Below are 72089 nucleotides of genomic sequence, written 5' to 3'. Positions count from 1 at the left end.
ATTATTTTTTAAAGGAATTGCAGCGTCGTGAAAACGCGTCTCGAACTACGTCGCAATCAATGCACCCGTGGTTGTTGACACATTTCGACTCCATTAAGATTTGGATTTGGGTCACATAAATGTGCACCCGAGTTTAGGGAGATAACATTATTAAATACGCGCCTAAAGATACTAACGCGTTATTATTTTGGGAAGGCCGTGAAATTTGCTAAACGACCCATCTTGAAATCTAAGTATTCAATTAAACATTTATTGAGGGCCCCGCAATTGGTGCGTTTTATTGGGCGAGGCTCATCTCATTTTTATTTAAAAGGATAAACCTATAGTGACTACATTTTTTCTATTAAGTTTAGTCTCTAAAATAAAGAAAGAAAATTCTAATTAATTAGGAGCTTTCAAAAAAAAAAAAAAGAAAACGTAACATACTAATTGCTAGATTAAGACAAATATTAATGGAAAGAATTTTACTAAAAAAAAGAGAGAAAATTCGAAATTATAAATAAAATAAGAAATTCGACAACTAATATTCAAAAGAAATCAAATATAGCTAGATTGAAGCTCGCATTGTTATATAAAAAAACTATTGGGATTAATTTTTCATAACCATTTGAAACTAGATTTAACCATAATTATTAAAGCTTATTAGAAAGTTTATTAAACTTAAACATTATCTAGTCTTGTTTGGCTTTAACTAATTTTAGCTATCCATTCATGATTAACCTACTGTTGATAATCTTAAAACCTTCATAACTAGTGAATTAACCCATTTTGCCAAGCCGATTCATTAAAGACTAACTTATGTTATTTTCTATTATTCCAATTATTATTCAGTAATACATGAAATAGCCTAAATACAATCAATAAAAGGAACAAAGAAAAAGCGAAATTAAAACTTCAAAATTCCATTCTTCATATGTATTCATGCTTCCACATTATTAGCTTGCAATAGCTAGTATTACAGTCGTGTACCTGGTATTGGAAACAAGAGAAGATGAAGATGAGAATCAGCGGCAGTAGAAACAGCGCAGCAACAACAAACAACCAGCAGTCAGAAAACCCAGCAGTAGACTTGAAAACCAAACAGAAATTCGAGCAACCACTCAATAAAGCAATAACAAGCCAATTGAAAATCCCGGAAGCAAACAGGAGGCAGAGATCACACTCAGGAATACACGGAAATAGTATTCGGATATTTTAGGAATCCTCTTCCTCAAGATTAAAAGTATGTTTTTCTCTCTTCTTTAGTTCTGAAATTTTTATCTCCCCAAAATTCTCCCAAAATCTCATTCTCTAATTCAATCCCCTCATCCCCCTTTATATACAAAGCAAGACCCAATCTTCTTCCACTATGTGCACCCTTTAACTTTTATTATTACCCACACTTTTACTTTAGTAAAAGTAGTCAACGTGGGCCCCACATGTTCCCTCTTTTTGAAAAGTAGTCAAAGTGGGCCCCCATGTTCCCTCTTTTTGAAAAGTAGTCAAAGTGGGCCCCCATGTTCCCTCTTTTTGAAAAGTAGTCAAAGTGGGCCCCCTTGTTCCCCTCTTTTTGAAAAGAAAATATCATTATCCACCTTTTCCTTTTTGTTTTTATCATTACGTCTTGTCCCCCACCATAATTAAATAATCTGCAATTGGTTAAATCCCGTATTACCCCTAAAACTACTGTTACTACCCTGATTCAAAATCTGTTATAACTTCAAAAATCTGTCCAAATAACAATTATCGCACATTTAAATAGCAATTAACTATAAAAATCACACAATTTAGACGTTAAATGCTAAAAATGCAACGTACATTATTTTTATGATTTTGTAAAACAAACTTAAATAAATACTAAATGCAAATGCGACATATTTTTGTAATTTTTTATTAATTTAACCAATAAACACGCACAGACAGAAATACAAATAATTATCAAAAATGCCACAAAAATTCTAAAATTGCACACAAAGGAAAATTGTTTTATTTTGGATTTTTTGGGAGTAATTCTCTCATAGGGCAAAAATCACGTGCTTACACATATTGATTTGGAAGACCAGTTGTCCTATCTTTAGTTCTCTCACATAGGGTCAATTATCAGGAAAGGTTAGGCTGTTTGCAATATAATAATCTCATAGGTGTTCAACTTCTTTTCATCCTCATAGGCTTGTGGCATAGAGTCCTTGTGTTAGTTAATGTTAGGAGTATAATTCAACTTCATGTATTTTGAAACCTATATCGCATTCAAGGTGCCAGAGTATTCTCATTCTTGATAAACGGATTTTCCCTACACTTCAGGAGACAAGTGGGTCGCGTATTTGAATATTCCTCCCTAATGATTCCTATTACCAATGTACAAGTTACCCCTATGCCTCATTTGTCTAATAATTGATGTCGTCACAATGATTAACCATGTCAGTATTGTTAGTAGTAATCTTTGTGTCTCTTACCATATAACCTCGTGAAATACTCTACTCAGCACATTAATGGGTTCCTGAATAATTCTAGCCCGATTTTGAACTTCGTTGCTCCTCATTGTATTAAATCTATTGGGTATTGAAGGTTCAAACATGTCAAAGAGGGAGCGTCCCCGTGTGATCACATATATTTGATAGGTAATTTTATGGTCAGTTTATGATAGCACATCTTAGAGTAACTGTTGAAGGTCATCAAGGGTTTAGTGTGAGTGTTCGCCTAGAGATTTAGAGTTTTGGAGGGTGAACATGTTATTCTCAACATTTTCCCATGAAGATGTTATGTGAGTTGATAATGAATGTTGCATAAGTGTATTCCACATTAGGCCGCACTAGGAGTATAAAGCTTCCCCATAGTTGTTCGCCATATATTTTGTGTATTCACATGTCTATGTCTAAGAAGGTAGTTGGAGATCCTTTGTGTATCATTCCGGTGGAAATTATTGAAGGTGAAGTTAATGGATAGTTAGCTTATGCGGGTATCTAGCTGTCATCCTTGATAGATAAGTTTGGAGGTTGGGATTATTTCCGTAAATGTGTTATGGAAAAGCTTGTAAGTCGAGGAGGTTACCTTGAAGGTTGAAAGTGTCGTGGAAAGAAAATATTTTCGCTTGATTGTATAACAATTGGTTTTGATTTGAAAGGTACCTTATATGTGTTGTGATTTAAAAATGTGCAGTCCATGTTCAGGTATCATTATGATAATGTAGTGCTTGTAATTATGATATTAGTATTGTTGATATATACATTGTGGTGCTTTGTCTCATTGTGGATGAGTTGTTAGGATGTTTTGGTGGTTCTCTGGCAGGTAGATAGGCCTAGTTACAAAGGAGATGCTGCCGAAATTTTTGAAAAATTTGGGAGTTAGTCAAAATTTAGGGACCTAAGATGTGATGACCCAAAATGTCATCTTTAATTTAAATAATTATCTCGGTATTTTAAGACCTTGAAAAGTGCTATCAATAAATCCTCGACTTGCGTGCGCAATCCGTATAATTTTCCGGAAGGTTCTTATGTGAAAAATGGATTAAATTGTGAACTAGAGCTTTAAAACTCAACTGAGTTGACTTTGGTCAATATTTTGAGCAAACGAACCCAGATAAAAGCTTTAACCATTCCGGTAGTTCCATATCAGGATTTGGAACTTGGTCATATGTCCGAAATCAAATTCGGAGGTCCCTAGATCAAATTATCGCCATTTAACGGAATCTAAAAATCTAAGGCTAAAGATTTCTTAAGTTTGACCGGAGATTTGACTTTTTGATATCGGGATCGAAATCCAGTTCTAAAATTTTTCATAGCTTCGCTATGTCATTTATGACTTGTGTGCAAAATTTGAAGCCAATTGGATTTGATTTGGTAGGTTTTTGCATCGAATATAGAAGTTGGACGTTCCTAGTTTCATTAGGCTTGAATTAGGGTGTGATTCATGGTTTTAGCATTATTTGATGCGATTTGAGGTTTCGACTAAGTCCGTATCATGTTTTAGGACTGGTTGATGCATTTTAGTGAAGTCCCGAGGGCCTCGGGTGGATTTCGAAAGGTTAACGGATAAAAAAAAAAGCTGCTGAATTTTTCTCTTTGGACAGTTGCTCATTTTTCTACAGCATGTGAACAGTATCCGTGAAAAGTGACTGTAAACATTACCTGTGGATAGTACCCCGTGAACAGTGCCGGTGAACAGTACCCCGTGAATAGTGTAGTGAACAGTACCGCGTGAACAGTATCCAAACGCGTGAACAGTGCCTCCGACATTTTCTGGGCAGATTCTTAAGTTCTGAAAATGGGACTCGTCCCATTTTCCATTTTTATCAGATTGGAGCTCGGGGAGAGGCGATTTTCGGGCGATTTTCAGAGAAAACAACGACGTAAGTGTTCTTAACTTAATTTTGGTTAGATTACCCGAATCTATTACTAGTTTTGGCATTATATCTATGAATTTAGTTGGAAGAGTTTGAAAACCCTCTCGGATAGATTTGAGGGCCGAAATATTATCGAAATTTAGTAATTTTGGTATGGTTAGACTCAAGGTTGGATGAGGTTTCATATTTCGCAACTTTCGTCGAATTCCGAGACGTGGGCCCCACGGGCGAATTTTTAGTGCAATTTCGGATTTTAATAGAAAATGTAGGATTTCATATGGAATTAATTCCTATAATTTTTATTGACTGATCAAATTGTTTATGACTAGATTTGAGAATTTTGGGCATGAATTCGCGAGGCAAAGGCTTGTTGGAATTTTGAATTGGTTGCAAAGCGAGGTAAGTGTTTGGTCTAATCTTAGCTTGAGGGATTAGGAGTTGTGTCCTATTTGTTATGTGTTATTTGTTGAGTACAACGTATAGGCATGGTGACGAGTATCTATACGTTGGTGTCAAGCATGCCCGTGAGTCTTATACTTTCATTAATGTGACTCTGTTTCGTATTGTACATGCTCTATATGATAATTTCTATTGAGGAATATGACTTGTGGAAGTATTATTGTTAATTAAACATGGTAGAGCATTGGCTCAAGTTGAGAATTGAATTGTTGAACATTGTAGAGCATTGGCTCAAGTTGAGAATTGAATTGTTGAACATAGTAGAGCATTGACTCAAGTTGTGAATTGAGTTGTTAAGTAAACGTGAAAGAAGAAAGGAGAGAGAGAGAATCATGATATTGTATCCATTGCCGGGATGTTATTGTTTTGATGTTGTTTCCCTTGTCGGGATTTGATTGTGGTACTATTGTTCCCTTGCCGGGATTTTATTATGATTTCATTTATTTCCTTGCCCTTATTCCTTGTGATTGTTGTTTGGGTGAGGAAGAGTGTTAAAGCACGAAGGGTGATGCCATGTATGATTTGGTGAGGAAGAGTGTTAAATCACGAAGGGTGATGCCATGTATGATTTTGTGAGGAAGAGTGTAAAGAACGAAGGGTGATGCCGTGCAGCACGATGTACAATTCCGTGCCGATTATATTGATTTTATGGTGAGGATGAGAGTAAAAGCACGAAGGGTGATGCCGTGCAGTTTATATTGATTCTTATGGTGAGGACGAGAGTAAAAGCACGAAGGGTGATGCCGTGCACTTGTCCTTGATTTTTTCTAATTCTAATTGAGTTATATTGTCCTTTACGTTTATTACTGATTTTCTGTTGTTACTTGATTTTATTTCGATGTTATAGATTCCCTTACCCTTATTTCTTGTGATTGTTTCTTGGGTGAGGAAGAGTGTAAAACACGAAGAGTGATGCCATGTATTATTTTGGTGAGAGAGTGTTAAAGCACGAAGGGTGATGCTGTGCACTTTCTATTTGCTGTGTTTACTTGTTATTAACAATTCAAGTGTATTAACTGTTTAGATCCCTTTACTGTTGTGATCCTTTGTGTTGGAATCCATAGTGTTTACAATACCTTGCCTTATTTCTTTTATATGTTCAATACTCCAAATTTCAGAATTTGTTACATTTTTAACTCAATTGATTTCTCAATTAAATTTTCCTTAAACCGTTTGAAGTTGTACTTTACTTAAAAAGGAATTTCTACTATGTTTTGATTTATTGACTTCTCGTATTAAAGGTAATGATTCATTCAATATTGTACTTTAATTGAAAAGGGTATTTTCTTTATCAAATGATTTCTAAAAATAACTTCATCTTTTCTTGTTGGTTTCCTAATTGGGTTGGAAGCTGTACTCTACTTTATGTTAAGTGAATGAGGCTCTTTGAACATTCTTAATTGTATTGGGTTATGGAACCTATGAACTGAGTAACATGAGGATATTGCTGTGCAATGTGAGACAGAAATATGTGGGCATGTGGTGCCAGGGAAAATATTATTTTTTATTTAATGGCACGTGAGTTATCCGTACGATTGCGATATAAATATGGGCACGAGGTGTCGTGAAAATATGAAAGTGGGCGGAGACCTATATTATTTATGATTATGAAATGAGGCGTCACAAGGTGACCTTTACTCGAAAGAATTATATTCGAAAGATGCTTATTTGAAAGATATTTATTTAAAGGAAATATATTCATTGAAAAGCATATTATCTTAGAGATTTAAATTTGAAGGACTTGATTAATTGATTGCACTTGTATCTTTTATTTGTTGAGAAACATTTACGGTGTTCTTGTTGCCTGCTATCTATATCAGTGGTTGATCATTGTTGCCATCATTGTTATCTACTTCGTATTATTTTTGTACGCCATAACCCACAGGTTTATTTGGTAGTCTGGTCCTAGCCTCGTCACTACTTCGCCGAGGTTAGGCTAGGCACTTACCAACACATGTGGTCGATTGTGCTGATACTACACTCTGCACTGTGTGCAGATACTGATACCGGAGTGCTTGGACCGCAATGAGGGTGCTGTCTTCAGCCCGCACAGGCGACACGAGGTAGTCCTGCAGACGTCCGCGGGCCTTGGCGTCACCTCCTATCTTTTCCTTTATCCTGTTTCCTTTACTCATTTCAGAAACAGTGTATATTTTATCTTTCAAACTTTGTATGTAGTATTCTTAGACCGTCTGTGAAACTGTGACACCAAATTCTAGGTAGAGCTATATTTAGACTTCCGCAATTTTGTATTACGATAAATTGTCAGATTTTGTCTTCCGCTTAATTATTTTTCGCTATTTGCATGATATCTACTCATCACCGATAATGGTTTAAAACTGGGAAAGGTTAAGTAATTAGGATAATTTGGCTTGCCTAGCTTTCACCAGTAGGCGCCATCACGGCTCTCGAAGGTGTGAAATCCGGGTCGTGACATAAGATAGGTTAGAAAAGAGATATATTGTGTTAAGCGTTTAGGGCACATTCTACTCCTCATTGGGGAACGAATGATCCTGGGGGGGGGGGAATGTAAGGCCCCGGAAATTTTCGCTAAGTAATTTAGGATTTCGTGGTGCCAGGTAAGCTAATTATAATATTTTATGTGCTATTAAGATGATGGGCATCAATTGGACTTGGTAAATAAGTGTATAAGTCTTATAATGTGTAATGTGGGGTCTAATGGGAGGCCTAAGTCTATGTCAAATTGGAAAATTTCATACTAGGCTAAAATTCCAAATGAGTTCGCACAAGTCCACACTTTGGACTGGCATATCTAAATATATATATAAAAGGTTTTACGTGGTGAACAACCTATCATATGAAAGATCTTCGAGTCTAATTTCCAACACATCAAACTGTTCATCATTTGGACATTCCTACACAAAGTTATGATCAAATTACCAAAGGCTGGAAAAATGCGATCCTGTGTCGAATCTGCGATCGCAAAAATGTCGCATTTTTAACTCTGCAATCGCAGATATGTCGCAGTTTGGGCCAGTATTGCCCAGTTTTGGGCACCTAGTTCGCGATGCATTCTGTGACCTATATTCTTGTTTTGCGGTCCATTTTGCGATTGCAGACTCGATTTCGAAGGCTTATTTTTTCTATTTTTATAACCCGACCCCATTTTATAATATAGTCTTTAGGGCTTCATTTGGGCTCATTTTCTACTGATTTTAGAGAGAGTTGAGAGCATATAGAGAGAGAAGGAGCCTAGCTTCTTAATCACCCATCTCTTGTTCAAGTCTTCAAGAATCAAAGAACCCAATCTCATGTTCTTCATCTAGGAGGTAAGGTTCTATACATTAGACTTTAATTTTGAGTTTGAGGTATAAGATGGGTCATTGAGGTATGATTCTTGGGTGTAATAGTATTATGTATACATGCATATACAAATTAGGTTTGTGAGAAGATTGTTGAACACAAATAAGTAAAGATTAGGTTGGGTAATGAAGGAAATCTGGTAAAAGAGCCTTGAAATCAAGATGCACAACTAATGTTAGATAAAATGCTCAAACGAGCCGAAACCATGAATATTTTCCTAATTTGTGTTCAATTTTGTTATGTCTCGAAGTAGATTGGGATTGCTAGAATTTTCGGAACGTTGTGGTAACTTAAGGAAAAGCTCTTCGAGGTATGTATGACTAAAAACCTCTCTTCTTAGAAATTGAGCTCCCATGGTGTCCCCGCATATGTTGTAAGTCCGGAGTTTGATTTATGTAGTATTTGTTATTTCAAAGGATTTGGTGTTTCAAGAATATATGTGAAAAGTGTGTCTCAATGTGTTCAATGTGCTATTCTTGGTAAATTGAGGATATGTGAAGAATGTAAACTATACGCTATTGCCTAGATTTCAAGTCAAGTTTAAATGGTGATTATTATGCCGAATCATGAGAATTCCTCTCTATGCTTATAACTTGAATTGCTCTTGTATGTGCTCATTATCTAAATTGCAAGTTTGATGTTGAAAGTGAAAGTGATGTGGAATGTGAGTTATGAAATGTGGCCTAATGCCAAGTATGATGTGATAATTGTGGCCCTAAGTGCCTATGAATTGATATATGTGAATTTAAGATTGAAATGAGATGATTAATGAGAAAGGAATAACGCCTTGGTAAGGCGGCCTAGCCGATCAGGCCGTGATCGGACGCCATGCTGCACATATGATGGTATTGTGCTGGTATTGAATTTCGGAAAGTAAGAATGAGATTGTGATTGAGGTACGTGTCTCAAATGAGGCAGCCTAGCCGATCGGGTCGTGATCGGACTCCGCCTCAAGAAAGCGGTGGTCTTGTGAATGATGATGAATAGTATTAAATGCCCCAAACTAAAGCTATGGAAATTATGTGAAAGCTATGTGATTCCTTTTATTTGATGATGTGGTGATTGTTTAAAGCTTTTATTGAATCCTTATGATTTCTTTGTTCTTGTATGATTGTTCTTTCTAATGAGATGGTGTTTACTTATACATACTAGTGCTATTCGATTGCACTAACGTCCCTTTTGCCGGGGGCGCTACGTCTTTAAATGGATGTAGGTGGTTCCATAGCAGGCAGTGGTGGTCGCAGCTAGTGACGCATCTTCCTTTCAGCTGACATGGTGAGCCCCACTTCATTTCAGGGTTCTGTATCAATTGTTTATCATGTACTTTGTATTTTGAGGTATAGTCAGAGCTTTATTGCCAGCATTTCCATATTACTCTTCAGTGGTATTTAGAGGCTCCATAGACAGGTTGTGGGTGGTGTTTGATAATGGGGATTTGAGTTAGAAATCTTGATATTTGGCAAAGATTTATAAAACTTGTAATATTTTGATAATTATGTATTAAGCTGCTCATGGAAATAAAATGGAAGTTGTTAATGAAATACTTACAAAGTATGATTAATGGAGTCCATCTTCTATTTATTCATTAATTAGTTTGGGTAGAATGAAACCTAACAGGCTTACTCAGTCGGGTTTACTCAATTGAGCGCCGGTCGCACTCCTCGGTTTTTGGGGCGTGACAATCTTATACATAGGATTGGAACATTTTACTTTGTAACAAAGTTGATTGGCTTAAGGTAATCGTTTATTTGCAGAGTTTGGTAATTTTTGTTTGAACGAACTATAAAAGTTAAGTGTACGTTTTGGAACGAACTTTCGTTCGAAAACTGTCATTCTTTTTCTTGATATATTTTATCCAATGTTAATTTATTTTATATTCTTCTAACAAGTTTCTTAAATTAAGCGATCACAATATTATAAATACTTTTAGTTTTTACTAATTAAAAGTATTTCAATGCATTAACTAGAAAGCATGTTGGACAAGCTTCAAAAATCTGCTTATTAAGCTGCAAAGGTTTTAGCTGAAAATCTTGGACTTATATGCTTTTGTTGGAACATTCAACCGGTGCAAATATAATCCTTTAGGTAAATGAGACGGATTATTTTCTGCTCATTTATATGTTAAATTGGTAAGGAAAATGGTTGTTGGCAGTCTTTCATTCATACTTGTAGGCTATAGCCTATACTTAATCCAAAGGTAAAATCTAGGATTGTTGTTGCTGTATTGATCGCTTCACCTATTATAGGAGTTCAACCACCTCATCTAATTTTCATTGTAAGTGCGTTGTAAAATTAAGTTCCTACTTTTGTTTACTTTTTTGCTGAACTTCCATTAGAGTAAAAAAAAATATTTAATAAAGTATAATTTTTTTAACAACAAAAACACTCGTCATGACAAATCTATCAAAATGGGTGAAAGAAATATACACCAGAAATATAATTTATAAGTACTAGATGAGCTACGATTAACTACATATTTGTACCACATAAAATTAAACTAAGTAAAAAAGAATCACATGTATCTAATTAAACTTTAATTATTCATCTTCATAGATTCAGACAATATCCAATTATCTTGACCTCATTAAACATGTCAGTATACGACAATCTACATTAATCATTTACACAAAAAATATACTTTGCTCTTCATTTATAATTATTTACTCAAAATTTTATTTTAATAATATTAATATTATTTTACAAATAACATACTATATGACTCGACATACACGTGCAACGCACGTGCCGAGAAACTAGTATATGTAAAATTGAGTTAAATCTTTATTATGTTTGTTTACTTTATGTTTTATATTTTAATTAAATAAAATAAAAAATAATAAAAGTCTCTTACGATAAATATTTAAGTTCATTTTTCTCTTTAAAATTATTATAAGAACTTGGTACTATCCTTTTTGGTAATTTAACACTCAAAAACACTTTTTAGAAAGATTGGTCAAACACAATTTGTTTACCAAATATTACAAAAAGTGCGTCTTAAATGAATTGACCAAACACAAACTGTTTTTTTTTTCCAAAAGTACTTCTGAAAAAAGTAAGTAGATTTTTGGCAACTTGACCAAATGGGCTCTTAGAAAAGATATAATTTCAAAACAATGTACTACTTCCTATGCTTAATGTTTGGTCTAAGCTTACGGCGACTAATATTAATGGTGACAGGTAGAGGTGACAAAATAGTTAAAAGAAAATAGTTATCTGGCCATAATGGTTTGGATAATGAACCATTTAAAAACGGGTCGAATATGGATAAAAAACTATATTATCCACATAGAAAATGGTTAATCAAATGGATAACCAATGTATAATTAATGTGTTTAACTTTGTATTTATAAAGCCTCAAATTTAGATAATTAAGTACTAGTAGTAATATTTGGGGGCACAGCTCTTTACAAAATTTTGCTTGGTGAATACTTCAATTGATATTTAAAAGGCTATTCAAAAAAAAAAAAAAAAAAAACGAAGGGAAACTTCAATTGGTATGTCAAGGACAAAATAGTACATGGATGCCCAGAATTCCGGACTGATATAACTCAATCATGAGAAATCACTCATAAGTACATTGTATCGGCATGTTTTCAATCTACTGTTTTTTGTACGAGGGGAAATTTGTCGCATTTACCATTTGGGTGAGCACTTTGTGGTAAGTATTTTGTGCGTATTAGATAAATCTCCCCTTGTGTTTAACCTGCAAATCACATAGGAGAGGTAAATCACGCTAGCCTATCTGTAATCTATTATTATTACCCTTTCTTTCTCCTTTTTCCATTTTGGCTTTCAATTTTCTAAGTACTTCGACTGCTTTTTTTCTTTTCCAAAAGTGAACTGCCCTGACATTAGTAAAGATGTGTGTATCAGTAGTTAACACCACTGTCGGTTAACATGTTTTAGCCTACTTATACATATACTAGATATGAACAGCCCGTGCATAGCACGAGCCCAACCACGACCTAGTCAATATATTTATTATTTTCATTTTCTGTTTGTTCTTAACATTCTTTTTTATGTCTATTTGTGTTAAGACTATCCACAGGGAAGCCATTAGAAAGCTCCAAGATATTAGTGAAGAAGAAGAATAATCTAGAGAGAGAATAAAACTTGAGATTCACAGTGACTTGAGCGTATGTCCTTATACTAATACACTTAACTAACTAATTAACAATTTACACATGTGCTAATTGGCTATTCTAACTACTTCTAGAAGTGTACAAGTTAAATAGCTTGTTGTACAAACACTAGTCTCTACACTCCCCCTCAAGTTGATAATGAAAAAATGTTTTTCATTCCCAACTTGGAAACCAAAAATGCATGTTGGCGATGTCCCAATGCCTTTGTCAAGATATCAGTTGGCTGTTCTTGGGTGGCTATATGTGCTGTCCTTATTAGCCCTTCCTGTATCTTTTCTCTAATGAAATGACAGTCAATGTCAATATGCTTTGTTCTTTCATGATATATGGGGTTAGCAGCAATCTGTAAAGCTGCTTTATTATCACAATAGAGGTCCATGGGTAGTTTCACACTAACTCCCAATTCTTTCGGTAATCCATCCAACCATGTTAGCTCAACTACAATATGTGCCATGCTTCTGTATTCTGCTTCAGCTGAACTTCTAGAAATAGTACTCTGCTTCTTTGCCTTCCATGAGATCAATGAGGATCCTAGCTTGACACAGAAACCTGTTATTGACTTTCTGGACATTGGACAAGATGCCCAATCAGAGTCACAAAATGTTTCTATCTTCTCTTCACCTTTGCTTGACATTAGTAGCCCAAGGCCTGGTTGTTTCTTAATATATCTCACTATGTGCAAAGCAGCATCATAGTGTGATGTCTTTGGTGCATGCATGAATTGGCTTAGACATTGTACTGCATATGCGTATTGCTGTTATTTTATTATGGATTTTTATTATGCATTTTTATGGTACTAATATATCGGTTTCTGTTGCTTTTGAGCCGAGGGTCTCCTGGAAACAGCCTCTCTACCCTTCGGGGTAGGGGTAAGGTCTGCGTACATATTACCCTCCCCAGACCCCACTTGTGGGATTATACTGGGTTGTTGTTGTTGTTGTTGTTGTATTGTACTGCATATGCAATATCTGGCCTAGTGATGGTTAAGTACAACAGTTTGCCAATGAGTCTCTGAAAGGTATTTCTGTCTTGCAATGGTTCATCTGCATCAACTTTCTGCACATATTTATCATACTCTGTGCTTGTTAGCTTCAAGTTTTGCTCCATAGGTGTGTCTTTAGGCTTTTCTCCTGACAACCCTGCTTCTGATATCATCTCCAGAGCATATTTCCTTTGGGACATTAGAATGCCTTCTTCAGATCTGGCAAACTCCATTCCCAAAAAATACCTAAGTTCTCCAAGATCCTTCAATTTGAACCTTTTATGAAGGGCAGTTTTAGCTTGATGTATTTCTTCCAAGTCATTACCTGTGACAAGCAAGTCATCTACATACACAAGGATAAACACAAATTTGTTATTAGTGATCCTAGTGAACAGGGAATAATCATGTTTGCTCTACTGAAAGCCTGAAGACAATAAAGCCTGTGTCAGTTTCACATTCCATTGTCTAGAGGCTTGTTTTAAGCCATATAAGGATTTGAGTAGTTTTCACACCTTATACTCTCCCTGACTACTAAATCCTTGAGGCAGAGACATATACACTTCCTCAGTAAGATCTCCATTGAGAAAAGCATTATGCACATCCATTTGGTACACAGGCCAATGTCTAAGTGCAGCAACTGCTATAACAGTCCTCACAGTGGTCATCTTAGCCACAAGAGAAAAAGTATCATGAAAGTCAATTCCTTCCTGTTGGGTGTATCCCTTAGCAACTAGCCTAGCTTTAAACCTTTCTACAGAACCATCAACATTATACTTGATTTTATATACCCATTTACAACCTATGGGGACCTTACCAGGAGGTAAGTCAACTACATCCCAAGTATAATTATGTTCTAAGGCTTCAATCTCAAGATTCATTGCCTTAATCCATCTATCATCCTTAATAGCTTGTGAGTAAGAGGTATGTTCAATATCAGCTGAGAAGGATGTAAGAAAAGACTGAAAGTGAGCAGGAAGGTGAGAGTAAGAAACAAAGTGATTGATAGGATAGAGACAAGCATTAGAAGTGGAAGGTAGAGGTAGGGTGAATGTAGTCAGTCAACCAAATAGATGGTTTAAGGGTTCTGCCAGACTTTCTGGGTAGTAAGGAATCATTAGGAGGATTAGAAGGATTATTAGATGGCAGGGAAGTAGCAGGTGAATCATTAGTAGGGAAATCAGGAGAATGAATAGATGGATTATTGGATAGAGCATTGCCATCAAGAAGAACAATGTTGTTATCAGGAATAAGAGTATAGTTGGATTCTGGAAGTGGTGTAGGATCAGAATTAGGAAAGAGAGAAGAAGAAATAGAAGATGGATCAGAAGTAGCAAGAAATTTGGTTCTGGGATGTTTGAATGGGTATTGATCTTCATGAAATACAACATCCCTACTGACTATGAACTTTTGTGCTTCAATATCATATATTCTGTATCCCTTTTGAGTAGTAGCATAGCCCATGAAGACACCAAGAATAGATTTAAGAGTAAATTTGTCATGAAAATCAGGTTTGGTGGCATAATATAGGCATCCTAAGGTTCTAATGTGAGAGAAAACAGGAGGTTTACCATGAAAAATCTCATAAGGTGATTTTCCATGCAGCACAACACTTGGTAGCCTGTTGATGATGTAAGTGGCAGTAAGAATGCAATCCCCCCAGAATTTCAAAGGTATGTTGGCCTGAAATCTTAAGGCCCTTCCTACTTCTAGGATATGTCTGTGTTTCCTCTCCACAACACCATTTTGTTGTGGAGTGTGAACACAACTACTCTGATGAATAATACCTTTGGTTTTGAAAAGATTAGAGCAGAGAGTGTTAAGGAACTCATGGTCATTATCTGACCTAAAAGCTTTAACAGAGGTTGAGAATTGATTTTCAACAAGATGCAGAAATTCAGTCAAAATGACATACACATCACTCTTTAATCTCAATAGAAAAGTCCTAATCATTCTCGAATAGTCATCAACAAGGGTAAGAAAGTACTTGAAACCATTGTAAGTACAGACTCTATATGGACCCCACACATCCATATGTACAAGTTGAAAAACACAGTTAGATTTGGAAGTACTAATAGGAAAAGGTAACCTAGTTTGTTTAGATAGTGGGCATACATGACAATGACAAGTAGAGATACAAGATAGCTGTTTATTCAGATCAGGGATTTTTTTCAACACTGTAATAGGAGCATGACCCAACCTTTGGTGCCACAATACACTGGAATTTGATTGAACTGAAGCAGACACATGATTAGAAGCAGAAGTAGTAACAGGTGTTGAGGGATTGAGTATGTAAAGACCACCTTTGAGTCTACCAATCCCTTTCACCATGCCACTGAAGAGGTCCTGAAAGACACAAAAATCAGGGTAGAAATGAACTGAGCTCTTTTAACTCTTTTGTATATCTAGAAACAGCGAGTAGATTAAAATGAAATTCAAGAACATAGAGGACATCATGAAGAATTTCTGAATTGGGCAAGGTATATGGTCCAATATGGGTAACTTTAGTATTATTTCCATTTGGCAATTGTACAGTAGGTGATTTAAGTTCAGGTACATGGTATACTGATGATAATAGATGCAAGGCAGAAACTATGTGATTAGAAGCCCCAGTATCTATAATCCAAGGATCTTGGTCAGTAGTAGAATTACCTGCCATATTGGCTGAGTCTGTATGCCCCTTCTCCTTGTTTAGCAGATTGATAATTTGCTGATATTGTTCAGCAGTGAAAGGTTGGACAGTTGGTACAACATTCCTATGAAGCCCAGTGCTAATCTCTTCTCCAACAATCACATTATGTGCTGCAACTGTTGACTGTTCATATGGTCCTTTGTTTCTGTTGTTGAACTTGAATCCAGGAGGATATCCAAACAACTTGTAGCAACCTTCCTTTGTATGACCCCTCATTTTGCAGTAACCACAGTACATACCAACATTTCTTTTAGTTTTAACATTGAAAGCATTAGCAGAAGTTAGTGCAACATGGTCAACATCTATAGGAGCACTTCATAATATCCCATTTTGTATTGTTAAACCATTGTTCTTCCTCTGGCTTTCCTCCTAAATAATCATAGAGTAGGCTTGATCAAAAGAGGGGGTTGGATGCATCATGAGAATCTGGCTTCTTTGTGGTGCATAAGTATCATTTAATCCCATCAAAAATTTCATGAGTTTCTGTTTGCGTTAAATTCAACAAATGGCTCTGACTTATCACAATCACAAGGCTCCAGAATCAAGGACTCAAATTCATCCCACAAATCATTTAGGTTTGAGAAATATATTGACACACTAGAAACTCCCTGTACCAACGAGCTTATCTCCATGTTCATATGATAAATTTTTATTGCATTTACCTTATCAAATCTAGTTTTCAACACAATCCAGACTTTCTGTGCATTTGAGGAGAATACAATACCTTTTCTAAGTTCCTTTGCCACTGAACTCATTATCCACGATTGAACAATTGCGTTGCATCGATCCCACTGACGCAATTGAAAGGCATTGTTGGTGTACATATCTCTGGTACATGTTCCATCAATAAACCCCAATTTGTTCTTCCCAAGGAGTGACATCTTCATAGATCGACTCCATTCCGAGTAATTCTTAGTTCCTATGAGCAATTGTGGAACAATCTGCAAGCCAGGTGTGTCTGAGGGATGTACATACAAAGGATCATTACAATCGATGTTTTGATTGTTTGCATGTGATGTTCCAGCTGTGTTTTCTACTGTATCATTCGCCATTGAAGACAATCTTCGAACTTTCAGGGCTCAAATTTGAGCTTGAGATGCAGATCTAAGTGAGATTGAAGAAGAAAAAAAATTGAGTTTGGGAGATAGGTCTGAGAGGAATCGAAGAAGAAGAAGAGGAGAAACTTTGAAGATCGGAGTCTCTCAATCAGAATCGCTGAGCACCATGCTCTGATACCATGTTAAGACTATCCACAGGGAAACCATTAGAGAGCTCCAAGGTATTAGTGAAGAAGAAGAAGAAGAAGAATCTAGAGAGAGAATAAAACTTGAGATTCACAGTGACTTGAGCGTATGTCCTTATACTAATACACTTAACTAACTAATTAACAATTTACACATGTGCTAATTGGATATTCTAACTACTTCTAGAAGTGTACAAGTTAAATAGCCTGCTGTACAAACACTAGTCTCTACAATTTGCAATACATTTCATAAATATAAAGAATTCTTAAAAAAATAAATGGAAGGGAACAAAACAATGCAGTTCACAAATGTACTTCACAATGATCAATCTAATCCATCCTATTTGTAATATAATATTTTTTAATCCTCTTAGCAGATAAATTCAGAAGGATTACATAATGTTCATGGGCACTTTGAACTAATTCAATACCTATACTTAATTTATTAGTGAATTTGATAGGTGATTTTACATATTTTTGTCCATAATAATTAAAAATAAAGGAGTATGAAAACAAAGTTTTAAAAAAAGGTCCAACAATGTATGCAAATTTAAATGTAATGAATTCTATTAGAGGCTTCAAACTGTGGTAAGCTGCACCAAATTTTCGCTCTTGCAAAACCAGGCTAGAAAAGAAAATCAAATATTTTAGGTGCTTTACCACATATATGCAAAACAAAATAGAATACGAATGATACTGTAGCAACAAAAAAAGTGCGAGAAGATCACCAATTTCAAGTCCCAAAATGAATTAAAAACTTATGTCAAACATCCCCATTACTCTTTATCAGATCCCAGAGCAGAATAGATTTCAGGTACTATATCAACACAAGTAGCAACAATCAATTATATACAGAGTATTTACCTTCAATATTTTCATGTCTGACCTAACATCCTCTTCAATGAAGTTGCATATAATTTATGATCCTTTCTTGCCCATTGTCTTATATCTGGTGTATGATGTAAGCTTCTATATTGGACAATGCATTGCAAAAGTTCCAAAATTTCTCGGAAGTTAACCTCTTATGGCGTATTCTCGTAATTCAATGCACTCATAAGATTTCTCAAATTTCACAACCTTTTATTCAAATGTAATATTTTTTAAATCACTGTAAATCTGATATTGATGTGTAACACATCATAGTTTATTTCTTGCCTAGACAATGGTACTACTACTACCACCACTCTATAATAATTTGATGATTAGAGTTAAGAAGTCCACAATTCGAAAGCTGAACTTAGATTTATGTTCGCATTAAATTTTAAATCACCTAGTTGCCAAGCACATGTTTTGCCAAATAAAACAGAATTGTTAGTCAAAGGCAGCTTCAGCTAAAAAACTAAAGAGTATCACATTACTTTTATCAACAAGAGCATTGTAAGAACTTTTTTTTTAGCTGACCAGGTATTAAAGTTCATTTCTTTACCTTTTCACATAAACAATATATATCCTTTAGGGTATCAACATTATCACAAGAAATACCATCTGCAAAGAAAGAACAAGTTCAAAAATTATTATTAAAAAAAACTATTTATGTATTCAATAAAGTAAAATAGAGAGACAAAAATTGGACTAAGATTTGAAATATGTAGCTTTAAATATAGAACTACGTGTAGAAGACTTACAATAATTACATTCATCTTCATTATTCCTTTATGCATACATTAGAAAAAATTCATACAAGCAGGAATTGATGTATCTTATAAGTTTCTTCCTGGTATTAGGTGAACTGCCTACACAAAGGTAAAGGAACAGTTTTCTACCTTAGATTTAGATACTCAAATATTATAGTCAATAAACAAAAGTTACTGTGATAGATGGATTTAACACTAATAGTTCACATGCAGAAGAATAATCAATTAATAGTATAAATTATTACACACGATACTACAAATTTTAGGCTAACCAATCAATTAGTAGTCATCCATATCGAAGTTCTTCCAAAAGAAACAACATAGAAATTTATGAAGAAATCAAAGTAGTAATTGCATTCACACTTTTGAAATTCAGACATTGCTATTGCAAATTTAGGGGTAGCCAAGCTCTTATTTCATTGAGGGAAAAATTCATTCACGAACGAAGGCATAAATATAGTAATGGACTTTTCAAATTAAGAATCAAATGAAGAAAATGATAAATTCCCGTCTAACTAAACAAGCAGAGCAACCTACAAATATTTTTCCTGGTAAGTGTTTGAACTTTGAATTCATCATGATTAATATCATAAATACACGTAGCAGAGAGCAAAGATTCTCCATAATTTGATCATACTACGAAAATCGATATCCTAATTCCTAAACCAGTTGCCTTGAATTAGAGGAAATTACCTAAAACGATAGATAATGGACTACATGTTAGTATTCGAGACACCTCCTCTCCTATGTTCCTCTTTGCCTCTCTGTGTGTGAGCACAATAGAGGAATGAAGTGCTATAGATTATAGAAACTCACATATTGCAAAAATCTAATATCGGCTTAGCATATTCAGGAACTCAAAGGAAAAAGTGCAATTACCTATCTTGAACTTTCAATACCATCTGCAGACTCAGTTTCAAGAGAATCTATAACAAACCGCATAAAAAGTTCTTTGCATAAGAACAAACCTTAAGAACCACAACAGTAATCTACCTCCTCTGGTCCTCAAGCAGGTATGTCTATCACCTGCTTGCTCTTGGCTAATCTGTATCCAATTGGACTACTACAAGCAGGAACAAAAAAGCCCAAAAATCTGACACAGCAAATCCAAAATTGTAAATCGTTTTTCTTAAATTTAGCAGTACATGAAAAAATAAGCAAAAGTTAGGGAAAAATCTTTAAAAAAATTGAAGAAGATGAAGGAATAGAAAACCTTCTAATTCCTTCCTGATAGGCTAATATATAAGCTTCAGAATGTTTCTCCATCCTTGGAACAAAAGAAAAAAAAAGCTGATTCTACCAGAATCATATTTGAGAGAAACCACGTCAGCGAGCATTGAGATAATTAGTATCGGAAAACTTTTTTATGGATAAGCAAAATATCAAATTTACCCTTGGTCGACCAAACTTCCCTTTTCTATATAATAGAAATTTAAGGATCACTTGGTTCACAAACAAAGTATACCAGAATTTAATGCCAAAATTACAATACGACATTAAACAATAGCGTAATTGTTTATTGTAGTATTTGGTTCATTTGATATAATATATTGAGTATAATATAAACACACGTGTTTGCTTTTACTCTATATTTGAAAAAAACTTTTATTTCAACTTTACCTTCGACTTTCTTAAAAGACTTTGAAAGAAGAGTTTTGAAGAATCGGGAGATTCGTCGTTCTTGACCCTGCTTCACCTTAATTGTTATTTGAACAAGTAAAAGTTTTGTCTTGGTCCGAGTGGGGATAGCATTTCTCTTCTGCATGTCCATGGAGTTTTGAAACATCCAAACATCTCAGAATATGTAATGTTTGAACAAAAAAGTTTGAGACTATTTTGCCAACCTCAATTATCGATAATAAAGAAGGTAAATCTTAGCCTAACATAATCAACTTCAGATCTACAAGCATATAATCAGAAAAAATGAAAGGTAGGAGCATCTCATATTTATTGATGTCATGATCTTATTCCACATTAGAGGAAAAGTGAGCTTACATAAAAGTAGAAATTGGCGGAGATAGAGTAGAGAGAAAAGTTCCCCCTTCTATATATAGCTCCTACAGTCTTTCATTCAGTGGTCTTTGACTAGCATAACCCTCTTTGACAGCTATTAATAATGAGATGCGATCTTAGATTTATACAACGTGCCCCTCAATTTTGTGAAAAGGAAAAGAACTTATGTATGTAAACATTTTTGTTGTTAAGTAGGTAGAATATATTAGTTATAAATTGCACATATTTCAAATGCTTTAAACTGAACTTGATTGAGTAACTAGGACAACATTGTGCAGTACTTATTCGAATTTTGTTATCAGAACTTTCTTTTGTCAGGTTTAGATATGTACTAGATTATAAGCCTCTCATCTCAAATACTATTACTCACTTAGGACAAAATAGTGTAGAGTCAAAAGCGCATCCAAATGAAAAGGTGAAATTTTCATGCCTTTGATTCATTATGGCACCACCCCGTCCCAACCATCTACGCTAGGGGGGACCAATCACTTTCTACACCTTATTTATGATTTAACTGTACCGCTTATTATATTTATATTAAATTATATTAATTTATCAATAATTAAGTAGTAAATTAAAGTAAAAATATTATTTAATTAATTATTAGTATAATTTATTCACGATTATGCTTATTAAAATATATATCATGTATTTATATAAGTTGTACACAAAGTAAAAAAGTTGATTTGGTTTTGCATTTTGCTAAAAAAAAAAGCTCCAATATAATTTTAGAAGGAATCAATTCGGGCCCAGTCAATAGTTGCAGTGCTATTGAACAGTATGCACTTATCCAAAGTAGAAACCGTGCCTACTTCCATAGACATAGAGGGCGCTTTTAGGATCTTATTATAATCATATATTTTTATCTCAAAGGCAAAGTTCAATTTTAAATTTAATAGATCTCGACTTTAAGAAATTACAAGTCACGTTTAATTATTCCATAATAATTAAACTAATGCTCAAGAAGGTCAAATCCGACACAGTGGTTTCGTGGGGATATAAATAATCTTATGCGTGCGTGACACGGACATGTTCCTTGAGCACTTAATAGAATTGTCGTTGTCCACGTCATTGCCACCTTGCCATGATTTAGCAGGGACCCACTACACTGAGCCGTTTTGGTGCTCCAAATTTCCCCACTTATAGCCTGTTGTTTGGCCATAAGTGCTTTTGACTTTGAAGTGTTTGACAAAGTTTTGGGAAGAAAAAAAGTGCTTTTGAGAGAAGCAGAAGCATTTTTGGAGAAGCAGAAAAAAAAAATAGCTTCTCTCCAAAAATACTTTTGAGAAAAATACACTTAGAATTAGTTTTTTAAAGCTTGGCCAAACACTAATTACTGCTCAGAAGTACTTTTCAAACTAATTAGCCAAACACAAATTGCTTCTCACAAAAATACTTTTGAGAAAAACACTTTTGAAAAAAAATACTTCCTAAAATAAGCTGATTTTCGCGCCAAACGAGCTATTAATCCACTCAAAAGTAAGAAACGTGGTTGTCACTTTTTTCTTTTTATGAAGATTAGGCCAAATGAAAGAAACTTCTTGGCTCAAAAAAGAGAAAGGGAAAGAGGAACCATCAAGCATGAGTTAAAATCTACCAATAAATTGTCCTCTAGGCTCGTCTGAAGTCAAGTCAGACAAACAAACACAAAGGAAAATAAAATAAAATAAAATAACTGACAGATAGAAATTATAATTTGGGAATTGGACCATGTCAAGATAATACTAGTATACTACTACTACTTGGTTACACTTTGCATCACCTTGAATTAAATGTTTCATGCCTGGCGATGTCAGAAAAAAAAAGGTAAAAAGAAAAAGGAATGCAGAAAAGAAAGCACCAAAATATGTGATTATGATTAATGAAATTGGAAAAGATTATAAAACTTAAAATTGAAATTTTGTAAATGCGTAAAAAATTAGATGATGCTATATATCTACATAAATATTAGGCAGCCAAGGGTGTAGCCTAATGCCAATATTGAAAATCATGAAGTTTCAGGTTTAAATCCTAGCGGGCAAAAATACTAGCTGATTTTTTTCCCTGTCCAAAGCCATAAATAGACTTGACCAATTACATTAAGTGATTTTCTTCATCTGTCTAAATTTTGGTGGATAAACTTACCCGATAATACTAGGTGATTTCCTCCTATTTATTCACGCATTGGTATACATAATTATTCGATAGCACTAGGTCATTTTCTCCCATCTATTCAAGTCTTAGTGAATAGAAATATGCGATAACACTAAGTGATATTTTCTATATGTATAAACCTTAGTAAATAAAATTTATTGGTGATATTCTCTCTTTAGTCCGAAGATAGCAAGTAAACTGATCCAACAATAACTTTTTAAGTATAGAAATTGCTAAAAGGAGTGCAAATAGTTGATTTAATTGTGCATAGTACTGTGACTATTTAAATTAACGTTGGTTTAAAATATTAGTATTAGTATTTCTTCTCCGAACGGGGCCAGGACATCCGCGTATTTATTGTTTCTAAATTAGACCCTGACACAAGCCATCACCTTCTTTATATAAGTATACCAACCCAAACGCATTCCACCCAAAAACTCTATATTTTTTAGGTGTTACTCGCAAAAACATCATAGGTTTCGCAGTTTACTCTGTTTCTCTGCTTCAGTAATGGCTACGCATAGTGTAATTGGGTTCGTCGGCCTGGACGATATCAGCTTGGAATTAGCTACTTCTCTTCTTCGTTCTGGTTACTCTGTCCAGGCATTCGAGGTTTGTTACCATTTCTTTTGTTACTCAGTAGAAAAATTATAATTCAAAAAACGAAATTCCTGTTCTTTTCAATTACTATGATTCCTATAGTTTCTTGATCATGTTGTCATCTTGTCATGTTTCTTGATCATGTTTACTTCTGATTTTTTTTTTTTTTTTTTTTTAAAAAAAAAGGGTTTTCTTCTGATTCCACTTTCTTGATTTTGGATATATCTAGTAATGAGGGTTGGATAAAGTATATTGGACTTTTTTGACTTAGGGAGAAATTGTAATAGTACAGATGATGTACAAGAACTGGTATGAGTAAAAAGATAAGAAAAGTTGGAAGTCAAGAAGTATAGAAATCCAAGTAAATGAGAGTCAAGCTTGAAGTTTAAGAAAGGGATAATGCTGAGGTTAATGTATTTCATCAAGATCATTATTGAATATTCAGGCAATGATTTATCAATATCTTAAATTAAAATTTTAGAATTTTAAATACGGTATTTAGTTTAACGGTTTGAATGATTTCATTTTTTTTCTTTTTCTGGGGGGAGGGAGGAAGGAGGAGGGGGATGCATGTACATTATGCAGTGCCTTCAGGTTTCTAATAGCAATTTTGCATAGGAGGTTTATTTGATGTTGTCACATACATATTTCTCCTAGTTATGACACTAAGGATAATCATGAGTTGTTCTCTGATACTCCCCCCCCCCCCAAAAAAAAAAAAAAAACGATTTCGGCTGTGCTTATGTGCTTACCGTTTGTGACTATGTGGACTGCCCCTGCAGCCATTAGCCTGTAATATATGACATATAAGAGAGAAGCATTCTTGCACAAGAAGCAGATTTTGAACAATGTAGTTTAAGGAAACATATCAAACAGAGTTAAAGTGGATATTACAAATTTGAGAATTTATAAAATTTCAATGCTTAAATTTAACAGTAACTCAACTGTCAGACAAGAAAAGGATATGTTTCCTGCTTACATTATATAGACATTACAAGTACATTGCATAAGATTGTCTTATTCAGTTTGTCTTTCAATTTGATATGCTTCGCCTTTCTCTTCCATCCAGGGAGAAATGGTCGCTCAAAAAATGTTTGAAATTATATAGTTTTACGTTTGAGTTGTTAAATACTTGCTGCATTTCTGTGCTTCATCTATTGTTTTCGTCTAGAGAGAAAACTAACCAAAGATTTTTGACCCTAGGAAACCCCCCCATTATTTTAATGTAATCTCAGAAAGAAATAGCTAGTTCTGATGTAAGAAAAAATGTTTTAAGAAAAGCATTTTCAGTTTTCAATACCTGATAGTGGCCGGTGTAAGTAAAGAATTGCTTTGAATTCTTCTCCAGTTACTATCAGTGTATTTGAAAAGTGGTTTAGTTCCCTGCCAGAACTGTAGATAATTTGTTTTGTCACAGAATTATAGAATGTCTAGATGTTAAATTTTCTTTTTACTTATAAAAAAGGACATGGAACTTTCTTTCTTTGATCTCTAAAGTTGGGGCTAGGATGATTTTGTAGTGGCTCTTCATCATGTGACATATAAAGTATCTATATTAAATCTGAAGGAAAATGGACACCTATGTTCTGTCTACACTCGTGTGCTTTTTTTTTCTACTGAAATCTGCTTAAGATTGGTATTCTCCTTTATGGTATGTGGTTTGATATGTTGTATCAACAGGCAGGCAGTCCTTTGGTTGATAAGTTCTCAAAACTAGGCGGTAAAGTATGTGCCAACTCTATTGAGGCGGGGAAAGGTGAGATCTGAATTCACATTTTCTTTAGGTTTCCTATCCCCAGCTTTCTATTTTAGATTTTTGTTTTAATGTTTGGTTAAATTGTAGTTGTCAGTTGGAATTATGTCCAGAGCATTGATAAACTCCTGAAAACTTGGTTTAGACCAAAGTTTTTCTTATGTGTGATCTGTTCTTGTTTTGCGCCCTACTCTTGTTTTTGTTCTTCCTACTTTAGTTTTCTTCGCAACTGTTTAAACTGCTATCACCATCGTGTACTTAACTCTTGTCTTTATCTGACCTAATATATGATTTATTTCTTTTCTGAACCTCAAATTTAAATGGATTTTCCATCATAAGTCAAATTTATGTTAAGATAATCAAAACTTACCAGAAATGCGGATTTTCCTGCTGATCTTGTCCATACAAATTGTCAGCTTTTGTCTTCCTATACGGAATCTGCCACTTTTCTTGTCTGTTCTGTCTCATATAGCTGGTCTTTCTTTCCCTTTTTCTGATGGAAAGATCTGCTTTGGCGCGCTATTGCTATAACACCATGTTTAGAAGAAAGCAAAGAAGAATGTTGGTAATATAAGGGAAATAGAATATTTTACTGACCTTGAGAGTGAAATATTTCTATTATTAGCATCCCAAAAAAAATTCGACCAATATAATCTCGTATTTTTCCTCTCATGATATCTGAAGACCTAATGAAGGTGATGTTGCCTAGGTTCTCCTTCTGTCTAATAATTCCTTTAAAAATCAATGGCTTGAGGTCATCATTTAAGCAAGCTGCAGTCCCCAGTAAGTATGATGGAGAGAAGCAACAGTCTTTATAGCTTATCTTTCTTGACATTGTATGGTGAAAGTTCTGTACAGTTTCTCCTGGAGTCTTGCTATGTACTGAAATACTATCTGATATTACTCCTCCAATTTCAGGTGTAGCTGCACTAGTCATTTTGCTATCTCATGCTGACCAAATAAATGATTTAATTCTGGGTGACAAGGGTGTTTTAAAAGGTAAATGTCTATGTGCAGAGTATATATCCCAGATTGCTCTCCGATCAGTTTGATGAAGGTGCAATGTCTTTGCCTTTTCTTTCGTTCCTATTAACGTTTTTTTCTTGCTTTACAGGATTAAGCAAAGACACGGTCATCATTTTCCATTCAAATGTGTTACCTTCACAGATCCAGAAGCTGGAGTTGACTCTAAGAGGCAACATCTTGATCTGCCTAATTTTCATATTTCATTGCAGTATTTAGATAAAAAGCGATAAATGTTTCATTTTTGCGACCCCTTTCTTATTGTGTTTCTTGTAGACTATGCAGAATCTTTCTGGCTTCTTGCTATATACTGCTTTATGGTTTGCTCTCTATTGTTCTTGTTCCAATTGAGCTTGACTTGCATTTTACTGCATGTAGTCTCAACAGATTTGATGATTCGTTAGACATATGAGATAAACAATGTAGGACCTGGAGATGAATATATCTGTGCTAAGACATATCAAGCAGAAGAAGATATTTTTGTTGCATGTAACTCTATAAGATGAACTGGCATTAGTGATAAGAATTTGACGTAGATATGATAGTCCACTAGTGCATAAGCTAAGATTTGCAGGGCATTATAATTCATGATTTCTCATGTTTACTCTTTGTGGGTGAAGTATCAAGGTGAACTGGGCACATGCCTATGATTGTTTATGCATGTGACATCTTATGTTTAGTTGAAATGAATTATTTGTTTTCTGAAGTTACATCTATTACATATTTCAAAGTAAAAACTGAGTTGTATATTTTTGCGACAATGATGAAATAGAGGAAGATAGAGATATAGGGATTTACACTTTTATGTAACTGTCTGTAAAAATTCAACAGACTTCTGCTACTCGTGAATCTATTTTTCTTTTGACTAATGTAGATTGTTATGGAACAAACGTCATTGTTGATATATATGTTTCAAGGACAGTATCAGAGGAGGATCTAAATGATAAAACTATGGTAAGACAAAAATCCCTGTGATTCCCACTTCAGAGAAGTTTATTAGAATTTATCTTGTACTTTTATCCTTTGCTGATGCCCGGAATTCTTGTTCTTTCTTTTCAATGATGGTTAGATTGTTTCCTCTGGAAGTTCAGAGTCCATTGCTAGAGCACAGCCCATTCTTTCTGGTGCAGTATATTTGTCTTGCTATTCTGGAATTTTTAGCAGAAAATCACAGTTGAAATCTTTATTTATAAAATCTAAAAACCATAAGAGCAGGAGAGAATTAGTTATTGTCATGTTTCTTTGCTTTACTGAGTCACCTTTTTCCTGTGGACAGCCATGTGCGCAAAGCTATACACCTTTGAGGGCGAACTTGGTGCCGGAAGGTACATTATGTCTATCTGTCTTGCCTACAAACTTTTGGCAATCTATTTATCTGTTACAAATATTCTTGCAGCAAAGCTAAAATGGTGATTGAGCTCCTTGAAGGAATTCATTCTGTTGCTTCGGTGGAGGCCATCTGTCTTGGTGCTCAAGCTGGGATTCATCCATGGATACTTTATGACATAATATCCAATGCTGCTGGAAATTCTTGGTGACTGCATTTTCGTTATCATTTTCATTTTTCTCCCATTTGATAGATAAGCACCTCAGGGATTTTCTGAAGGTGTTTTATGTAATATCTTAAATTAGATAGCTTACTATTCCAGAAAGAATATAACATTACATCTTATACTCAGTTGCTAAAATCTTAATACATTATTTTTTTCCCACTTGGTTTCCACGCACTAGCGCAGCAGGAAAATGTCATGAAAAAAAAAAACGACCTATCCGACCTTCATCATAAGTGCAAGATTAGTTAAGGGAAAAAAAAGACGCTTGAAAGCATTTGTGCTGATTTAAGGGATAGTTAGTTAATACGTCTTAGAGTCTAATTTTTTTGTCCAGGTGCAAAATTATTGCTGCATGCTCATGCTCAATTCTGATCTTAAGTCTATAAAATGATTACAGTTGGGAGTTTGATTAAGTGTTGTCACTTTGAGCAGTTCAGATTGGCATCTTATGCTGAAAGCTAGATAGACCAGGTGTACACATGGTCATGTCATTGGGGTCTGTTTATGTTTTCAACGAGTCACGAGAAGTTAATTGTTTTTGAAAGATTTATTATTCGTCATTTGTAAAAGTCTTGATATTTTAGCTATAATTGACTCGGCTCTGATACTATGCCCTTTCTTTCTCCTGTCCTCAGTTGACCTTACATAACTATTTACACATGCTGTCATGCACTGATTTTCCTAATATTCATATTTTGCAGGGTCTTCAAGAATTCTCTTCCCCAGCTTTTGAGGGGCAACCAAACCAAACATCTATTTCTCAACATTTTCATTCAAAATTTGGTAAGCTTCTTGTGTTGGGTTGCCATAGTTCTTTCTTTTGAGAGATTAACATTACCCTTCAGATTCTGCTGTAAGATGAAATGCTCTTTCTTATCCTCGGTCAATAATATCTTTACGGTTTATAGTAGATTACAGCAGATGATGTGATCTTCAGAAGGAGAAACCTTAATTCTCAAAATGCACATTCTTTCAGAAAGGCACTTCTCAGTGTTGCTTTACCATTAATAGTTTCCCTAAATTATTTACTATCTCTGAGATCGGCTCATTTTGGGCTGGTGAGAAGTTCAAGACTAGAATGCTTGAAAAAAGATTTTTATATCTAGTAACAATTATTTAAAATGATACTTTGGAATGTGAACAAACAAATGGTTAGTTAAAAGGATGTCACATCTGGTTTGGAATAATATGAAGTGATAATTATTCATATTAGTTTGAAGTGTTGGAAGGGAGAAAAAGTTTCCAATAAAGGAAATAGGTCAAACTTTTTAAAACCAGCCAAAAAGGAAATAACATCTAATTTAATGGGTCAAAGGGAATAACTTGAAAAATTCTGCTTGATTTTTCTCTTTTCATGGTGTTGCCACTGTATACAGCTTGAAAAATCTTATTAATTTCTCTTTGTATCGTGGTCTCTTTGACTGCTGCAGAGTTTCTGTTTCCTAATTCTTTTTCTGGTGCACTTCAGGGTAACATACTGGACACGGCGAAAGCACAAAAATTCCCCATTCCACTTTTAACGGTTGCTCATCAGCAACTTATAGCAGGCATAGTACACATTCCTTCATTTTTTAGTTTCGTGGAAGACAATAGTATCATTCAGATGTGATCTCAGTTGCTTTGCATTTTATTTACAGGATCGTCACATCCCCAAGCACAGAGTGATGATGATTCTACATTGCTCAAGGTCAAGTTTGAGTGCATGGGTCAATTTTTAAGGTTTTTCCACTCTAATGTAGCAGGAGCTTTTTTTCTCAGCTACTAACAGGGTGTTCTACAGGTTTGGGAAAGTTTACTTGGGGTAAATCTGGCTGATGCAGTCAATTCTAAAAGTTACAACCCTGAGGAACTGGCCAGTCAAATTACTTCTCAATCTGATACCGTGAAGCGAATTGGTTTCATTGGCCTTGGTGCTATGGGATTTGGCATGGCAACTCAACTGCTGAAATCAAATTTCTGCGTCCTTGGTTTTGATGTAATGCCTTGCATCTTTTATATTTGGTGCTGGACTAGTTCCATGTCAAAATATAATTTTGGAGCAGATATCCCACCTAATTCAATGAATAGCTTTTTCCTTCCACCAACTTTCAAGGAAAATAATACATTTTACATTTAAAGGAGATTTTGAATGTTCTGGAGAGTGAACCTTTTTACATACGCACTACTCAGTCGAAGGCTGAATTCCAGGGAGTCCATCAGAACAATTGTAGATTTCAATTTGGGGTAAAATGTATAAACCTATAAAATATGTGCAGATAAAGCAATGTCACAGTTGAGGATAATGGCTTTTGAGGAACATCTTTTTTCCCTTTGAAAACCTAGAGAAGGTGATTCACTTTTTGGGCGACTCTGATAGGTGAAATTAAGGATAAAGAAAGTGGTGGTGAAACTTGGTAGTATTTTCTTCCACCAACCGGGAAGGGAAAAGCTAACTTTGATGTTCTTTCCCTTCCGTGTCCACTGTTACATCCACAGAGACACTTGGAATGATAGAAGATGGTGGAATAAAACTTTCAATGTTTTTACAATATCTAAGATTTTGTCTGCACTGGTGGCTGTTTGTCTCTGATTCTTTAAAAGAGTTCCCACAAGAAAATGGAGGCTCAAAATGACTTTGCAAGACAGATTTTTGTTGGCCTAATGAAAATATTGGTTTCCTTCATTTTTTATTAACTGACACATTTTGTGCATTTGCCATAATGATAAGCACCTTCACTTACAAACATCTTGAAACGTATCCACTTGCTTACGTGTTGTGTATTGTCCTCTATTAGCTGAAGTTTGCTGTGATTTATTTAAAGCTAATAATTAAGTGAAAGTGATGGTCCTTTTCTCATGAAATTGTAGGTTTATCCACCATCACTCTCTCGATTTGCAGATGCAGGTGGCTTGACTGGAAGTACTCCTGCAGAAGTATCTCAAGGTAAATTAAGATGCTTTTTGAAATGTGCGGTATGCATAACAAACTGACGAGAATCTTCAGGTCTGGTTTTATCTGACAATCTTATCTGTTTGGAAAAGAGCTTTAAGTTCTATTCTTTGTATATTTTCTTAATCTTATTGAAGAGGAGGTTATATGAGTTACTGCCTGGACGAGACTAAGCAAGAACAAGGTTGACTAGCAATCTCGTAAAATCCAAGACCACCCCATCTCCCTGGGATCAAGAAGAAAATGAGAAGGGAGTTGGACTTAGGCTTCTATCATTCTTGGAGTTGGTTAGCGCAACTCAGATAATGCTTTGTTTTCTGCTCAACAAGTCCAGCGTAAAAGTAGTTTACCAACAAGATCATCTGTCTCTAATATTTGATTGAAAGTTGCTTCTTTACTTTTTGACGAGTAGTATGCCTTGCAAAAGTTTGATGCTATGGGTTATATGCTACTTGCTGTTTACTGATCACCTTAAATGTTTGTTTTGCCCCCTTAATTGTTTCAGATGTAGATGTACTCGTAGTAATGGTCACAAATGAACAACAAGCCGAAAGTGTTCTTTATGGTGATCAAGGCGCTGTGTCAGGTAAATGCTATGCTCTCACTTCTGCATCTATGGACTGGACTAACCATCTTTCTTTTTGTTTATAGCCCTTCCATCTGGAGCATCTATTATCCTCTCATCAACAGTTTCTCCATCATTTGTTAGCCAGCTCGAGAAACGCTTGCAGAGTAAGTTTTTCCTTTCAAACTCCATTGAAGTTTGCTTTTCATTTCTGTAATACATTTCCTGGCATTTGCTAGTTCATTCTTTTTGAGGTTCAAGGAGTTTATATATGACTCAGAAAAACAGCTACATTCAAGCCAACGGGACTTTTGTTATGTGTGTGCACCCACACCCACAACCACAACCACATGTTTTTTATTTTTAAGTATAATTTTAGGGATAATATCCTTCCGATAATATGATACTGTTTTTTATTTAGAGTAGACTGCAGTACGAGTTCGATCAATTGGATATACATCTACTTTCCACATGTGACAGCCAATTTCAAGAGAACTAAGTTTAATTTAATGATATGTCGATGCTTCACATGCACTCTCTCGCAATGTTTGTTGTGTCCGTGCGCCTGCGACCACTTGTTTTTTTATTTTTAAGTTTAATTTTGGGGATTATCTTTTCATATAATATGATAGCATTTTTACTTAGAGTAGACTGCAGTGTGAGGCCTATCGATTGGATTCCACATGTAACTGCCAATTTCAAGAGAACTAAGTTTAATTTAATGATCTGATGATGCTTCAGTTGTACTCTCTCGCCAGCTGTAATCAGAGATTATGAAAGCTTCAGTTTTCTCCAGTTTTATGATACATACGGCCTTTTCTTTTATTTCGAGCCTAATCCTCATATCATTCGCATATTAGCAATCCTGTCACTCACAGATGCTTCTCCTTTATCATTCACATAGGTGACCCGAAGAAATTGAAGTTAGTGGATGCTCCTGTTTCTGGTGGGGTTAAAAGGGCCGCTAACGGAACCCTTACGGTGCGGAAATGGAATTTACCTTTCAAAGCTCCGTTTTGGTCATTACTATAAATATTTCAAAAGCATTTATATTTCGCTGAACTTGTGTGGTAACTTACTGAAGCTATAACATCAATGCTAGATAATTGCATCAGGTACAGATGAAGCTCTCACGCACACTGGTTCAGTTCTTTCTGGTAAGAAGTGAAATCTTTTATCTGCTCTTACATTAACTTTGAGTTGTTACTATGAGATTTTCCTTTCAAATGTTTCCATTAAGGTACTGATCCTTGTGTGCTTCACTGAACAGCATTGAATGAGAAGCTTTATGTTATAAAAGGAAGTTGTGGAGCTGCCAGGTAATTTTAATCTGAGTACCATCTTTCTTGGCCTCACTGTATCACTTGATTTCATTGTAGTTAGCTCATTTGGGCATGCAAATACTTCTCCAATCATTTTTCACCTTATCAATGTATTTGTTGCTTCTTGAATGAGTTTATTCTGGAACTAATGCATCAGTTGTTGATTTCATATGTATGCTGGATCCAACAGTGTTATAAAGATGGTCAATCAACTTCTTGCTGGAGTTCATATAGCATCAGCTGCTGAGGCAATGGCGTTTGGTGCTCGATTGGGTCTTAATACAAGACTATTGTTTGATGTCATTGCAAATAGTGGGGGGACATCTTGGTAGGTAACTCATAGCTATCGAAGAAAACATTTTCCTTTTTGTTCAGTTTTTTTTTTTTAAAAATTGTGCAGTGCTCAGATGTTATTTTTTTAACAGCACATGGCGTTAAATTAGTTTATTAAATATGACCCTGAACCTAATTTCTCTAATCTTTTAGCTGTGAACATTATAATGCTTTAATCCTGAATAAAGAAAGCCAGTCCTATAAATAGAGAGATTGGATATTGGGACTCCTTTTATGATTCAGAGTGGCAACTATATTGTCTTCTAATTTAGTTTGGATGAAAAGTCAATTATTATTTTTTAAAAAGGTAGATGTTTCTATGTAATAGTGGTCCTTATGCCTGTGAGTATCATCTTTAGAAGCTCACTCATGATTGCCTTTATCCAACCATGAAAAACTTTTATTCTTCAAGGAATCATCTCAGCATCTTGTGCATGAGTTGTTGTTTTGGTTCTTTGGACATGGTAGAAATAGTTGTTGAATTGTACTTACCACCTCATCTAAAAGTTTAATTAGTTAAAAAGATACTTATCTTCATTTACATCTTTTAACAGATGTGAGACTCAAATTAAGACTTTGCTTGTTCTATACTCTGTTGAAATGTGTGCATCATTTCATCTAAAAATACATTGTTAGAGTGGACACTTCTATTATTGTAATTATTTTTTCATCAATAGTTGATTGATTGATGCCTTAAACAATAGTCTTTTGAGAGATGCTAGGAAATGCTTCGCCACTATTATTTTATTGTAACCTTTTTTATCAGTAAAGTTGGACTTTTTTAAAAAGGAAATTGTAAATATGCATGTCTCAAGTATTCTGTTTATTTTTTTTCCGGAGGGAGGTCAGTGTCTTCTGCGCATAAATTGTGAGAGAGTTTACATATATATTGGATTGTCCCATGGTGCTATGCAGTAAATCATATTGTGTAATTCATCTGTGATTGGAAATGAGACAATGTTAGAAAGATTAACCTCAGCTTTATTTGCTTTATTACCAGCAGACTTGGTTAACTTATATGGTGTCTTCTAATTCTCAAAAATGAGGTTCTGAGCTCCTGTAATGTTCTAGTTCAAACATGATGTACCAACCTTTTGGTTTGGGTGCTCTAAAAACATTGACCAATGCCTGAGAAATTTCTACTTTGCCTCCTGCTTTGCCTCCCTCAATCCTAATTCAACATAGAGCTATTTACACTTATTTGTAGAAATTTTTCTTAATCTGTAACGTGAGATTTGTGTAATTGTGTGGACAGTGGAATTTATTTGGATTTGTGTTTTGCTGCAGGATGTTCGAGAATCGCGGGCCACACATGATAGAAAATGATTATACACCGTTGTCTGCACTTGATATCTTCGTGAAGGATCTGGTGAGACTGATAAGCAATGAATATATTCATATTGCAGCTGCGTTAACATTGGTTTTTCATTTTTATTTCCTTATGGCTATTCGTATGGTTTTAACAGGGCATTGTTTCTCGTGAAGGCTCATCACGCAAAGTACCGCTTCATATCGCAAACATTGCCCACCAATTATTCCTGTCAGGTTTGATTAAGATATTTTTTCCTTTCTATTTTAACTGTATGCATCATGTACTGCACTACATTTCATTTTCATCCCCTAATCGTCTCAATCATATTCAATCTTAGTACCAATTATCCATATCTGGTAAGCTCTGAAAGAAAGTGATATAGATAGATAGCTTTTTTTCGCACGATGGTTGTATTTGGTGATTGAATTGGCTTTCACGAATTCCAAATGTTTTTCATTGATCCCAGCAATATAGGCAGTGAAGTTTAGTTTTAACTAAAAGTATTACAATGAGAAGATACTGCAACTGTCTATCATTCCTCATTAGTAGTGTCAATATAACATTTGGTTTCTTTGTCGCATCACTCCTCCGGAAAGAAGAAACTTCTTGATGCATGGAGATTATTTTCATATGGTAGAACCTTAATAATTTATGGTAAAAAAACTGTGAGTTTCTGGCGGTAATTAAAAAAAAAGAAGAAGAAAACATTAAGTGCAATAAAGCTGGGTTTCTCATTATTTGCCTTATGGTCTTATGGACATTCCATTACAGCTCACTTTCTTCACCATTTTGTTCTCCAAATATCTTTGAATATCATCCCTGAATAGCATGCTAAACTAGTTCAGGGTGGGCCCTGTTGAAAATCTTTGTGTCGCTTTTTTTTTTCTGGGGTGTGGGGTGGGGGTGTTGGGTGTTGGGGGGGGGGTGTGTGTGTGAAAAATTGGATGAAAATAAACATTCTCCCAGTCATATTTTCCTTTTATCTTTTCAATGTCATGAGATTGAGGTGCCCAATGCTTGTAGTATATGAACATGAACTAGAAAATGTGGTCAAACAGCTGAATAGGTGGTCCCGGTATGCCAGCCAATATTAATCAAATAGAGTTCAATGGCTTAGATTTGTCTGTTCTGTGTGCCATCTCAGCCATGGGTTTAACCAGATAAAATTTTGGACCTTTGACTCATCATAAATCCATTTTACCAACACAAATTACTCCCTTTTCTAATTTACCTTTGTTTGACTTAATAGTGCTTGAGCATGTAGTGTCACTGCTGTACAGCAGAAACACTCTTCTTTCATGATTTGTAATCTGTCTTCATACTTTTTACAATGTCTCATGGATTAGGTTCTGCTGCTGGATGGGGCAAATTGGATGATGCTGCTGTAGTGAAGGTACAACAGCTGTCTTTATAATAAGAGATTTCATTTTAATTAGGTTTGAATTTGTGAAAACATGCTCATTAATCATTCAGTTTCTTGGGTAGACAATTTAACTTTCCTCTGTTAAATATACTGCAGCATGAATAGTTATTCGATAAGGCATAAACTGTTTGACAGGAATATGGTTCAGCTAAATGTTACCATCTAATCTTTCTCAAATTTCTGCAGGTCTATGAGACACTGAGTGGAGTCAAAGTTGAAGGCAGTCTTCCTGTTCTCAATAAAGAATCTGTACTGCAGTCCCTTCCTCCAGAGTGGCCAACTGATCCCATCAGTGAAATTCGTACACTAACAGAGAATAGTTTGAAGACTTTAATTGTTCTGGATGATGATCCAACTGGGACTCAAACTGTTCATGATATTGAGGTCCTGACAGAATGGTAACATGCCTCTATAAATTTGAGAAGCTTTTTAGTTACATTTACAACAAATTATCTCTAGATTCATAAAACAGGGGAATAGATCCACGGAGCTGTTGCTTATATGTTGAAAAGATGGCCAGGGCAGGGGTTGGTGCCTTTTCTAGTTGCACGTAACTGATCTACCGAGTTGTATGCTGCTTGATTGGAACAATTAGAACATAAATTGCATCAATGTGCTAATGACCGAGTCAGTGAAGTGGGTTAAGATCTATTGCAGATGGGAAAAGAGTGATTACGGTCTTGATATCTTTTGCATCATTATATAACTGAAGCAATTTAGCTACACGAAAATCCTGTGAACATATCATAGATTCAATTGGAATTGCGAGGCGAAGTGCAAGCTTGCCCTCATTCAGTTATTAGGAACTTGAAGGATGTTATGTTACTGGGGACCTATGTTGCACGGACTCTCCAAAATGTTGCCGCACCCGTATCGGACCCTTCAAAATTACACTACTTTTGGAGGATCCGACACGCACCCGGTGATATTTTCAGAGTCCGAGCAACATAGCTGGGGACAGTAGAAGGGTCTCTGGCTCAAATTATAGGATGAATATGGTAAAAAACTATTAAGTAAGAGCCAAGGGGTTGGAAACTGAGTTCTACTTGGAAAGGGCTGATGGTCTTTCTGACGAATGAGAAATAAAGAAAAGATAAGTTAAATGAAATGAAGAAACTTATTCACTTAGAAAGGAGCAATTAACATCCGGCTCATGTCTGATAATGTGCAGCTAGCCCTAGATAAGAAGATTGAGTTTCAGAGCGTACTGTCTTCTTCTTCCTTACTTGTTTATTACATGTATGACTGACCAAACCAATGAAAAGTAGAATCCAGCTGTTTGTGGAACTAGATAATTGAATCTTTAACTTTAATAGCAATTGCAAGAAGTGCAGGTTACCCAGTTCATATATCCTTCATTCTATTGTCCATAAAAGTGTAAAACCCAAAAAACAAATGAAATTTATCTCGTTTAATAAACTGAATCACAAATATAGGAGGATGACAAGAATGGAATTACCCTACCTTGTTAGCTTCTCATCATTCTCTCTTCTAGATCTTGCTTCCTCAGTCATCATTCTCTCTTCTCTATCTTGCTTCATCAGTGATCTTGGGAAAAACTATCACTGTGATGAAACTTTGGTATTCAAACCTTTTTTTTATAATGTAAATTGTATTAATCAAAAGGGAGAAAACTCCCGTATACAAGAAGTATACCAAAAAATAGAGAATTTGCATAAGAACATGATTCTCTACAAATGACGCCCAATCTTCTATCAAGTAGGGGCTATATGAGTGCACCAAAAAGCGATCAAAGATAAAAGACTATTCTTAAGATGTGAAAAAAGAGACTCAATCCTCTCAAAAGCTCTCCTATTTCTCTCCCCCCACTCTATCCACATGAGAGCTAACGGGGCGAACTTTCATGCCTTTTGCTTTCTTCTTCTATGGAAACCGGCCCAGCTATATAACATTTCCTTTACCGTGCTTGGCATCACCCATTGAACACCAAAAAGATTCAAGATTGCCCTTCACAAACCCGAGGACACAGGGCAATACAACAAAAGATGGTCAACTTTTTCCCCTGAGCTTTTACACATGTAGCACCAACTAACAAGTGTAATTCCTCTTTTTCTCACATTTTCAGCAGTCAAGATCACTCCTCTCGCCGCTAGCCATGCAAAAAACACACCTTTGTGGGCGCCTTAGGAATCCAGATCGAGGAGTATGGAAAAGTGGCCTCCTCTCTCACTAACATACTCTGGTAAAAGGATTTTACGGTGAACAAACCATCGCCACGCAACCCCCATCTCCAAGAATCACAAGATGGGTGGGGCCTGTCTTGCCCATATAGCAGTGCCAACAAATCTTGGAGCTCCGCAATCTCCCAATCTTGCATGTTCCTTCTAAATGAGAGGTCCCATACTACCCCCTTCATGCTCCTTGCAAATCTATTGAACCATCAATTCATTCTGGTTTGAAACTCTGAAGACGTGGGGGAAAGAGACCCTCAGAGTATCCTCTCCACACCACCTATGATTCCAAAAGCTGATTCTCCTTCCATCTCCCACCCTGCAAGTGATGTTGCTATTGAAGGCTTCCTAATTCTTCATGATGCTCCTCCACATGCCACACACGAAAGGTGTTGTGATCGCCTTGGTCCTCCAACCTCATCCCATGGAATCGTACTGTTTTTTCTACCCCGAATCTCCACAGCCACTTCCCCAACAAAGCTCTGTTGAATACCCTAAGATCTTTTACTCCAAGTCCAACCCACTTCTTTGGGGAAGTGACTGCCTGCCAATTCTCTAGATGAAACTTTCTAGTTCTATCTGCCGCATCCCAAAGAAAATTCCTTTGAAGTCGCTCCAGTTTTTCTGTGATGCTCACAGGAGCTTGCAATAGGGACAAGTAATAGGTGGACATACTCGATAAAGTGCTTTTAATAAGCACTTCCTTATCGCCTTTTGAGAAGTACTGTTTCTGCGCTAATGTTTTTTCAACCCTTTCGATCACTGGATTCCAAACCGTAGTATCCTTATGCAAAGCACCCAATGGGAGACCCAAGTAACTAGTGAGAAGAGTTTTTGTCTGTAGAGCTGACTATGTCTTTATGTATCTTTCTTTTGTACTTCTTGCATCTTCTTGATGCCTTTAATGCAATTCTCTTACTTTATCCAAAAAAAGTAATTAGTGGGAAGAGGGCCCGCCTTACATCTGAGAACATAAGACAAAGCATCGATGTTAGCAATCTCATCCATCGGGAAAATCTCACACTTGCCGAGGTTGATTTTTAGCCCTGTTACTATCTGAAACCACTGCAGGACCTGCTTTAGGTAGGTTAACTGATCCATGATATGGATCACAGAAAACCAGGGTGTCATCCGCAACAAGCAAATGAGAGACTCTTCGGGCATTGGGTGCCCCGATTGGAGCTGAGAATCCTCGCAAGAAGCCTCCGCCCGCTGCACAATCCAAGATTTTACTCAGAGAATCCATCACTAGAATGAATAGCATGGGGATAGGGGATCACCTTACCTAAGACCCCTGGAGCTGCCGAAGAAACCACAAGGGCTACCATTAACGAGGACAAAGAATCTGGCTGAAGAAATGCAAAACTTGATCCATCCTCTCCATCTTACCCCAAACCTCATCCACATCGTAATGAAATCCAGGAACTCCCAATTGACATGGTCGAAAGCCTTCTCAAGGTCCAACTTGCATTGTAAGCGGGGTTCTCTATTTTTTCTTCTGGAGTCTACAAGTTCATTTGCCACCAAAGCAGTTTCCAGGATCTGCTCACCTTCCATAAACGCATTCTGGGAGGACGAAACAAACACGTCAAGAACCTTCTTGAGTCTAATGGATAGCATTTTAGAAATAATCTTGTAAATGCTCCCCACGAGACTAGTAGGCCTGCAGTTTCTGATACAAGATGCACCTTCTTTCTTAGGCACAATGGTAATAAAAGAAGCATTGATACTTCTCTTGAAAACACCATTCACGTGGAAATATTAAATGGTTTCCATCAACTCCCCCTTAATGGTGTCCCGACAGAGCTGAAAGAAGGCCAAGGAGAAACCATCAGGCCAGGGGGCCTTATCACCAGCATAACTCGACACAGCCTCGTGCACCTCCTCCTCCTCGAAAGCCCTTTCTAGCCACTCACTGTCTCCCTCCCCTATGTGGTTAAATTCTATTCCCCCCCAAAGTAGGCCTCCAAGTAACTTACTCTTTTTATAATTTCTCATAAAACCCCACTATCGCCCCTTTTACCTCCTCCTCTCCCTCAATCCTCACCCCATCCACAACTAAGGATTCTATGAAGTTTCTCCTTCGATTTGCAACCGCAACCCTGTGGAAAAACTTGGCATTTGAATCCCCCTCCTTTAACCAGAGCGCCCTCGATTTTGCCACCAACTAGTCTCCTGAGCTATTGCTAACTTGACTATTTCCCTCTTAGCCTCCCCCAATCTTGCTTTCTCAGATTCATCTAACTCCCTCGCCCCTTCCCCTCTCTCTAATTCCCCAAATTCATGCATAAGCTCCGTCATTTTAACCTCTACCCTCCCAAAAACCTCCTCATTCCACCTAATAATATCTCCCTTGAGCAGTTTAAGTTTCTTTGAAAGACGAAATGAAGGTCTTGTCCACCATTCTTTCACTTTGTCACAAAATCCTGGCACTTTCAACCACATGTTCTCGAATCGGAAAGGAGCACGCACCCCCCGCCCTCTGCATCCATCTAGCAAGATATGCAAATGATCCGAAGTCAGCTTAGGTAAAGGAATCTGCAGCACATTCGACATCCCAGGACGATATTAGAAATCTATCAAGTCTAGACCTTGAATTGGAATCCTCCGCCCTGGCCCAAGCAAACCTTTCCCCTGACAGAGGAAGGTCAATGAGAAAGTGATCATTGATGAAGTCAGAAAACTCCTCCATGGCCCTCGAAATCAGACTGCACCCTATTCTCTCCTCCGGGAATCTGATAGTGTTAAAGTCTCCCCCTAGAACCCATGGAATGTCCTATTCCCCCGTAACATTAGCCAGTTCCACCCAGAAAGACACCTTGGACCCTTCTCCTACCGGTCCGTACACTCCCCCAAATCCCCACTCCACCCACTCACTCTATCTTTGACAAGAGTTGTTAAAGAAAAAACTTCCTTTTTAATATCCTTTACCTCTAAGCTTCTATCATTCCACATAAGAAGAATGCCCCCGACACTTCCCGCCGCTGGGACCCAGTGATATTTTACCCAATTACCTCCCCAGACACTCCTCACAATTGCATCCGACAAAACTTTCATTTTGGTCTCATGGAAACAAACTAGGTTGACACCCCACTCTCTAACTCCCGCTTTGATGATGACCCTTTTGTTTGGGTCATTCATCCCCCTCACATTCCATGAAATAATCTTAAATTCCATAAGTAACAATACCCCCTTTTACCCACCCCCCTAGCCGAGCTCCCTTCCTCCCTGTCACACACCCGACCCCTTCTCCGGTACACCACTACATCCCCTAAATTATTTTGCTTAACACCTTGACCCAGCACCCTCCCTACACCATCATTAAAAGATTGCTGCTCAATCTCCCTCAACAGTTCTAACACCCTATCTTCCTTCCCTTTAAAAGAAACACCTAAAAACTTCCTAAAGTTTAATAGTTTATCCTCCATCCAGAAGGACATATCCCCTCCTCCAATCCGTGACGAAATAGGACAGGCGTCTTCTATATGTACCCTTCCTTGCTCCTACCGGAGGAATACAAGACTATAGCATTGCTAGCAATAGGAACTTTAGGTGCCAGAGGAATCTCACCATTTCTTTGAGAGGCACCAACCTCTGAGATTAACACCCCGCTACTATAGGAATGTCCAGAAACGCCAGCAGTGTAGCGTGAAGGAAGAGAGCATGGAATCCGTGGTGGCATATTAACTGGAATTGCTGGTCCGACACTAACATCAATTGGGATGTGCAACAATCTCCCTATAATAAGAAGGAGCTTGAAGTGTAATCTCAGCACAACACAACAAAGCACAGGAGAAGGTGAGGGGGCAATGGAGCTGGGTCCATCAGAGGCGGGAGGGCGTGGAATAACACTTCCCGCCGTGGAATAACACCACCAGCTTTAGCCGGTGCTGCCCCTGAAGCAGCGCCCATCGAATAGGGGCGCTTGACACTAGAGCTCGGTGAAGAAATACCACTATGTGAAGCACCATCGGCAGCAGAAGAAGAAGCGACTGTTCCTATATGCTTAGGAGCCTTATCAGGCACAACTTGAAATAATTTGGGCCCCTTAGGATCAATTCTAATAGAATTGGGAAAAGTTGTTGGGCCCATGTGTGGAGGTCCAGGCCTATACTTGCTGAAAACTTGTCCGTCCCTATGATAGTTAAAAGAGGACCGGCCCATTCTGCCTTTCCAGCCTGCATCCCTAACCCAGGGGCATTCACGTCTTTTCCTCTTGATAAGATTTTGTCATTCTTCTCCCAAATTGACTGCTTAGCCCACTGATATGGTGAGCCCTCCCCTCCCTTCAGAGACCGATCTCCCCTCCGCTCTCTTCTATTTGATCTTCCATTTTCTTCTGCGATAGGGTGAAATTCAGGCTCAACCAAACCCTATAACTCAAGTAGCCATCTTCCACCACTGTGGAGACAGGGATTCTGCCCCCTTTCCTCACCACAATCTTCACTCGTGAGAGATCGTGTAGGCTGCAGGTGACATCAATAAAACCCCCACAGATTTCCCCAATCTTCTTGAATAGGTCAAGACACCAAAGATGCACCGGGAGATCCACCATGTTAACCACCAATGTTTCGCCAGTGAAACGAGGGTCGAGACACCCATCGTGCTCCACCCATCTGTCTAGCTTTAAGTTCCCATCGAACCACCTGTTTCCTCTGACAAAAATTTCTGAAGCTTGAGACTCGTCGACAAATCGAAAGAGATATTGCATGTCCCCTAGTTGCGATATTTTCGGCCCATCCTTGATGTTCCATGCCTCTGCTGCCCAGTTCCTAACAGCCTCTGGAGAACCAGCCCATTTGGAGAAAGGCTCAATCAGACAAGATTCCCAGAAACCCTTGCACCTGAGAGTGTGCTCCTAGGACAACGAGAAGTGCGACTCCTGCCCTACGTCAAGTTTTCGATGGCATCTTCCCTCAAGTTCTAGGGCCGGCCAAGAGGCAGCTTTGATGAAAGACATGTTTTCCAATTTTCTAGATTCTAGGGAGAAGTCTGTCATAACTAAACCAAAAACCTCGCTAGGAGGCTGACTAAAGAAGAGGAAGTGAAATCTTGCCGGAAAAAGCCACATCTGTTGCCGCAAAATAGTAAAAGTGGTCGGAATTTGGAGGTTGGTGGATGGGTGGGGTCGGAACAGCCTCGCGAAGAGGCTGTCTGAAGAAAAGAAGTTGAGATCTGGCCTGGAAAGGCGTCACGCACCGGCACGTGGGTTAGAGGTCGTCGGAGCTCTGCCGCGCGTGGGGTGTCGGATTTCGGAGAATTTTTCTCGGGTAATGTCGCGGCAGGGTTGGATCTCGGATGGTGGTGGTGAAATCCTAGGATTCATGATTCTCAGGCGCCTCGGGGAGCGTGCCTGGGAGCATTTTCTCTGTTTCTGCTTTTATCTCTATTGAGTTTATAGAGATGAAAACTTCTAAATAACTTTATTACTATTATCAATGATGAACTTGTTTATTTTTTCAGGAGTGTGGAGTCACTCGTGGGAGAGTTCAAAAAGAGGCCAAAATGCTTTTTCATTTTAACCAATTCCCGAGCATTGACTTCTGAGAAGGTAAAAGAGTTATGTTGAAGTAGAATTTGACTGTACATTGAACTCCCTCAAAGAATTTTTCTATAAATTCTAACATCGGTTGACAAATTAACTTGTTTTATTGATTATGATATCACGCACTGAAACTTCTTAGTGCAGGCTAGTGCATTGATAGCAGATATCTGCAGAAACATTGATACTGCTGCCAAGTCAGTGGAAAAAGCAGACTATACGGTTGTTCTGAGGGGTGATTCAACTTTACGAGGTCATTTCCCTGAGGTAAGGATATAGAGCAGCCTACATAAATTTTCTTATGTGTCCTTTCCTGACGCACTTTACAACATATCTTTTTATGCCACCTAGGAAGCAGATGCAGCTATTTCTGTGCTGGGTGAGATGGACGCATGGATTATCTTGCCCTTTTTCCTCCAAGGAGGCCGTTATACCATTGGAGATATACATTATGTTGCAGATTCTGATAGGTATTCTCTTCGAATGTGTCATGTATCAGCCGTTTGGACTTGCCGGTCATCACTAATTATGTTTCCTTCTTATCTATAGGCTTGTTCCAGCAGGTGAAACTGAATTTGCTAAAGATGCTGCTTTTGGATACAAATCTTCCAACCTCCGTGAGGTTAAGCCTTGTCTTTTTCTAAGTAAAACACATCATCTTCTTTTTCACCACTAAATTGATTTAGGTGTTATTCTATTTTTTTAATTTGATATTTTAGTGGGTAGAAGAAAAAACAAAGGGCCGCATACCTGCTAGCGGCGTTTCATCTATCTCCATCCAGCTTTTAAGAAAAGGTGGACCAGATGCTGTTTGTGAACACCTCTGTAATTTGCAGAAGGTACATAAGCCTCATCACCACTAAACTCTGTGGCTGCATAATTGGTTTTTTTATCATTTTATTACCTCCGCTAATTCATTGGCATCCATCCGCCTCCATCTGACTTTGTATGCGGCTAACACACCTAGCTTATAGTTAGCAGCTATTTCCTCCTTTGGAAATACTATTCTTTAATATTACAGCTCTTAACATGATTTTGGAGGTTGCTTAGAGAATCGACGTCATGTTAAAATTTCAGTTTTCACGTGTTGTGTTTGGAGTGACAATATTCTGCATCTGGTGATTTGTATACGTGTTTTGGTTCATACACATGAGGACTACTTGGATTTGTCTTAAAAGTAGAAAGATGATCTTACAGAGTAAGGGGCATACCTTCTCAAATCCCTCATAATACAGCCAAGACCTTTTGTAGAAATACGCAAACTGTGACCGTTATGCTTCATTTTTGTTCTCTTCCATAACATTACTCTAATGTGCACAGAGTCTAATAGTAGAAGTTTGTCGATAATTGCCAATGTTTAGTGAAACCTCATTTTTCATTCTTTTGGTGCAGCACGAATCCATTTGATAATTGGGAACGTATAGAGGATGTGAAACAGATTTTCGTGATAGTATAGAATATGAAAAGAAGTGTCAACAACAAAAAGGTGAGTGGAAAGAAGAATTATAGAATTGAGGTCACAGGAGAGAAAAAAGACAAATTAAAGTTCCACAGTTTAAGATCTATACTTCAACTTGCTTGACAACCCTAAATCTCCAGCAGTAGAAATCCAAACAAGTCGAGGTCACTCTAGAGTTTACGTAGATTAATCTGAAGGATTTTATTTGGGCTCATACTATGTGCAACAAACTGCATTGTGCATTGGGAAACTTCATGTCCGCTTGATTTTTTGCTTCCTTGACGAAATCTTGACCTTAGTTCTATGGTGCTCCTGATTGCATTTTCTCTATAAACAGGGTTCAACATGTATAGTCAATGCAGCTAGTGAAAGAGACATGGCTGTATTTGCCGCTGGAATGATACAGGTTTTGTAGCATTCTTGTTACAGTTGATATTATCTCTTTGTCATGTCCAGTAGATGTAAATTGTTTTTTTTTCTTTGCCCTAAATGCAGGCAGAACTAAAAGGAAAGCACTTCTTATGCCGTACTGCTGCCAGTTTCGTTTCTGCTCGAGTTGGAATCGTCCAAAAATCTCCAATTTTGCCAAATGATATTGGAATAAACAGAGAAAGAAATGGTGGACTTATTGTCGTGGGTTCGTACGTTCCAAAAACAACAAAGCAGGTCAAACTTTTAACAAGAGATATTTTTATTGTTAATTGACTATATTTCTTGGCCTTTCCTTCACACTACTTTTCTAAAATTCACTGCAGGTTGAAGAGCTAAAACTGCAATATGGTCATGTTTTGAAGACTATAGAGGTAATTCTGAATACTGTATTTAATATTCTTTTGCTGAAAATATGTGGCAGCGTTTTAATTTTTCCTTTCTTGAAAAGTAGATTTCTGTGAATAAAGTTGCGATGGAGTCATCAGAAACAAGGGAGGAAGAAATCAATCAAGCAGCTGAACTGGCAGACGTATACCTTAGAAATAATAATGACACTCTTATAATGACCAGTAGAGAGCTAATCACAGGCAAAAGTGAGTTTTCTCATTATCCGATGATGAATGCTAATTCCTTGCCCTGATTTTGTTTGCCTTCGCTTTTTTATGCTTCTAATATGTTGTACTTAGAAAAAGTAAATTTTTTCTTTACAATACCCAGCTCCATCTGAGAGTTTAGAGATCAATTTCAAGGTAAGCTCAGCACTGGTGGAGATAGTTAGGCGGATAACCACGAGGCCTCGTTATATTCTTGCAAAGGTATTTCTCTCGTGCATTATATGCTTGTATCACTTTCTTCGACTATGCATGGTAATGGAAGGGCCATTTCTCACGTTCTTTACTTTTGTTAGTGTGTTCTTTCCCACACTTGGCTTTTCTGCTGGGAGGTGCCACATTAAGGGAGAGAGTTGAGGGATTTGTCAATCAAATTGACTGTTTATAGGTATATTTATGTCAAAATCCGGGTTTAGGATTCTACAATTGTAATGATAAGACCACCCTTATTGTTAAGTCTAAAAGCATGTGTACACTGGCCTAATTCAAATATAGGGGCGGGGTTCATGCTCCTCCATCTCCAGTATGGAACTCTTTTTAAGACTTGAATTTTTTTTAAAGTGCCCGTATGTGATCAGGATTATTTTCTCCTCTTTGTCCTGGATGCACTTGTTTAAGGGAAATCCATACTGCTTTTGTTGAACCCTTTTACTCGACAGCATGTGCTTAGACTTCAGAACAGCTCTATGTTGCTTCGTTATCTTGACATACTCTCCGAACATGTTTGGAGAACATTAAATGTTGTAGTTTTTTACCAATTGAGTGAGTTCTTCTTTCATAGGGAGGAATTACCTCATCAGATCTTGCCACAAAAGCTTTAGAGGCAAGACGTGCCAAAGTGGTGGGACAAGCTCTTGTGGGTATTCCATTGTGGCAGCTTGGTCCTGAGAGCAGACATCCAGAAGTTCCATATATTGTCTTCCCAGGTAATTATGGCGGTTTCTTTTTGCTGTTGAATACCTCTACTTTGGATCCCTAATATTTAGCTATCGACGTGATCATCAGGTAATGTTGGTGACAGTAAAGCTCTGGCAGATGTAGTGAAAAACTGGGTTCATCCAGGCAGATTATCAACCAACGAACTACTGCTGGTGAGATGAGTTTGCCTTCGTGATTTTCCCGTTTCCTTTTACATCTGGCACTAAACTCTCTGTTCCGGCAATAGGAGGCTGAGAGGGGAAGATATGCTATTGGTGCTTTTAACGTCTACAATTTGGAAGGAGTTGAGGCGGTAGTTGCTGCAGCAGAGGAGGAAAATAGTCCAGCTATCTTACAGGTTCAGTCATTACTAGTATTTACTTCTTCTGAATACACTTTTGCATGTACTAAAGATTGATAACATTTTTCATAAATTTGTATTACTGTTAAATACCAGGGAACATAAAACACATTGTGTTTCCTCTTATTCTTATTTTCTTACTAGTTCTCGGACACATGCGTTGCACGTGTGTTCCATGCTAACTAGTACAAATAATTTAAAATTATTATAATAAGTGTGCGATTAGTTGCACAAAAGTTGAAAAGAAAAAATACAAGCTCTCATACTGAAAATTTGTTATCAAATGTACTCAAAAGTAATATTCGAACGACTTCAATTATGCAATTCTTATAATGTATCAAGTACATATTTTTTTTAAAATGTAACAATATATAATTTAAATGTCGGTTATGGTTGCAAATGTTTCACGTTTTAAAGTTTTTGCTTTCTTTTTAAGAAGTTGTAGGATGGCTATACAGAAGTAGCAATTGTTTGTGATAGAGATAGTTGCTGAAATATTTATTTGATGTATATAAATCATAATTACACGTACATGTACTCTGTCTTTTTTGTCTCATTAAAATTTATTAGTCCTTTCATCTTTGAATTCGGCAAGAAAATATTAGTTAAACTGTATAAATATAATTGTATTATGAAATACTCCTATAGTACATCATAAGATGTTGAGAGTTTGATATTCTATATTGTACTTCATACAAAATATAACAATTTATTAGTAGTTCCAATATCGATTGTCATAGGCAACAAATATTTGGAAAGAAAGAAAGTAGTTTATAGATATAGCCCAAAGTAGTTCCAACTATACTATACCTCAAAAGTAAAACGTCCTCATTCTTAATTCCTCATTAGTCTTTGGGAGGGAAAATGATGATATCGTCTTCAGTAATGGTGCGGCATTTATCCAGCTTCTCTGTCACACTTTTTCTCATTCTAATCTCAGTAGAAGAACTTAATTTTGTAATTATTTATTTATTGCAGCAAAATGATTAATAACAGCAGAATGCTGCTTACTAAGAATTTGAATAAACAAGAGTATACAGTTTCATGAATACTCATAAGAACTAACGAAGAAAAATAGACTTACCTATAAATATGTAACTTTTCTGTGTTATTTTTTCTAATGGTGATGGTTATATGCATACTGCTGATTTATAACTCTTATATAAGCTCATAGATTGGTAATATTCTTCAACATATACAATAATTGATTAGCAATTTATTGTGATAACGGATATCCATTAATTGGTGTAGATGGAGAGAGGATGATGACAAAAAAACTCAAAAGTTTTCTAACACCACTAAGTAGCTTAAGTTAATCTAAGAGGTAAAAATGGTTTGGTGGTTTTAGATTTTCAATTCCCACGTTCAAAGCAGCCATGATACACCATTTAATATAGGAGCCTAGTTAAAGAGAAAATTTAATTTCCAACACACAAAATGAAGTATCATACATTTAAGTAGAAGGTAAAGTAATTAAAGTCCTAATTTATGAGCAATTTTTTCACACATTTCGTTGAGGAACAGGAGGGAGAAAACGGCGTAAAGCATTTTATGGGAGATATTTCAAAGGGCAAATTAAGAGGGTAATATTGTCATTCAGTTTTTGAAGGATATCTTAGTAAAATAACTTTAACAAAAAATCTTCATACTCATAATATAGTATGATGATTACTGGTCTGTTTTATTATTTCACTTTTAATATTTTATTTTAGAAAACCTGATGTCATAATATCTAACTTTCTTATATATAAAACCTGACTTAATTTACTTACTTAGTCTCTGTAAGTACTTTCTTTGAATTTCTTCACTTTCCCATTTATTTTTCCCTCTTCGTTTTTGTAATCGTGAGTGCTTAATATGTTGATGAAAAAACAAGTGAAGGCATGCCTAATTGAACTCTTTTTCATGCGCTATAATAAAGATTCTTTGCCTCTTTTTATACTCCAGGTCCATCCTAGTGCGTTAAAGGAAGGAGGAGTGCCACTCGTTGCATGTTGCATATCAGCTGCAGAACAAGCATCTGTAAGTGACATTCAAGATACTGAGCTAAATTTTAACAGCTTTAGAATAAAGAATAAAAAAGTGGATAAAAATTAAACTAGATTTAATGCATACAGCTATTCCTACTAGATAAGAAACATGGATTTGCACTACAATGACAAAGTGAGACTGTTTTCTGCTTGCATAATTTTCATGGTGAAGAATCAGTATCAGCAGCGATCAATTAAAGGACAATAAAGCTAACACGTTCCTTTGCTAATTATATGGTATCTGAAATCTTTCGATTGGATAGAACAACATAAAAAGGAAAAATATATTTACTTAAGAGTTAATTGAGTAGGTCAAGTATTTTTTTCCATAACTTGCAAAGACTTTTGAAGCGGTAAAACATCAAGTAACCTTTATAATATAGATTGGGTCGGTGTCAATTCAAAAGGGCCTTCCTCTCTTAAAGTGCATTCTATTGGATTAACAATTTCAGTGTTTGAAATCTTGAGCTCAGATGTAGGCTTTTAGTAATTATTTTTCTATTAGGTCATGTCTAACGTATCATAAGTATGTCAAAACAGGTCTTTTTGGATGGACCAAGATTTAACTTGGAAGATCTGAGTAGTGATCATTGTGTCTCTGAGTTTTTTTTATCTTGCTTATCTCCTAGAAAGCATTAACCATATGGATAATGACAGGCAGTGGCGGAGCCACATTGAAGCAAGGGGTGTTTCGCCGGAAAATTACACTATTTTGCTAGATAACTTTTTTTGTTTTATGTATATTTACTATACGTTGACTCCCCTTCACTTTTCGATATATCTAATTATTTATATTATGACACCCCTTGATGAAAATTCTGGATCCGCCACTGATGACAGGTACCTATAACAGTTCACTTTGACCATGGAAATTCCAAGCAAGAGCTGTTGGAAGTTCTTGAGATGGTTAGTTTTATTTGCTAACTAGTGAGGCATATTTATTATGCTCTCCGCTTTAATTAAACTTTTTGCCCAACCAAATGAGCTCAAAGTATCTTATGTCTGTGTGCTAACTCGTAAATTCAACCACTGCAGGGATTTGACTCACTCATGGTAGATGGGTCACACCTTCCTTTCAAGGATAATGTTTCCTATACGAAGTACATTTCTTCATTGGCACACTCGAAAAAGATGTTGGTAGAAGCTGAATTGGGAAGATTGTCAGGTACTGAAGATGATTTGACTGTAGAAGATTATGAAGCAAAGCTGACTGATATTAATCAGGTCCTCTCACTCACTCTCTTTCTCTCCCCCCTCTGCGCCCTGGTTAAAATCAAGTTTTTCCTCCAATTTCAAACTTGATTTCATATAATTTTCAGGCAGATGAATTCATTGATGCGACTGCCATAGATGCTTTGGCAGTGTGCATTGGAAATGTTCATGGAAAATATCCTGCAAGTGGTCCAAATCTTAGGCTTGATTTGCTGAAGGTCTAATTCCTATTCTCTCTCCCTCTTTTCAACTCCTTTTGATCTTTTTAACCAGGTTAGCTGACCAAGGAAATTTTAGAATATGCCATCATTTTAGAACACGAGGGAGGAAATTATTTGAAAAAAAAAAAAACAACGGTTCATATATCCGACTGCTGCTATTTCTATTAGAAAATGATCACTTGCATAGTTATGCACAGTGCGAAACATTTATGTGAACTATGATTTCTCATGTCATGTTTTACTTAAAAAGATTAGCAGCAATGTTCCGAACTTATAGTGCATTGAAATTGATTTATAAAATTGTTCTGCTCCTGATACATGCTCTGCAGAAAATTAACCTTCTTTTTCTGTTATGGTGCATATCTTGTTTTGCCTGTTGATTCCAAATCACTCTCTAAGTGATTAATTTTTGATCATGTATCAGTTGGAAACAAATATTAACAAAAATAACAGATCAGCTCTTTGTGAAACAGCATCTCTTGAAAGATTGTTTTGAATCAGTATCTATCTGCCAAGTAAAACTCATTTATTTCTCCCCTGTTTTTGGGTCCAGGACCTCTATGGCTTGTGTTCAAAGAAAGGAGTTCATCTTGTTCTTCACGGAGCTTCTGGGCTGTCAAAGGAAATAATAGAGGTATACGAGATTCTAATAATTTTGTACTGATTTCTTTTAATGAAATAGATAAAGGGCAAGAGGGAAGTCGAAACCAAAATTCCAACCATAGGGGTCGTGATGGCGCCTAACACCGCGTGAGAGCAAGCCAACACATAATGATAAATAAGGGAAAGAGACTAACGGTTAACAGCATAATGATAATATAGAATAAAAGTAAATCAGAAACATACATAATAAGTCTAAAACCAACGCTGACTAATCAACCATCCCAAGATTTGGTGTCACAAGTACATGAGCTACTAAGAGTGCTACAAACGTAGTTTGAAATGAAATGTAATAGTCTGATACAAGGGAAAATAGTAATAACGAGAGCGAAGGTGACTCCGAAGTCTGCGGGCGGTTAAGTAGCACTACCTCAAGTCTCCTCTGCTCCCCTCTGAACAATAGTAGGATCCTCACCATAATCTGCACAAGAAGTGCAGAAGTGTAGCATGAGTATAACCGATTCATATTCTCAGAAAGTATCGAGTCTAACCTCGACGAAATAGTGACGAGGCGATGACATGATACTTACCATAAAAACCTATACAGTTAATAAGCAACAAAATAGAGATAACAGTAATAATAGCAGGAATTAAAGGCAGGAAACTGTGGAAACAGCAAAAGAATCTAATATCAGAATGATAACCACGTTCTTGAATAGCACAACCAAAAACCCTTTTCAGCAGTTCAAATCAAAATCAACGGGAAAGAAACACTATCCATAACCAACACAGCCGAAACCAATAAAGAAGTTCTATATCACAAACAAAACCCACATCTCATAACACATACATTGTGGCGCACAAACCCGATCCAACACATACATAAACATCATTGCGGCGACAACTCGATCCCATGGTCATACTATTGTTGCGGTGAGCAATCCGATCCTTATCATAACATTGTTGCAGCGGCAACCCGATCCAACATATCAGTTCGCACAGGATCATCCAACAACACATCCAAAGACAGCGAAATCCATGACTCGAAGCGAATTTACTGAGGAAATGATGGACACGAACAAGAAGTAATGACAAATTCCAAATTTTAGAGCTAATATTACTCATGCAACGCGATAGGGATCCAAACAAGATTATTAACACGCAAACGATCAAATTATCGCGCAATCCTAACATAGAATAATAAGACATGAAACAAGTATGGTTGAAACGAGTATAGTCATGTCCTAGTAAAGGCAGTTATTAAGTACAAGCATGAACAAGTAAAAGCATCTAGCGAGTAAAACATGTGACAAGTAAGGCATGTAACAAATAAAGGCATGGAACAAGTAAAATATGCAATTAGATAAAGGCACGGAACATGTAAAAGCATGTAATAAGTAAAACATAAAATAAACTAGTTCTACCTGCATGCTTTGACCCATGACAACGTACGTATACTCGTTACCTTGCATATACGTCGTCCGAGCACATAATTCATGTAGCAAATAGACCCAATAACATCCTAATTCCCTCAATCAAGGTTAACCACGATACTTACCTCTTCCGACAACAATCCAACACAGCTTTGCTTTTAGCACAAGCCTCTGAACAACTTGAATCTAGTTAAATAATGTTCAAATAAATTAAAACAAGCTTTAGAAACTATCCTAGCATCAAAAAGGTTCGATCTTTAACATATTTGGAATAGTCAACAAAATGTCAAACCGGGCTTGCATGGTCGAAATCTGAAATTAAAACCAAATCCTGATTACACATTCTCTCCCGAGTTCAAATATGTGATTTGTTTCGAGATCCGACCTCAATTCGAGTTCTATATCTCTAAAATAAAAAAATCTTAAGTTCTACCCAAAAACCCTATTTCTACTCTATGAAAACTTAGGATCCGTTTGGCCATAGATTTTGCCTACATTTTGGCAAAATCCCAAAACCAGCTCAATAGCTGGTTTTGGGCCAAAATATCACTATTACATTTTTTAAAAATTGCCCCAAACTTTTGTATTTTATAAAATAGCCCACCATTTATTATTTTGTGATAATGTTGCTTCGTCTTCTCGGTTATTTTGTGTATCCCTAGTTCATTATAAAAATGATAATTTTGTATCAAATTTATTTATGTTTAGGACTATGGTTTGCAATAATATAATGAATGTTATTGATAATGATATTGTTGGGTATTTGTGATAGTTTTTAGAACTTGTGGGTATAAGTCATGTTTCATATTTTTCCAAAATAAATTTAGGAAATATGTTTTGAAAACTGATGTCCAAACATATTTTCATCTTCAAACCAAACTTCACCCGAATCAGATTTTTCAAAATAAATTTGGGAATCTATGGCCAAGCGCTAGCTTAGATTTAGGGATGAAAATCCATGGAAAGTAATAGAAATTAATCAAAAACAAGTTAAAGTTACCAACCTATGAAGTTGAGATAAAAATCTCTTTAAAAGTTGGCTCTACACGAAGTCTATATCTCAAAAATGGAAGAAAATGAGCTAAAACACGAAACCCTTCCCATTTACCCAGCTGCACCTGCATGGTCGAAATTTGAAATTAAGACCAAATCCCGATCTCCCATTCTCTTCTGAATTCTTATAAATGTCAAACTACCCCATACTCTCCGCCTTCCTGCTCAAGTTGTCAACCACCACATTAGCCTTCACCGGGTGATACAATATAGTGATATTGTAGTCTTTCAACAACTCCAACCATCTCCACTGCCTCAAATTCAAATCCTTTTGCTTGAACAAATGTTGGAGACTCCGAGAGGTGAGCAATATAAATACATGTACATCAGATGCTAACTAAGGAAAGAAATAAAAGAGATTCCTACAAATCTGCTATTTATGTACACTACTAAGAAAGTGTCTAGATTCATTCTATAACACTCCCCCTCAAGCTGGAGCATATATGTCGATCATGGCCAGCTTGTTACAAAGGTAACCAATTCGAGTACCATTCAATGCTTTAGTGAACAAATCAGCTAGTTGCTCTCCTGTCTTCACGTAGCCAGTGGAAATCAAGTTCTCTTGAATTTTCTCATGAATAAAATGACAGTCAACTTCAATATGCTTGGTTCTTTCATGATACACTGGATTTGAGGCAATATGGAGCGCAACTTGATTGTCACACCAGAGCTTTGATGGAGTAGGATGCTTCAACCCTATTTCAGTTAAAAGATGGTGTATCCACATTATCTCACATGTTGGTTGTGCCATAGCTCTATACTCTGATTCTGCTCTGGACCGAGATACAATATTCTGTTGCTTACTTCTCCATGATATCAAGTTTCCACCAACAAATACACAGTAACCAATAGTAGATCTTCTGTCAATCTTGGATCCAACCCAATCTGCATCTGCAAAACAATCAATGCGGGAATGCCTGTGGTTGCTATATAATATGCAAAGTCCAGGAGCTCCTTTTAAGTAACATAGGATCTGCTCCAAAGCCTACCAATGTTTGATTGTGGGTGAGGACATAAATTGGCTAACCATACTTACTGCAAAAACAATATCTGGACGAGTCACAGTGAGATAGTTTAATCTCCCAACTAACCTCCTGTATCTATCTGGATCATTAAATGGCTCGCCATCATCTTTCATAAGATGCAAATTAGGAACCACTGGAGTACTGCAAGGCTTGGCAGCCAACGTAAGTCAAGAATATACTTTCGCTGAGATAGAAAAATCCCCTTCTTGCTTCTAGTTACTTCTACTCCCAAGAAATATTTCAGTTGTCCCAAGTCTTTTGTATGAAACTTAGTATGCAAGAAAGACTTGAGAGAAGAGATTCCTGCATAGTCACTTCCTGTAATCACAATGTCATCAACATATACAACCAGGAAAATAGATCCAGCTGTTGATTGCCTGTAGAAGACTGAAAGATCACATTTACTCTTTCTTAGCCCAAATTCTTGAACTACCTCACTAAATTTACCAAATCAAGCCCGGGGACTCTGCTTCAAGCCATATAAGGACTTCTTTAAATGAACCTTTCCATACTCCCCCTGAGCAACAAAACCAGGTGGTTGCTCTATATACACCTCTTCATGAAGATCACCACGAAGAAATGCATTCTTAATATCCAATTAATGCAAAGGCCAATTCTCAGAAGCTGCTAGAGAAATGAACAAGCGGACAAAAGTAAGTTTGGCAATTAGAGAGAATGTGTCTGAATAATCCACTCCATAAGTCTGAGCATACCCTTTGGCCACAAGTCTGGCCTTACGTCTTGCCACAGAACCATCTGGATTAACTTTGACCGTGAAGACCCATTTGCATCCCACTGTTTTCCTTCCACTAGGTAAATTCACTAAATCCCAAGTATGGTTTTCCTCTAAAGCATTTATTTCCTCAAGCATTGCTTCAGACCATCCAGGATGATTCAAGGCCTCTTTCACCGTTTTGGGTATAGAAATGGAGTCTAGAGACGCAATCAAAGATCTAGACGCGGGGGATAAGTGGTCGTAGGAAACAAAATTAGCAATAGAATATGTGGATTTGCAAGTACGTGTACCTTTGCGTAAAGCAATGGGAAGGTCAAGGTCTTCTGGAGGATCAGGCGGAAGAGGAACAGATGACGAAGGAACTGGTGCAGGAGACGTATCATTTGTCTCTCACCTGCGCGAGTACACTTGAACAATTGGTGGTCTTGCTAACACAGTTGGAGCAGGTGTTGAAGGCACAATAGTCGATTGGTGCTCGATAGAAGAGCTAGGAGATGAAGGAACATCATCTAATTGTTTTGTCAAAGTACGGGTAACCTCATATACTAGCCACTCATCTTCCTCCCCCTGACTTGTAGAGACGGGAGGTGCATAGAAGAATGGTATAGTCTCTGAAAACACCGCATCAATTGACACCAGATATTTGCCAAGTTCAGTAGAATGACACCGATACCCTTTCTGAAGGCGAGAATAACCAAGAAAAACACACTTCAATGCCTTGGGATCCAACTTGGTAACAGATGGTCGAACATCTCGAACATAACATGTGCTTCCAAACACCTTAGGTTCCGCAGGAAATAATGACTTATTTGGAAAAAAAATACTGTAAGGCATATTACCTCCAAGCGCAGTAGATGGCATGCGATTAATCAAAAAGCAAGTCGTGGAGACCACATCAGCCCAGAACTGTTTAGGGACTTTCATTTGGAACAGAAGTGCCCGAGCTGTCTCAAGTAGATGCCTATTTTTCCTTTCAGCAACTCCATTTTGAGAGGGTGTATCAACACATGAAGACTGATGTAGTACACCATGTTGTCTCATGTAGGACTGAAATAACTCTGACATGTATTCTTTAGCATTATCATTCCTTAGAATACGCACCGAAGCATTGAATTGAGTTTTGACTTCAGCACAAAAGGCAGAAAAGTGAGTAAACACTTCAGAGCGACTCTTCATAAAGAAAATCCAAGTCATTCGGGAAAAATCATCTACAAAAGTGACAAAATACTTATGTCCAGTTTTAGAAACAACAGGACATGGTCCCAAACATCAGAATGAACTAACTCAAAAGCTGACTCAGCTCGCTTGTTAACCCTTGGACCTAACGAGATGCGATGTTTTGCAAATCGACATGACTCACAATCCAATGAAGAAATATTCTGAAATTGAGGACAGAGCTTCTTCAACAAAGGTAAAGAGGGATGCCCCAATCGACAATGTGCTTCAAAAGGAGACACGATACTAGAGCATGCAATAGACTGTGGCTCCCATTTAACAAAGATGTAGAGATCCCAGATAAATACCCTTTACCAATAATTTGCTTTGTCGTAAGATCAAGAAACAAACAATGATTGGGAAAGAACGCTACACAACAATTAAGGTCTGGTGATTTTACTAACAGAAATCAAATTAAAGGCCAAGTTTGGTAGATTTAATACAGATGACAGGGTAATAGAGGAAGTCGGTTTAACAGTCCCAGATCCAACACTGCTATATGTTCCATCAGCTACAGTAACTGAAGAGGGTGCTTTGTGTGATCGAAAGCTAGAAAAAATATTTGGATTACCTGTCATGTGATTTATGACACCTGAGTCAATCACCCATTTAGTTGAAGAGGTGATAAGACATGTCTTATCTGGTCCGGCAAAAGCAGTAACTGAAGAAGATTCCTTAATTGATTTATGATATTGAAGGAACTCAAGAAACTCATCCGAAACTAGGATTGTTGGACTAGAAGTTGTATCACTATTTCCTCCTTGCTTACTGTTTATAGTCATCCTATTTCCAACTAATAAAACTCACTGTATCAAAATAATTGATGGAGAATCCAACTGAAAGACCCAAACAGAATATATTCGAAAGCAGAAATCAGACAATACTTGAAAAAGGCAGTAGCCAGCCCAATCAAAAACCCGAGAATAGCCAAACTCAAGGTTGCACTCAAAAAGACAATTTTTGAAATCTAACCAAGCTAACCTCCAAGAGACAATATCAAATCACAAATTCGTGAGCAACAATCCAATTCACTGTTGCACCTGTAGAAAACCTCTGCCAATTCCCATAATCAAAATAACAATCAGCAACTAATAAAAAAATTTCTAACCTGACTAAAAAGAATGTTCGCAGATTCAGGTTTCAAGGCTCGTTTTCTCCAAAATGTGGTCCACTACCACATGACCACCACAATTCAACCAAAACTTCGAGGCAAAGTCGTAACGGGAAGCTAGACCAAGATTGGTCCATGAACGCGCCTCCACATGCAGCTTAAACAGAAGTATCTCCGGCAGTTTCGTCGGCGCATGAGACGCACGTGCTTCTCCTCCGACCACCAGATTTTGGGGTTTTGTAGATTGGGGGAGTTTCTGATATAAGTCCGACAAAGCAGGATACCCTACTCTGATACCATGTCCACGAAATAGAAAGAATAACTTGTGTTCTCATTCCAAGAGGTGAGCAATATAAATACATGTACATCAGATGCTAAGGAAAGAAATAAAGAGATTCCTATAAATCTGCTATTTATGTACACTACTAAGAAAGAGTCTACATTCATTCTATAATAAGTGTCTAGATTCATTCTATAACAAGACCTCACATGACACGCTATACAAGTAGTGCCTCAAAACGTTGAGTGCGTGCACAATAGCTGTCAACTCCAAAGCATGAATATGATAATTCTTTTCATGGATCTTCAACTGGTGAGATGCATAGGCAATCACCCTACCACCCTACATCAAAAATGCACCAAGCTCAATGCGCGAAGTATCACAATACACGGTATAAGGCTCCGAACTTGTGGGTAGCACCAACCTGGAGCCGTAGTTTAAGCAAACTTTAGCTTCTGATAGCTCTCTTCACATTCATCAGACCATCTTAAAGGAGAACCCTTCTGAGTCAACTTGGTCAATGGGTCTGCAATAGTTGAAAGCCCCTCAACAAAGCGAAAATAGTAGTCCGCTAAACCTAAGAAACTCTGAATCTCTATAGCTGAAGTAGGTCTAGGCCAGTTCTGAACTGCCTTAATCTTCTTAGGATCAACCTTGATATCCTTACTAAACACAACATGACCCATAAATGGCACTGAGTCCAGCCAGAACGCATACTTCGAAAACTTAGCATAAGGATGGAACTAGAATCCCTCACATGGTGAGACAACTTGATTTGAAAGGGGTGATCATGGCAAATGTCTTGGTGTTGAATGTCTTATCATTAATGTCCGAGGCGGATCCACGATTTGAACTTTATGTGTTCAGGATGCCACTAAACATTTAAGTTATTGGATTCGAAATTTAATTTTTGTAAAAGTTTAGTAGATTTCTCAACACATATATGGGGTCTGAGCCAATGCTATTGGGTTCGGCTAAATCGATAACTTATATGTGTATCCACCCCTAATTAGTGTCTTAACAAGTTAAGTATAAGGTGGTAATCTGGGGTCGGGGATGGCCTTTACATTATTTGAGACTCAAGCAATGCAGGAATACAACTAAACCTCATGCGCTCTTTCATTTCAAGACGTAATTCAGTTATCACTTCTTTTGAAGATCTCATTTTGGTAGATAAGTTACTAGTGAAAATGTTATATTTATTGTAATCTATATTAACTTTCATTTTGCTCTCACTGTAATGAACAGGAATGTATAAAGCTAGGTGTCAGAAAGTTCAACGTTAATACTGAAGTGCGCAAGGCGTATATGGATGCATTGAGTAGCCCGAAGAAGGATCTCGTCCATGTCATGGCTTCTGCAAAAGAAGCCATGAAAGCAGTGATTGCTGAAAAGATGCGTCTGTTTGGCTCAGCTGGGAAATATTGTTAACATTCTTTGCCCCTCCCCGAACTAAGAATAAGGTGTAAAACTCCTTATCAAGGGGGCTAATGGCCAAAAATGCTCGGTGCTTAAGTTGAGGACAACTAAGATTATTATCTGTCATCGTTCTTACAAATTGAATATCCTGTTAATGTGACCACCTTAGCCCGTACATATAATAAAGGTGCAGGTTGTAACACCACCTGCCTACTCAAACTAGTGGCAGTTTGTGGAAAGGTCGATAATCATTCTTTCGTTTTCCATTCTCTTGTTATCCATTATGGTTTAAGTTTCCTTGCATCTTTGGTGTTTATGATTTAATGTAAATGACGCTAATAATCTTGTAATAAGAAAGAAGAAAATTGTCACATGTTCACCGTCGTTTCTGATTTATAGCCTGTTTGGCCAAGCTGCAAAAATTAGCTTATTTTGAGAAGTGTTTTTTGTTAAAAGTACTTTTGGCAAGAAGTAGTTAGATTTCTGGCCTGTCCAGCCCTAAAAGCCACAAGAAGGGCGATAGACAGGGTTAACCCTAGAGATGTGATGTATTCTGAAATTAGCCATCATTCTCCCCCGGGGCTGATTAATTAGGTTAAGGAAAATATGAGGCGACCCTATTAAAGAGAGCAATAAGGATACATCGACTCTCTTGGATTTCACGTCATAACATATATATACCCGGATTGAGCATATCCAAGAAAGACACAGAATGAATCTTATGCTTGTCAGGTCCACTCCTCTGTCTTCTCTTGCCTATCGTCCACTTCGGTGACTCCAACCCCGGAAAGATGATCTCTTCCACTAACCTCTTTCCATGAACTTCCGGAGTCCCTATCTAATAGTCACCCCCTCCCTTACTGACTAAGGCTAAGGTGGTGTCAACCAAAGGGGCAAGAAGTTCTCACATGAATAGACGTTTGAATATTCGGAGCACGATACTTCACGAAGTTTGATTTGCGGTCGGGGTATTATCAAGTGAGTATTGCCGAGGGTAAACATATTTCTTTTCTCTTGTGTTGGCTTTGCAAGTTCCTGCTGTGCATCCCTGCCTTAACGTAACGGGAAGGATCGCAAGATGGTTACCGCTTCTGTCTGAATTCGACATCACGTATGTAACCAAAAAGGAAGGGCGATAGCAGAACACCTTGCACCCTATCAAGGAGGAACATGAGTTTAAGGATTGCTTCCCAGACGAGGAAATAGCTGTCACAGAAGAGGAGGGCATGGAAATTTGACTTTGATGGCACGACTAATCAAAATGGGTACGGAGTAGGGGCATTGCTGATTGCACCTGATGAATCGCACACCCCCATTGCCATTAAGCGGAACTTTTAAGGAACTAAGAATACCACAGAAGATGAAGCATGTATCCATGGATTAAAGACTGCCTTGACCCTGGGAATATAAGAAATCGAAGGAGCATTAGCCGATCTGGTACATCAATACATGTTCCTATGCCCATTCCAATCTTGTCTAACTTTGCTAACTCCCCCTTCTCAACCCGTATCTTGTTCGTTCTGGAAACACGTCTTCCTATTCCATCTTTTCTCGAATCTCCTTTAACGGAAGAAATAGAAGCTCGAGAAGGAATACCAAAACCTATTTCACTCGCTGAGTCTTTTTGCATCCATGGCTGAATGGTTAAAGCGCCCAACTCATAATTGGCGAATTCGTAGGTTCAATTCCTACTGGATGCACGCCAATGGGAAAGAAAGCTACCCTTTTCAGCTAGATTGAGATTTAGGTAATGGGCCGTCAGACAGAGACTGAGCGCAGACGCACCCGAGGAGTTTGATTTCTACGCTTCTTCTTCCTTTCTGAAGGGCACTTTCTTTCTCTTGAAAGATTTGATGCGCCACACGACTTACCCAATAGCTTTTCGATTGTTGGCGCCGACTTCCCCTTTCAAAGTAAGATAGTTTCGAACAACATATATGATATTGTAACTTTACTCTTTTCATCCAACTCGAAATATCGTAAGAGAAGCACTTTTACGCCCAAAAAGTCCCATGTCTTTCCGGACCAACCACCGGCGATTTCCGACAAGTCTTTTCCCGGAGGAGCGGAAAAAGCGTTTCCAATACCGATAGCAGTTCCCGCTGAAGCAATTGTAGCAGCTCCTGCACCCATTGATTTTGCACCTTCTAACATCTCGAGTTTAGAATTCTCCTCACGTTTTTTCCATCACGATTTTCTCTTCGAGAACACTCGCCTCGTCGATTCTTCCCTCGTTCTTTTTATCTTGGACATTGAGATGTTCATGCAAAGCATAGGCGTCACAAGCGGTACACTGAACACCAACCCAATCGTGAGAAAGAAATTTTTGCAACTACAAAAACTACAACAACCTCCGTGAACAGACGCTTTGTCAGTTCATTTTTTATATAACTTCAATTCAATAATTAAGAAAAAAGGTTAAAAAGGCTGAAGAAGTACTTACAATGGTTTTTGTGGGTCTTGATCTGGAAAATCAGATGATGATGGCTCCTTCGAGGGCCTCTGGCTCAGGATCGGGTGAGAGCGCTGGAGGAAGGGGCTTCAGGTGGACTGATTTATTTGGAAGCAGTTCCCCTGGTAATTCCGAAGCCAGTCTCAACCAACCAGCCCCAGACTCTCCCAACCCTGGTGAACCCGCAGCGCCTATTGCTGAGGTTTATCATCCGTTATAGGAGGACGGACAGAGGCGTCGGGAGCTCAGTGATCGTCTTAGCATAAATACTGTTAAGCGTCCCTTGCCCGAAGATATTTCTGAGGAAATAATTGAGACCCAATTACAAACTGAGCTTAAGATAGAGGAAGCCCTTCGTTCGGACAGGGTTCAAGAAGGTTCCATTTTAGAGAAAAGGCACTAGATTAGGGGGTGCTCTTCTATCCTTTTGGTAGGGCATTCTCATTGGATACGTACTTGGACCACCTTAAGCAAATAGAAAACCAGGGGACCCACCGGAGCCTGCTTTATAAAAGGCTTATGGATGAAATCTCTCAGGAGAAACTAGAACTGGCCTTTGATGGAATAAAAAAAAGGAGAGACTGGTAGAGCTCATATTTGTCAGCGGCATTCTCCCTTCTATCTATCTTGAATTGAATTATGGAACTTTCTCCCCGAGCTGCGGAACTATCAAGTCTATTAGAAAGTCGAATTAGAAACTTTTACACCAATTTTCAAGTGGATGAGATCGGTCGAGTGGTTTGTGTTTGGATAATTAGTTTGAAAAGCACTTATGAACCGCAATTAGTGTTTGGCCAAGCTTTAAAAAACTGTTTCTAAGTGTATTTTTCTTAAAAGTGCTTTTCAAAAAAGTGTCTTTGGAGATAAGTTACTTTTTTCTGCTTCTCCAAAACTGCTTTTGTTTCTCTTCAAAAGTACTTTTTTTCTTTCCAAAAGCTTGACCAAACACCTCAATTTTTGGCCAAAAGTGTTTTTGGCAAAAAAAAAAAAGCACTTTTGGCTAAAAAGAAGCTTGGCCAAACAGGCTATAAGTCTATTTTCCTATTGGACACAAAAGTCCTTAGGAAGCTTCTCTAAGAAGCTCTATTAATATTCCAGCTTTTATTTATTTATTTATTGGTGGCATTTTTGCATTTTCCTGTCCAAAAGTTTGTCCCATTTTGCAATTCACATCCTATTTTTGTTATTTCTATAAAATTTTAACTTCTAACTCACAGTGGCGGAGCCATATGCACCCATGGGGTGTCAACCGACACCCATTCGTCAGAAAATTATATTGTGTAGCTTGGTAATTTAAAATATATACTATATATTGACACCCATTGACTTCTTGATGAGTTTATTTTTTTATATTTTGACTCCCCCTAATAAAAATTCTGGTTTCGCCACTGCTAACTCAAGGTTCTCTCACGTGGTTGTACGACAGTAACTTGGAACACAACAACGAAACGACTGTATTTTTCGAACCCTTACCTTTTGCAATCTTTCTTAAAATAAAAAGTTATGATATATCCACTTGATAATGTTCTGTCGCAGATAATAGTTCTTTAAAAAGGTTTACTTAAAAGTTTAATGTAGTTGACTCTGCAAAAGGTGACAAATAGGGGTGTTCATAAAAACCCGAAAAATCGAGTCAAATCGAAAACCAAATCAAACCGACCAAAAAACCAATACTTTTTGGTTTAGTTTGGTTTTGATTTTGAATTTTAAAAACCGATCAAATTTGGTTTGGTTTTGGTTTTAATCAGAAAAAAATCGGAAAAAAACAAACAAACTGAACCGACTGTATGAATAGCTATTTCAAATTTTTTATTACACCTATATATATGTATATTTTTATACAAAGTTTCAAAAATTTTATGGTAAATATTAATAGTTTGCACTGTTAGTATAGTTCTTTACCTTTACATTCTTGTTTGATTTGTTGTATTCTTTTGTTAAGTGTAAGAATCCATTTCATGTTAAAAATAATATATTTTTAACTGAGTCCTTAAATTATTTATCACTATTTGATTAAATTATCATCAATATATCTTGATAAATAATAGATTTCCTAAAGGGCAATTGTTTGATAGTGTTACATTGAAAATGTGGTCGCTTGAATTTATGTTTGGTAGTGTATGTCTTATATTTAAGAAAAAACCGACAAATATTCGAAAAAACCAAAAAAACGAAAAACCAACAAAACCCGACATAAACCGAATCGAGAAAAAATCGACTTAGTTGGTTTGGCTTGGTTCTAATATTTGAAAAACCGACATACTTGATTTGATTTCTTTAGGGAAAAATCAATCTAAACCGAACCATGAACACCCCTAGTAACAAAAACGGGGTAATTGTCCGTCGTCCAGATATTTTATTGCCTCAGAGGTAGAGAGGAAGTGTTTTTTTTGGGGGGGTGGGGGTGGGGGTGGGGTGGGAGAGTTTACACTTTGGGCCTGTCGTCCTAATCCTAAAATAATAGTCAAATATAATTAAAAAGGATTAAAATAAAATACACAATGTGTACTATATGTTATGAAATAAAAGCAATTTAGTAAAACATGAACAAGAAGTAAAGACAATTTAGTAAAACATGAACAAGAAATAGAGATAGAGAGAAAAGAAGAGATTTTCTTCTTCAATTGTGTGTATTTTCCTGTCTATTACATGACCTTTATATAGGCATAAAAAGTGAAGAAAATATGTTATGGAATATATCATTGAACATACAAAATATGTCATTGAATATGCCATTAAGCATTTGAGATGAAGATCATGGAAGAAAAGTAGACATCCACCATAATGTGATATTTATCATAACACTCCCCCTTGGATGTCCATAGATAATGTACCTCGTTAAAACCTTACTAGGAAAAAACCTTATGGGAAAAAATCCTAGTGAAGGAAAAAGAGTACACATGTTTAGAAATACGCCTTTTGGTTGCCTCGTTAAAAACCTTGCAAGGAAAAACCCAGTGGGACAAAACCTAGTAAGGGAAAAAGAGTACAACTCGTATTAACTCCCCCTGATGAGAGTATCAATTCACATCCTTGATCATTCACATCCCAATCTTGTACACTAGTTTCTTTAAGGTTGACGTCGGTAGAGATTTGGTGAACATATCAGCCATATTATCACTTGAACGAATCTGTTGCACATTGATATAACCATTCTTTTGAAGATCATGTATGAAAAATAACTTTGGTGAAATGTGTTATGTCCTAGCTGTAAGCACGTGATTTTTGACCCTCCCCGAGGATTTTCACATTTTTTAGCATAAATATGTAATTGGGTCTAATATAGCCATTTTAACTATTTTTACTTTATTTCGTTGCAAAAAGAAAAAAATCACAAAAATACATATATAAATTTTAGTTTATGTATCTCTCTTAAACTTGAAAAAAACACAAAAATTGTACTTTATTTTGGTACTTTATATAAATTCGAAAATTACAAAAATATATAGTTCTATTAATGTTTGCAGTCATTATAATTTTTAAAAAATACAAAAAATATTACGTCATATTTTATCTTTATATATAAAAAACGAAAATTACAAAAATAGTTTTATTAATATTTTGTAGCTATTTTAAATCTTGAAAAAATATTTTAAAAAAGATATAGTGTTGTTTAAATATTAGTCTTATTTTTGGTAGTTGTTTTGCTTACATAGGGCTAGTTAAGCAACGTTTCCTATTTCTCGGGTCGGGGCAAAAGAATAATATTCGGGTTCAAACTACCTGGTTTTAGGCCTAATTTCGGACCTAACCCATAATAAACCGAGTCCAGGACACATGGGGAACCCCACCACGCGTGGGGGACACAAATCTCGAACCCCACCACGCGTGGGCTCATTTCCCTGGGCAAGGGATACTAAATACACAGACAAACACTGTCAAGGGGGGGGGGGGGGGGATTTTGGAAAATTTGGAGCACGATTTTTGGCTTTCCACTGTTCATCTTCTTCTTCCTCAAAGAAGAAGAAGAAAACCCTACTGCCCAAACCACCATCAACAACCCACTCCCTCACGTAAAACCATCCTCGCACCCCGTCGTCACCCCCACCAAACACCACCACCCTCGTTCCACCTCCAAACCAGTCGCTCCCGCTGACCCCCTCTCCGTCACGACCTCTCCAGTAAACCACCAAACGACCCTTTCGCCACCAGCTTCCTCAGCATCGTCAAACCACCCAAACTGCCCACGACCATTCCTCCTCCTCCTAGCTCCATCGTCGACAGCCCGTCGCAACCAACTCCCACCTCCATCACCACCTGCTGAACCAAGCAGCCCCACGACCATTTTTCTCCTTCGCCGTAGCCAAGAACCAGTCCGGGAATCCTCCGTAACCCCTCGACCCCATTCCCTCGCATCCAAACACCATAACCAAACAGAAACCATTAGCAAACCCTCCCTAACGCCTGAACCACCACCAAACAGCCCCGTTGGCAGCTCTTCCCCCTCGTTGTCGCTGCCCAGTTCGTCAGCCTCACGCATAGCCCGAACAAGAACTAACAGTTCCGCCATTTTCAGTCCAACGAGCAGCTATTGCTGCGTGCCAAGCAGTCGTAGCTGCGTTTCCGAGCAGCGGTGGGTTGCTGCGATCTTGCTGGGCCGAGTTTTCTGTTTTCTGTCGAGGTCGACTTTGGTTCGTCGAGGTCCGGTACGTCGAGGTGCTGTCCGAGGTTCCATCGTTGTTCTTCGTTCAGAGAGGTCCGGCTTGAGTTCCGTTGGGATCGTGTTTGTCGTTCTGAGGTTGTTGAGGTTCAAAGGTTAGTAAACCTCAAGTATTAGATAAAGAAATGTTACGTTAAATGTTCGAAGATGCAATATAGAAATTGGTATGATAATTTTCTGCTCGTGTTTGCATCGTATGCATTTTGTTCATTTTGCGTTGTGTTATTCTTGTTTATTCGATGTCATTTAATTAAGTTGGGCTAGTTGTTCTATGACACAAGTTTGGTGTTAATTTGTTCGTGGTCTTTTGCTTAGTTCGTTCGGGCAAAATTAGCATTAGTACTTGTTGTTACCACTTTCGAAACACCCATTCACTAGACTTATTTTATTAAATTTTGATAAGTTATGAGATTTTACTTGTAAAGAAGCCGTAAGGTTTAGTATTGTTAAAGGCGTAAAAATGCCATCCTTTTTAAAAAAAATATAAAAAATAAAAATAAATAATGATAAAAAAAAAGAAGCGAGACAAGCTTCGCCAAAATAAAAATATACAGATTGCGGAGCCCTCACAAAAATATATGTATTAAATACTTAGATTCCGGGACGGGCCGTTTAGCAAATTTCACGGCCATACCCAAAATAATAATGCGCTAGTTGCTTTAGGCGCGCCTTTAATAATTTAATTTTCTTAAACTCGGGTGCACATTTATGTGACCCAAATCCAAATCTCAACGGAGTCGAAATGTGTCTCTAATCACGGGTACATTGATTGCGACGTGGTTGGAGATGCATTTCCATGACGTTGCAAATTCCTTTTAAAAAATAAGAATGAGATGAGCCTCGCCGAATAAAAAACACAAATTGCGGGGCCCTCAGTAAATACTTGTTTAAAATTACTTAGAATTCAGGAGGGTCGTTTAGCGAATTTCACGGCTTCTGCAAAATAATAACGCGATAGTCTTTTAGGCGCGTGTTTAATAATTTACTTTCTTAAGCTCGGGTGTGCATTTCATGCGACCCAAATCCAAATCTCAAAACATCAAATAAAATGCGTTCCGGATTGTGGGTGCATTTCATGTGACACAGTCCAAAGACGTGTTTTAAGCGATGTTCACATTCTTGTAAAAACAATAATAATAAAGCGGTTAAAAGTTAAAATTTGCACATAAATTCATATTCATATAAAATCAGATAATCAAGCCAAATATAACAGTTGAGCGACCGTGCTAGAACCACGGAACTCGGGAATGCCTAACACCTTCTCCCGGGTTAACAGAATTCCTTATCCAGATTTCTGGTACGCAGACTGTAATATGGAGTCATTATTTTCCTCGATTCGGGATTAAAATTGGTGACTTGGGACACCCTAAATCTCCCAAGTGGCGACTCTGAAATAAATAAACCAATCCCGTTCCGATTGTCCTTTAATTGGAAAAAACTCCCTCGTACCTTCTCGGGTATGTAAAAAGGAGGTGTGACAACTCTGGCGACTCTGCTGGGGAATGTTTCCCAGAACCACTGGTTCAGGGTTAAGAATTCGAGCTTAAAATAATTGTTATTTTTTGGCTTTATTTATTATCTGATTTTTACATTTTGAGCCTAATGTGCTAAATGCTGCTTTTACTGCTTTGATATTACGTGAACTGTATATAAACTGTGCCGAAACCCCTATACTTTTTGAGTCTTCTAAATCATGAAGAAGGGCGTACTTCGTACGACTTCTTTTCTGTATAGTGTCAAATCCCAATTTAGAACGAGGTTCAGATAAGTTGCTAAGCCGGTGAAGCTTCTGTATTCCCGGTACGCTGCCCCCCTCGACTCGAGCTGTCCGCTCGGGTAAGCCAGGTATAGAACAAATACCCAGGTTATGAACTTAGTATAACGAAGCCACATGCCGGATCCCTAGTAGGAACGTTTATTTGCATCATGTGCATTTGACTTAGGGGACTCAACACAGGGGTTGGGTCCGTCTAGGACAAGCAACCTGAAAATAATAGACCATCTTTGGCATCCTATGTGCTACATGTTATATTTATTCAAGGGTGAATGAGTCATTTGGCGGACAAATGATATTTGCGGACAAATGACACTTCTTATCATGCTGATCACGTTAAATAAGAAAGTTGCACGATTTTTTATTAAGCATGCCATTATGTTAATTAAAGACATGGGGAACATTGTGGAATTCAAGAAGCCTTGGTATTCCACATGTCCCCCACGCTTCATTTTTGGGAAAAAGCACATGGGGAACATTTGTGGAATCCAAGAAGTCTTGGAATTCCCTATGTCCCCCATGCTTCACATGTTGGGAAAAGCGCATGGGGAACAGTTGCGGAATCCAAGATGTCTTGGAAATCCTTATGTTTCCCATGCCACATTTTTGAAAAAAAATAATAATAAACATAAAAAAAATATATACATATAAAAAAAAAAGAGCATGAAAATTCAAAAGATTTTGTATGTTGTCATCATTTTCCACCCATTAGAAAACCGTGAAAGAGTCCGAGTAGAGTCGTAGCTCTGCCGAAATTTTGAGAAAATAAAAAAAAAGTGTGTCTTATTAAGTTTGTTTTATTAGCAAGTCTTGTTTTGAAAAATGTCAAAAAGTCCAAAAAGTCCAATAAGTTTTATTATGTTATAAAAAAAAGGGGGAGTCGGGTGTTGAAAGTGGTTTTATTATTGCAAATATATATATATATATAAAATCCAAAAGTTTTTCTTTATTTCCAAAAAATGTATATATATCTTTATCTGTTGCAAGAACATTGGTCTTGCCAAAAGTTTTTAGAATCCCAATTTTCAAAACAAATGATCCAAAAATATTTTCCATTATTGACTTCTTTAGAAAATCTTTCTAATTGTTTTTCTAAAATAAAAAATAAATAAATAAATATATATATATATATATATATATATATATAATAAAAAAAAACCAAATCCGAAAATATTTTGATTCTTCTTTCAAAAATTGAAAAGAAAATTCAAAATTCAAAAAAAATATTTTAGAAGCATTTCTTTTATTAAAGGTAAAATTCCAAAAAAATATTTTCTTCTTCTTCTTTAGAATAAAAAAAAGCAAATGAAATTCAAAAATATATCTTAGAAGTATTTCTTTCAAAAAAAAGATCAATCAAAAATCCAAAAAGAATATACTTCATTTCTTCTTTTAAAGTAGTTCTTTCACAAATTCACAAAAAAAAAAGTTAGTTCATCTGCTTATTCCTGATTGCCCGAACTACGCGGGTTTGATTCTCACCGGATGTGAGATACGTAGGCAACCCTCATCGGGTCCAACCCACCTTTTGCTAAAATAGCCAAAAATAAAAAATTTTAATCTTGTTATAAATAAGTCGGGTGATGTCCAACCTTTTGCTAAAATAGCCAAAAATCAAATAAATAAAAAAATATATGTCAAATTTTAATTTTGTCATAAAGAAGTCAGGTGATGCTGTTTTATCAAGACATAGTCGAATGTTCCCGAAAGGGACGCCGGAAGGCTGATTTGGCATAAACAGCCACCTTTGGGTCATTTTGAGATATGGACCCACACAGCCTTAAAAATCTTCGTCCCCGAGGCGCTGAAGGGCCGTGTTTGCAACACCAGTTTTTTATTGCAATTTGAAAAAAAAACAAAGAGTCAGCGGTCAGGTGAATACCGTTTGAATTTTTAGTCAAAAATAAGTCGAGCCAGCTTCGGCCGCGTCTTAAACCATTCTTGCCGAAATAGCCTTAGAGTATCTTTCAATTGTCGAAAGGTTATTTTCGTAAAAGAATGGACAAGTTTGAAAAGTGTTATAAAATAACCCTCCCCGGCCTCAAAATTCATGTGAAATTTGGAAGGGGTCACATTTGCAAAAATAACCATTTGGTTGCATTTGTCGAACAGAGAAAGGGAGCTAGCCTTTTGTTTTTGAGTTTATAAATCTATGGTTTAGAATATATGGGTTGTTTGATTTTCGAGTTCGCATGTCATCTTTAAACCTTTGAAGCCCAGTTTGTTTTATTGTGAAAATTGAAAAAAAAAATGTGTCTCATTGTTGTTACCTTTCATTTGTCCGAACTACGCAAGGTCTGATTCATACGGGGTCATGATACGTATGCAATCTCCATAAGATTCGACCACAACAAAAGAAAAGCAGAAAAAAAAGAATTGAAAAAAGAGGATGAAAAAAAAAGAAAGAAAAAGGGGGAAAAGAAAAAAAAATGAAAAAAAAAACGAAGAAAAATGAAAAAAGAGAAAAGGAAAAAATCGGAAAAAAGAAGAAAAAAAAGATGTTAATAATGGGGACCGACTGAGTCCATTCTAACCTGTTTGTTTTGCAGATGTTGTTAAGGTGGTTGGTTTGTGGTAAGCCGGACAATGACACCCAGAATCCTTCACTGGCATCTCATGATACACACTCTGCGGGGATTGGGCCTGATAGCAGAAGCACTCAAATCCTATCGGGAACTTGTTGACGGAGGTTGACGATATTGAAGCTGGCAATGGTCTTCACAATACTAATGCAAAGCTCAGTGGCTAAGATGCCAGTTTTGATAAAGTGGGAGGACGCTCCGTTCCTTGGTTAACAAGAAAAAGGCATTCAGTGGCTTATTTTGTTGTCATTTCTGTTGTTCGGATTATTAAGATTATAATTCGGATATTGTTTTGTGTCAATGTCTTTCCGCTTATCTTTCCGTTTTGTCATAACGGTTTGTTTAAGTTTTGCCCAGGTTGTTTAGGATTTTATTTCGGTTTGTTTTTGTTTTTCAAACCATTTCACTGGTAATCTAATGCAAAATCCGGTCTCCTATTATTTCCAGTTTTCTTTTGTTTAGTCCTTTTATCATTTTTATTCAACGTCGATTCTAGTGACATGACATGCGCACACACTTTGGGCCTAATCTTAAAAGTTAATCATAAAACCCTTTAAAAGGTGATCAGACCATTTAAAGGAAATAAGGACGACTGAGATTATTCAGAGCTCGAGTCATATGGAACTGGGGCAAGTAAGATATGAAGAAAAACCGTTAAAAGCAAGATTCGCCAAATTGGCATGAGGGTCGTTCATGAAAATGAGAGTGTCGCCCAACGGTGCTTTAGAAAGGACAAATGAAAAGCACAGATGTTGAATATAATTGTCAAGTCCAGCACCATCAGAAAAGACTACAAATTTAAATTGTGTTGTTTGCACTTGACATGTTTTGAAGACTGGAATGACGAAGGCATTTTGTTCTGCTACCTAAACACTTTACCCTTCGTTACCCCTTTTGAGCCTTATGTATTTTCTTTCATACCCCTCGTTCGGAATCATTCTCAACGAATAGAAAACGCAAGCGCGGCAGGTCAAAAAAAAAAAAAAGAGAGAAAGAAAGAAAAGAGAACAACCAGACAAAA

The 72089-nt window shown here is 36.9% G+C and overlaps 1 protein-coding gene and 1 non-coding gene across 3 annotated transcripts; both read left to right on the top strand.

Annotated features, from left to right (window-relative positions):
• The first annotated feature begins 23339 nt into the window (after window positions 1-23339).
• On the top strand, window positions 23340-71514 carry LOC104223642 (uncharacterized). 2 transcript variants are annotated; one of them, XM_070171424.1, is made up of 42 exons: window positions 23340-23549; window positions 25218-25293; window positions 26209-26289; window positions 26405-26485; window positions 27188-27267; window positions 27383-27437; window positions 27590-27638; window positions 27710-27847; window positions 28568-28649; window positions 29335-29413; window positions 29504-29553; window positions 29647-29841; window positions 30714-30789; window positions 31301-31381; window positions 31447-31527; window positions 32265-32341; window positions 32463-32517; window positions 32631-32679; window positions 32873-33010; window positions 34303-34384; window positions 34482-34560; window positions 35674-35720; window positions 35937-36148; window positions 43406-43493; window positions 43632-43751; window positions 43836-43954; window positions 44034-44106; window positions 44204-44323; window positions 45281-45349; window positions 45439-45609; window positions 45699-45746; window positions 45827-45968; window positions 46093-46190; window positions 46768-46912; window positions 46992-47077; window positions 47152-47262; window positions 49213-49287; window positions 50136-50201; window positions 50331-50519; window positions 50615-50725; window positions 51282-51362; window positions 71036-71514. In XM_070171424.1, the coding sequence occupies exons 1-42, from the start codon at window positions 23448-23450 to the stop codon at window positions 71168-71170; spliced, it is 4092 nt and encodes a 1363-aa protein (XP_070027525.1). In that variant the 5' UTR covers window positions 23340-23447; the 3' UTR covers window positions 71171-71514. The 2 variants fall into 2 exon arrangements, with proteins under 2 accessions (XP_070027525.1, XP_009773414.1); XM_009775112.2 differs by lacking the exon at window positions 71036-71514 and adding an exon at window positions 59430-59973 and having other exon boundaries at window positions 23342-23549.
• On the top strand, window positions 61227-61300 carry TRNAM-CAU (transfer RNA methionine (anticodon CAU)). The gene has a single exon. It is a non-coding gene; the product is annotated as a tRNA-Met (tRNA).
• Window positions 71515-72089: the final 575 nt, after the last annotated feature.

The sequence above is a fragment of the Nicotiana sylvestris genome, chromosome 3 (assembly GCF_000393655.2).
Source record: "Nicotiana sylvestris chromosome 3, ASM39365v2, whole genome shotgun sequence".
NCBI classification, from domain to species: domain Eukaryota; kingdom Viridiplantae; phylum Streptophyta; class Magnoliopsida; order Solanales; family Solanaceae; genus Nicotiana; species Nicotiana sylvestris.
Note: the sequence above shows the minus strand (reverse complement) of the source record. Positions and strands in the feature narration are given on the sequence as shown.

Excerpts from the sequence above, each read along its gene's own strand:
- LOC104223642 (XM_009775112.2), top strand. The coding sequence starts at position 23,448 with ATGGCTACGCATAGTGTAATTGGGTTCGTCGGCCTGGACGATATCAGC. Across the intron at positions 29,842-30,713 it reads TCTGCGTCCTTGGTTTTGAT|GTTTATCCACCATCACTCTC; the intron begins GTAATGCCTTGC and ends ATGAAATTGTAG. Across the intron at positions 50,520-50,614 it reads AGCTGACTGATATTAATCAG|GCAGATGAATTCATTGATGC; the intron begins GTCCTCTCACTC and ends TATAATTTTCAG.